General features: G+C 36.3%; 3 protein-coding genes across 3 annotated transcripts; all 3 read right to left on the bottom strand.

Annotated features, from left to right (window-relative positions):
- Positions 1-21,104: 21,104 nt before the first annotated feature.
- On the bottom strand, positions 21,105-28,189 carry LOC126728098 (receptor-like protein 15). Its single transcript, XM_050433968.1, has 4 exons — positions 28,177-28,189; positions 26,849-27,004; positions 23,531-23,677; positions 21,105-23,367 (listed from the first exon to the last, which is right to left on the bottom strand). The coding sequence occupies exons 1-4, from the start codon at positions 28,187-28,189 to the stop codon at positions 21,116-21,118; spliced, it is 2,568 nt and encodes an 855-aa protein (XP_050289925.1). The 3' UTR covers positions 21,105-21,115.
- A 482-nt stretch (positions 28,190-28,671) lies between these two features.
- LOC126728097 (receptor like protein 21-like) lies at positions 28,672-36,455 on the bottom strand. Its single transcript, XM_050433967.1, has 3 exons — positions 35,996-36,455; positions 28,878-29,033; positions 28,672-28,793 (listed from the first exon to the last, which is right to left on the bottom strand). Exons 1-3 carry the CDS (start codon positions 36,423-36,425, stop codon positions 28,672-28,674), a joined length of 708 nt encoding a protein of 235 aa, XP_050289924.1. The 5' UTR covers positions 36,426-36,455.
- A 15,234-nt stretch (positions 36,456-51,689) lies between these two features.
- LOC126728096 (uncharacterized) lies at positions 51,690-53,710 on the bottom strand. Its single transcript, XM_050433966.1, has 3 exons — positions 52,690-53,710; positions 52,017-52,124; positions 51,690-51,895 (listed from the first exon to the last, which is right to left on the bottom strand). The coding sequence occupies exons 1-3, from the start codon at positions 53,708-53,710 to the stop codon at positions 51,690-51,692; spliced, it is 1,335 nt and encodes a 444-aa protein (XP_050289923.1).
- Between the last annotated feature and the right edge of the window lie 18,379 nt (positions 53,711-72,089).

Below are 72,089 nucleotides of genomic sequence, written 5' to 3'. Positions count from 1 at the left end.
TCTTGTTCTAGTAGCAATCGAGCAAGTATGGATGGTACCGGCGATGGGAGAGAAGAAGAAGCGAAAACACCAGATCCACAATCTTGCTCTAGCAGCAATCGAGCAAGTATGGATGGCACCGATGATGGGAGAGAAGAAGAAGCAGAAACGCCAAATCCACATACTTGCTCTAGCAACAATCGAGCAAGTATTTCTCTAGCAGTAATCAAGCAAGTATGGATGATACAAGCGATGAGATTTCCAAATCCGCACACACGACACACGGTGCCAGATGAAATCCAAATTTTGTCACACCAAAAATCTGATGCGACTTACACCTGCTTTGGATTTTGGCTGAAGGAAGAGAAACTTCTTTCTTGTTTAGTCGAAGGGGGGAAATATCTTTGGCCTCTGCCTCCCTTGCCTTAATTGTGTCATTCTGAATCTCGGTGACGCTTGTGGCTTCTGAAGAGGGCTTGATTCCTTCACCCTCACCCTTATCCTTGACCATTTCACTCCCTAAATTTCAATCACTACCTTGGTGGGGCCCTTGGGAACATTTGAAGAGTTAAGAGCCTGAAACTCCTACAGAACTCAAGGATCTACGAATAAAGAAGAACGACCCCCCTCCATGTGTCTTATATAGGAGGTAGACCTAGTGGCAATCAATTCGCCCAAATCTCTAAGAAAGAATTACAAGCGAGATAAATCTCGCTCAATTTTCAAAGCAGTCTTTAGCCGTTAGATTTGCGTCACCTTGTAAAAAGACCTCAATGAAAGTGCGTCCCGTGTACCGAAACGGCAAGAATGCGGCTTGGATAAACTAAAAGAATGTCTCACAACCAGGAATAGTGCAAAATGGGCGCGAAAGGGCAATCATCACATCGAGATCCTCCTTTCCTTACATGGGGAAGAAAAGAAGAATCTCGAGGGGCTATTGTGGGGAGTAAAAGACTTGGAAGCCCATGTTAATATTTATATTGGGCCAAGGGCCTAGTCCAAGGAAGAACCCCTCCTCAGCCATGGGAAAAATCCCTCCTCGGTCAGGTATGGCCGAGGACAAAGGGAACGACTTATCACTAAGAGAGGCACTCCGGGTCACTCCATAGAATAGGAAAAGTACTAAAACAGAAAAGGACAACGGAGAAAATAGAAATGTCTAAGGGAAAAGTTTCCATTATTGCATTCAATGCCTTGTACCTAACATAGCCATGCTTTTCTGCCTTTACAACCACTCCTAATAACTTGGGGGAAGGGGCTAATGGGACAAGTATTAGCACTAGGAACCCAATTCAGGAGGAAGGAAACCACTATAAAAGAGGGTGAAGGGAGGCAGAAAAGGGGGGCTAAACCCCCTATCACTCAAGAGGCACCAGAAAAAGCTCCTCGGACCGTGCCGAGAACCAACCCTCTTTGATAAACCCAGTTCATCATCGCTTAACTGTGATAAACACCATGTTAACTGTTGTCTATACACTAAAGCCTAGCTCTTCGACCCACTCTCTACAAATTTATTGTACTGGGCTCGTTGGTCTAAGATCTCATACATCTTGGGCTTGGGCTGCAAAACGTAGCTCTACATATATATATATATATATATATAAATAAATATATATATATATATATAAATATATATATATATATATAAATATATATATATATTTATATATTTGTAAGTTTAGGAATAGCGTAGCAAAAGAATTAATATAGTATATTGGTCTATGTATATGTATTTTTTTTATTCCATACCTTTTTATCATTTGAAGGTGCATCAAATCTTAGCAACTGTGTAATTTTCAAAACCACCCTTTTGATTAAATTCATTCAAATGAAGTAGGAAAATGCATTTTTTTTTCCTAAAATTTTCTTCAAATCATGTGGGATTCCTTCTTCAATATCAATCTATATATGAGGAATTTAATATATATTATGATCAATAGTTTTACAATAATTTAATAATTTAAATAAGTTGTACCTTAGTTTGTTTTTTAGCAAGAACTCTTGTAGATTTAATATATATTATGATCAATAGTTTTACAATAATTTAATGATTTAAGAGAAGACTTGTTAACCTAACGTTAATAGCTTCTCTCTTTCATCTATACCAGACAGTTAAGCCCCTCTCTCACCTTGAATCCGCCTCTCTCCTCTCTCTCATCCTCCTCCCCCACCTCAGTTTTCTCAGAAAAACCAAATTGGCCAGAGAATCACGGCCACATGCAAAAAGGTTGCAAATTAGTAAGTGTTTGAACAAGTGGAACTTTCATAATGTGAGTGATTGGGCTAGACTACATCTCTTTGAGAAGGGAGAAGTTTATGCTCGCAGAAAAGGTGTGCATAACAAACTTTGAATGGGGGACATAATTTATAGACCTTTGAGTGATGGAGATATTGTGTTGATTAATAGGTCTTTGTCCATTCATCTGCACTCCCTTCTAGCATTATCTGTTAAGCTCCAACTGATAACCTGATCAGCACCTTCTATAAACCCACTTTGTTGCTCCCCTCTTTGTGGGGATTTTGATGGTGATTGTCTTCACAGCTATGTTCCCCAATCAATTGATGCCAGGCTTTATTTCTCTGCATGTGGCCGTGATCCTCTTGCAGGTATGGGGTTCCTAACAAATATTTGTAAATAAATGAGAAAAATAATTCAGATCAAATTATTGCAACAATATATTTATTGTAATAGATAATTATTTTATGTTTTTCATTATAATAGATTGTAAAATAATTCATATAAGGTTATTGCAATTGCAATGATAACTTTGTTATAAATATTTTTCATTGCAATAAATTGTAAAACAATTTAGGACAATGATTTCTTGCACACATTTTATTGTAATAGATTGTAAATAAAAGAGAAAAATAATTAAGATCAAATTATTGCAACAATATATTTATTGTAATAGATAATTATTTTATTTTTTTAATACGAATTATTTTATGTTTTTCATTACAATAGATTGTAAAATAATTGATATAAGGTTATTGCAATTACAATGATAACTTTGTTACAAATATTTTTCATTGCAATAAATCTAAAATTGATAGAAAGACCTTAATTGAATAAATCTGAAACTTAGAGGACTGAAATTAACAAAAATAAAGTTAGGAGACTGAAACAAAATCTGAAGAAACTTAAAAGGTCAGTTTTACATATTAGCCTAAATATAATAATATATAATATATATATATATATATATATATATAATTTCGTGTTATATTAATAAAAAAACATTATTACGTTTTGAATAATAATTGCCCTTTTCGTTGTATGGAATGAAACTGTAAGAATAAAATTTTATATTACCAAAAAAAAAAAAAAAACATAATGAAATTTTATAATCATATGATATGTATCTAACAAAACAGTCAAAATAAATTTTAAGATATAAGTCAATTAATTCTCTAATTATGAATCTATCATTTATAAAACATAGACAACCAGCAACTTAAAATTTTAAAGAGCCAATATATGTAAAATGATATGATATTATTATTAAATCCCCATTTGCAATCATTGACATTGGAATTATTTGACCCAAAGTCAATTTAAAAAAAAAATTATTTTACCAAAATAAATAAATTGATAAATAAATTAATTAATTTACCAAAAGTTTATGTAGGCACATGTAAACGATTTGAAAATTATAAGAGATAATTAATTTTAAGCTCTTTTTTTCTGGAAAATTATTGTGTACTCCCGGAGTACCATAAATGCATACTTCCTTCTCTCACATGAATGGTGGATCTCACTAATTAAATTCATGGTAGGACCCACCATTCATGTGACAGGAGGGAGTACCCATTTATGATACTCTGGAAGTATCTAATAATTTTCCTTTTTATTCCCTTGAGAATGATATAAGTTTAATCTAACTAAGGTGAAGTAATTGATTTAATTTATCTTGGACTGCACAAAATCTTCATTTTCTTTTTTAATAAATATATATATATATATATATATGTATGTATGTATGTTTGTGTGTGTGTGTGTTATATTGAGAGAATTTTTAATTCCAAAGTGATGGAGATAAGTATTACCATGGAAAACATAAAGTAATAGTGTGCATGTCCATAGTCATAAAATGGATGCAATAGATAAACATTGTAAATGTCCCAGAAGTATTTCCTTAAAAATTATAAATGGTAAGAATTATAGATTTTTTTAAGAATTAGAGATTAGATCTTAAAATAATAAATAAATCTTTAGAATGTCTAACTTACCATAATGTTATTTACATTGTAATATGTGGAAAAATTAACGAAAGAATCATATATATATATATATATATGGGTTTCACTAACCTATGCCCTTAGAGCATATGTAAGCAACCTTTAGAGAGTCTTTGAGTACAAAACCCTAAATACAAAAAGAGGCACAAGAGGCACTCTAATCTCTCTAAAACTACTTCAAAAAAACGTTCTAGGGTTTCCCTTATATATAGGAGAGTTTTACTTGAACCCTAATACGTTTAAGTAGAGTTTGGGCTGAACTAAAATTCTGCAGAAAAATAAATCTGCACGTGGCTCGATCGATCGAATCTAATTTTCAATCGATTGAGCCTTGCAGATTTAGTCTAATAAATTCTGCAATCACTCAATTCCAATTTTACAAATAAACATACTTTGAGCAAGCCTAAACCTAGACTCCATGTTTTGATCATGGTTTGCCAACATAATACTAATTGAAGTTCTAATACATTTAAACATAAAGTCTTAGAACCTAACAGAAGGCAACTACCTCTTAGATCTCACAAGAGATTCACACACATAGCAAAATTGAGCAACCTAAAAAACGTGGCTAGGGTTTCCCTTTTATACCTAGGGCAAAACATAAAACCTTACACGTCATATGGGCTTAGGGCTGAGTTGGAAATTCTGCAGAAAAAACATTCTGCTTGACTTTCGATCGGTTGAGCTTAATTCCAAGGTTTTGAAACCCGGACTGGACTGTATGGTCCGACCAAAAAAACCACGACCCTCTCAGTTTTATGGTCTTTTTAGCTTCAAGAACCGCTCTATGGAAAAAAAGCAGGGACTTGTGCAAACCGTGGTCGGACCATACGGTTTTGAGAACTGTGACTGGTTTTTAAGGTTCGAATGGTTTCGTTTTGTTTCAGCTTTTCCGGTGAATTTTGGCCAATACACCGGTATGAAGTTATGATCAGATCTAAAAGAAATGAAAGAACACGAAGAAGAACAAAGAACGGACTTGAACAAAGGGATTTGTAAGGAAAAAAAAAAACCCGAAGAAGAAGAAGAAGAAGAAGACAAGTTCCTCAAAAAAAAAAAAAAAAAAAAAGAGAAGAGCACAACGAAGCAGGGTTTGCACCAAAACAAACTCCACACTTGCTCAACAAATAAACAGTAAACACAAACTACATGAAGCTCTGTACTTTCCTCTTTTTCGCCTAGGTATGTGTTTCTCTTTCTTTCTTTAGACTTTTGTTACTCTTTTACTGCTTTTGAACTCCTAAGTCCCTGTACCTCACGTGGCTAACTTGGAAATGATGAAAGGTTTTACTTTTTTAATAAAGGCAAAATATTTTAGCCATTAGATTTAGATATTTTTTTTCAGCTGCCCAACGTGATGTAACATGCATTGATAGGTGCATTAAATATTTTAAGTATTTTTGAGAGTAAGAGAGGTGCTAGGTCCACAATAATTTTACAACAAATCATAAGTAGTTAGTTATTATTGATTCAAATTTGAACTTAACATTAAGATTTTTTTTTTTTTCCCCTAATAATAACAACTAGTAATAACCTGCCACTTAAGATTTGTTGTAAAAATATTGTGAAAATGTTGTGGACATATTGTTTCTCTGATAGTAATGTAGTATCACTATATTTTATACAATTTTTTTCTATAATTTGAAACATGGCAAAGTGTGAGTAATGAAAAAAAAAAATTATGGGTTTATATCTCTACCACTCACATCTTGTCACGTAGCAAATTATGGCAAAATTTGTATAAAATGTTATGGAACTATAATTGATCTAATTTTAATTAATATTTACAATTAAGTATATAATAATTATTTCAATTTAAAATTATTAAATAATTTATTTTATTTTATTTGAGTGTCTTTCTAATTCTTATATAATAATAATAATAATAATAATAATAATAATAATAATTATTATTATTATTATTATTATTACAACTTTAACTAATCAATATATAAATAAATAGATATTATATTTAAATTTGTTTAGGATTTGATATTTCTTATTTGTCTTGTAAAAGTTATGATATGAAAATATATATTTGAAATATAGATATTTATATTTAATTGGATTATTTTAGTTAATTTAATATTTTTATATAAAAAATAATAATTATTAAATTAATTATGATGTCATCACGGTTTGACCCCGGCTCAACCTTGGTTCGACCTCAAAAACCTTGAACCTCTCCCTTTTATAGTTCAATGAACAGTCTGGGTTTCAAAACCTTGCCTAATTCTCGATTGATTAAGCCAGACTGAATTACACAATGAATTTTGCAGTAGCTCGATTCCAACTTTTCATCAAACGCATACTTTGAGCAAGTCTAAAACAAGACTAACAGCTTGTTTTGATCACAGTTTGCCAACAATACAAATTAGAGTTCTAATACATTAGTTCCTAAGTGCTTAGAACTTAACAAAATATATTGGAGTTTTAATATGGATTGATGCCAGCAAAGTGGTATATTGAGGATAATCCCACAATTTGTAGCTCTATGTCACATGTTTGATAAAATGCTTATGAGGAGAGTTAACCCAAAAAAAAAAAAAAAAAAAAAAAAAAAAAAAAAAAAGGATGATATGTCTATTGCAGAATTCCTACTAAAAAAAAAAAAAAAGAAGATAAATAACATATTTTATGATTACATGTTTTCAATGATAGTTATAATAGCATTATTATAGTTGGTAAGTTACATGTATTTAATTATTATTTCAGAATGTATAAAGTCATCTTTAGATAATTAGATATTAATATTTTAAGAAAATATGTCATCTTAAAATAACCAACTGGTGGGAAACGTCAGCAGCCATATCATTATCAATTTTTTTCCAATTTTTTTAAACAATTTTTTAACATTTAAAGTGAATTAAAAACTCTATTATATTACAATCAAAATATCATTATCAATTATTTATTATTAAATTTTCAATTCCATTTTAACTTTTCATATCCCCACTACTCTCTACCTTAACTTTCTTCAACCTTTCTCATTCCATTTCAACTTTTCATATCCCCACTACTCTCAATATTAATATTATTCTGTCTTTTTATCTTCCTTTATTTTTTACTCTTTTTATTCTTATCCTCATGCTATAAAATTGTCATTCTTCCTCTTATTCCATGCATAATTTCTATTTTTCCACACACAAAAGCCCATCTCTCTCTCTCTCTCTCTCTCTATATATATATATATATATATATATATAATTTTTTTTCCTTCAATTTTTGGTGTATATATATATATATTAATTTTAGTGTAACAGATTGACCATCAAAACATACTGATGCAGTATTGAAAGCTCCACCAAATGCATCGCAGAAATCAGTTTTAGACTACTAGAAGTCAATTAGTTTGCTAAAATTGGAATTGACAGGTAATCGAGCTTGATACGATTTAGTTTTATATCTTATGTTGTTATCTTTTTTATTCTCATTGGTTGTTAAATGTTATATTATTGCATTATAAAGATAGTATATAAAAATATAATATTATTTTATTACCTAGCATAACTAAAATAATATGGTGTTTATTGCTATACATTTCATTTTTATTATTTTATTCAACATTTAAATTTAGCAACATCCTCCATATCATAATTATTTATATTTTGTCTCATTTCTTTTAAAAATTATACGTATAATATTTTATTCAATAAATAAAAATTGTTCTTATAAAGTCTTCCCATGAAATGTTACAATGCATCAATGGAAAAATGAAATATAAAACAAATATCAATTTAGAAACACTCAATTAAAAAAAAAAAAAAAAAAACAAAACAAAAGAATAAACAATTTTCTTATAAAGTATTCCCATAAAACGTTACAATGCATTAATAGAAAAAGAGAATACAAAACACATGCTATTTTAGAAACACTAAATTTATTATAATAATAATAATAATAATATCAAACCAAACATATCATAAAATAATAAACTAATAGTTATGGATGTACTAACTTCATGCCAGCAAAATGGAGTAAAATAAAAATAAAAATAAACGTTACAATATACATATTTAGTACATTAGAATTATCATCAAATTTGGGAAAACAATAGGATGTTAACAAAGAGGGAGAGAAAGAGATTAGTAAAAGAAATCAAATGTCAATTAAATAAATTAATTAGTAACCGTTAATTGGAAAACAAAGAGACCGACGGCTAAAGGATTAAAAAATTAATTAAAGATGACCCTAAGAATGTTATTATAAACTTTACAATGCAAATAAATAAATCGTTAAATTCACTTAATTAAATCATATAATCAACAATTAAATAAAATCATACAAAATTTAAACTTGAAACTAATCAAACGTTAATATAGAAAATCATATCTATTATCAAAACTAAAAGGAAAACGTTCTTCAGTAATAATAGAAATATATAAGAAATAAAGATGAAAATTTTCAAAATCTATTTTTTTGACATTTCATTTAACATTATTTAAAAATAATAAAATATAATAACAAAGTCCTTAAATGCTTATATTCTTCACACACCATGACTTTTAAAATCTAATGAAAGGTTCGAAGAATTTAACTCTCATTTAATGCTTCTATTATGAAAATCAACAGGCAGTAAAATATGATAATAGTAAGAAACGTTATAAATGAGAACATGAAAAAACTAATTAGCCACTATTATTATGGAATAGATGTCTTTTTTTTATGCATCTAAGAAAATAAAATGTATAAGGTTTACTTATTAAGGTATATATAAAGATTCACGTTAAAAAAATATAAAGGTTTTTTGAAAAAAAAAAGTAGATGTAAGGTTTTTATTAACTTAAAAGACAATGAAAAACCAATTTTTAATTACTACAACCGTTGCAACTCTATAAATCACACACAACACTATATTCAATATCCTAAATAACATAGTTAGGCCCTTTTGGATATACACCACCATATTCAACTTATAAATTACAACCCAAATCAATCAAGAATTACTTGCAAGGTCAAGGGATTGAAGGAAAGAGATGTAGGGTGATATGGTGTCTGGCAACTTTTTGTTTTGCAAGTCCAAACCGATGACTCTTTGGTGTTTGTTGCCACAAGTGACCTTAACCCATTGGCAAAAATGGAAAGATTCATTCCAAGTTGCCAGGACACTGAGAGGGCTATTTATGTGGGACTTGAATTCGAGCAGCGCAAGTTTATCATTCTCATTTGGAAGTATGCATGGTAGCAAAAGAAAATTTTAAGATTGATATGGGAAGGAACAGAAGAAAGATGGCACAAACGATTAGTGAAAAGAGTGGTGTTGTTATTACTGGATGCTCCATTTGGGAGGAAGAAAGTTGCTGCTCTAGAGAGATGCTGAGATAGGTAGGGAACTCTCACACGAATAATAGAGAACAAACTAAACAACCTTTTAGATGGGTACTACTCATATAATTAATCTTTGATTCTACAAACGATGCAGATTTGATGTGAGTTGTCTGCTTGCTCTATTTTGTAGTTCATAATATATATTGAAAATTTTCCATGTAAGTTGTCAACTGCTGTTATTTTTGAGTTTTAATTCTATAGTCAGTCTTTTTTTGCTCAAATTATCCCTGTGGATTAACTATATTTTAGTTTTAACTCACATTTTTTCTTATCTTATGTTCAGTTTTCCTCATTTTCAATACCTCCAATATTTGAAAAAATTTTAAAAGATAATGTACCTCATAAAATTCTCAACGAAAAAGAGTGAAAGTTAAAAATATAGTAGTAAACACCAAATTATCTATGTCATACTATGTAATAGAATAACATTATATCTTTACATATTATCTTTATAATGCAATATGATAACATATATAAAATCAAAAGAAAAGAATAAAGATAACAACTTAAAAACACAAAAACTAAATCACATTAACCTAAAGTAAAGTTCTAAAGAACACAAATATTAATCAATCTAAAGTAGAGATGCAAGAAAAACAATCTACCAAAAAATGAAGAAAAAAATGAGAGAGAGAGAGAGAGAGAGAGAGATCACCTTTTTTGTGTAGGAAAACTATGCATAAAACGGGAGAAAGAATTGCAAATTTATAATAAGTAGATGAGAATAAGAAAAGCAAAAAAAGAAAAGAAAAAAGAGGAAGATAACGAGATTGAGGAAGATTGATATTAGTAGTGGGGAGATGAAAAGGTAAAAGGAGGGGAAAGTTTGGAGAAAGTATAACAATAAGTTGAGAATTAATAAGGAAAAAAAATGAAAAATAAGAGAGAAAAAAGGAAATGAGTGGATGAAGATGCTCAATTGGAGCGTAGTAATAATAAATGTTACGCTTCAACTTTTACAATACATGGGAAAATTTGACATCATAATCTTTTTTTACAGGCAAAGAATGAGAATAGTAGTTGAGAATTATAAGTAATAGTCCCAAACTCATCACACAATAATGTGATTACATTGTAATATATATAATATATTTTATGCAAGTAAAGAAGTCTATATCTTGATTTTTTGTATAAATATAGTGAGATATGCATCAAAACATAACACAATTAAAAAATGGAAAATGTATAATTTTTATTAGAATATAAAAATGAATCTTGAAGGTTTCATATGAAAACTAACATTATTTTGCATTTTTTGAGAAGTTAATGAATAATTTATTCAAACTTTGTTTCCATTTTATCACATAAGAACTATTAAACAAATTTATAACAATTTATATTTTCATAATCACTAAACTCATATATGAGAATCAACTATTACAAAAAATTTTCCTTTGCATACAATTTAAAAAATATGAAAAACTAAGGAAGCTAAATGTATAGTTGACCTTAGTCAATCAATAAATAACATAAAAGGGGTAAGGGAAAGCAAATGTATTCACAGTATAATTGTTTATATATCCATATTTGTTTTTGTATATATTAATACTCTTGATTTCTATAATTTTCATGTAGCAACTATATCTTGTTTGATTTCTCCCAAGTCTTCAGCTTTAGGCCGCCAACTCACAACATATAATCCAATGATCATGAAAAAGAACCTACTAAGATGAAGACAAACACAATTTCTAAATTTTAACAAATAGAAGATCAAGATTATAGAGATATCGAAATGAGAGAGAGAGAGAGAGAGAGAGAGAGAGAGAGAGAGAGAGAGAGAGAGAGAGAGAGATACCTTTGATAGTAGATATCAAAAACAAACATGTAGTGATAATTAAAAAAAAAATCATCAAAAATACCATGCTTATTGGTTTTAAGAAAGATTAAAAGAGAACATATCAAAATATAAAAATTATGTATGGGAAGGGGAAAAGGTATACACAATACATAAGTGTTGAGGGAGGGGAAGGTTAGGGAAGTGGAAGAGACTTTGTATGTTTTGGTAATTGAAAAATGTATTTATAAATGGTAAATTGCATAGTTAATGTGATGATGATGTGTGTGTGTGTGTGTGTGTGTGTGTGTATTTTCTTATAAAAAAGCACTCATCAAATCCAATGTGGTAACATAATAATAAGTTTGAATAAAAGACTTTTGGGCTACCATATAAGTTTATGAAAAATTTGAGACTTTCCTTCATAAATGAGAATTTTATGGTTTTTTTTTTTTCAATTAGATAGAAGAAATATATAGGTAGGGAACGACTTTTCCCCCCAATTATACCAGAAGGGAAATTGTACGTAGAAATTAATTGTTTTAACTCTTGCCTTTTATGTTACTTCCACTCCCCTCCCCTAAAAAAAAAAAAAAATTTAAAAAAAAGGCTTTTTAGTTAGTAAATATATATATATATATATATATATATGCCTCTTAGGAATAATTTAAGAGGAAAATTATACCCACTTTAGGGGAAAAAAAATTGATTATGTATCTAAAAGAACTAATAGTGAATATTTAAGTACATATTATTTAAGAATTACTATAATAGTGGAATTTGTATAGTATGCATTTAAGAAATTTTTTTAAAAGTACAAAAGAAATTCCTAGTTGATTTCTTGTTGTATTTATCTAAATATTATTTCCATCATATTTATGTGTAATTAAGGAGTATGATAGATTGAAGTGCAACATATCATAGCCAAATTGAACTCAAAATAAGATATAAGAAATAAGTTTAGTTTTTTTTTTTTCCTCTCAAGAATTAGATAAGTTTGATTCAGCTAACTAAGGTATAATATGATTTAATTCGTGTTGGACTGTACAAAATCATTCTATTTGTTTATATATATTGGTTAGTATGATTGAATTAAGTTGGCGAATTTCTTAAGAATGAGATCACACTAAGGTATATGCTTCAATTGAGAGAATTTTTAATTCCAAAGTAATGACCATTAGTACTTCCATGAAAAACATAAATCAATACTGCATGCATGTCCACAGTCATAAAATGAATGCAATAGTGAAACATTGTAAGCGTCCAAAAGCTAGTTCCTTAAAAATTTTAAATTGTAAGATTTTTTTTTTGAGAAGATAAATGGTAAGAATTAGAGATTATATATATTTTTTATATATTAAAAAAAAAAACTTTAGTGAGTCTGACTTACGATAATATAATTTACATCATATTTTGTCAAAAAATATATGAAAATAACTATATAAAGCTAAGTTATAATCCCAAATACAAAGAAAAAGGGAACACCATACCGTCCATACCTATCAATCATAATATTTTGTTCCCTCCTCCAAGTTATCCTAAGAATTCTAAGAAGTTAGAAATTAGCATAGATTTAGATGAGATCAAAAGAACATTAGCAAAGAATTTATGTAGTATTTAATTTAAAAATTACAAAGCAATTTAGAAAATAAAATAAACAAATGGGAGGCAAATGATCATGTACTAAATCAATAAAACACATTCCAATTATTTAGGCACAAAATAAATGATAATAGGTAAAACGCAATTATGTAAAGAAAAACTATAATCATGAATACAAAGAAATAGACTATCAATTGAAAATTCAAAAACAAAAGAAAAAAATAAAAAAAATAAATATGGTATTTACAACCCTGAAAAAGAAAATTCAGTACAAACCTTTACATCATAATTTTTCAAAACAATAATGAAAATAACTATGCGACACAGGAGAAACTGGGCTTAAGACCCACTAGGGCCATGGGAGCAAATCCTGCAGTATTGTGTCCGGCCCAAAACCTGTTGGGCCAGTCTTTGAAATAGATACTTGTCAGTTCGCGGCCGGGAAGTTGCCCGACGTGGTCCATCTCCTGGGCGCATGAGTGCTCGGGAAGGCCCTATCCTGGATGCTCGACGATTCCTTGGCAAATTCCACCGCCAAACATCATCCTTTCCTTAAAGTAGGAACCAGTTCCAATGCCACTCACACCACACTCCCAACTAAACATCCACTTAGCGATAGCAATATTAGACCTCCATTCCCACTAGCCTTGAGAGTAATCATGATTTTCCACTAATTTTGGACTATAAACATACGAGGCCAAGGAGAGGAAAAGGTGGTTGAAAGTCTGAAAGGAGAGTCTCGAGTCTAGATTAAGAGCTACAAGGAGTGAGAGGAAAGCAGTCCAGAGATTATAGAAACATTGCTAGGTCTCTAAGTTAGAATCACCCAAAGGAGGAAATCCAAAGCCCACATTATAAGTATATTGTGAGCCCAAGAGCGAGACAGGTCTTTTAAGCTCGCTTAAGGTGCGCACAATAACCATATAAAGCTAAGTTATAATCCCAAATACAAAGAAAAAGAGGATCATACAGTCCATACCTATCAATCATAATATTTTGTTTCCTCTTCCAAGTTATTCTAAGAAGTTAAAAATTAGCATAAATTTAGATGAGATTAAAAGAAAATTAGCAAGAATTTATGTAGTATTTAATTTTAAAAAATTACAAAGCCAATCAGAAAATAAAATAAACAAATGGGAGGAAAATGGTCATGTACTAAAAAAAAAACAAAAAAACAAAAAAATGCATTCCAATTCTTTAGATACAAAAAAATTTAATGGGTAAAACACGATTATGTAAAGAAAAATTTTGTGCATGAATACAAAGAAATAGACTATCAACTGAAAATTGAAAAAGGAAAAAAAGAAACATGGTATTTACAACCCCGGAATAGAAAATCCAATACAAACTACAAACCATAAAAATTGCAACTAAAAAGCAAAGAAGTTGAAGGGAAGAAAAAGAAAAACTGACCTCAAATAGACCTTCCAATTCTAGTTGTAATTTGGTGACTTATGAGGTGGAAAGAAAGTAATACAAACTGTAAACCATAAAAATTGCAACAAAAAAGCAAAGAAGTTCAATGGAAGAAAAAGAAAAATTGACCTCAAATAGACTTTTCAATTCTAGTTGTGATTTGGTGACCTCAAATAGACTTTCAAAATCTATATATAAAAAACTAAATCGGTGGGTTTTAAATCCAAGGGAAGGCAATTGAATGTTTTGATGGGAAGAAAAGCCGTTTGTTTTGATTGGATTCAATGGGAAAGTCATTAATAGTATAAACTTTAGACGTTTGTTTGATGGGAAGATGATGAGTTGAGAGAGAGAAAATGGGATTGGGTAAAGAGAATGTGTGAAGTGGAAACCCAAAAAAAAAGGAAAAAAAAACTTTGTGACATGGCAATAATGTGGCTCAACTGAAGCGTAGCAAAAATAAATGTTACACTTTACTTTTTTTTTTTGAGCAAAAGACGATAGAGATTTATTAATATAATTGGGGGTACATGTATATACTAGATAAAACACATCTAGTATTTGTGGGGAACATCAACATCAGTAAAAAAACAAAACCGGTGATGTCCCAAGAAGAAAAAACCTGTTTGCATACAGAAATGGATATCAGTTTTTCCTAGACCCGTTGCGCTGCATTAAGGCGTTGGTATTCCTCCAGTAAACCCATTGCACTGTCAAACATAGCTTTTGGATGTGCCTGGACATGCTCAAAATAGAACCTATTCCTAGCATTCCAGATACTCCACGTCGTTATTGCCCACCTCTCCAAGTCACGTTGATCAAGCTTCCGCTGCAACAATCTGAACAGAAGAAAGAAATCCTCTGTTTCGTTGCTGCATTTATGAAGTGTACCTCTGAACAGAGACCATACGTTCCTCGCAAACGGGCATTCCCACAACACATGACAAATTGTCTCGCAATGGTGACAGCAAAGCTCGCATTTTTTGTCAACTCGGACCCGTTTCTTGTGGAGGTTCTCCCTTTTGGTGGCACATTTAACTTCCATATCTTCCTCCAGGTGGACCCGTGGGCTTGTCCTAATGAGTGCTCAGCTTGGTTAGGATGTAGTAATCGGAGAGCAACCTGGTAAGCCGAACAAACCGTGAATTTTTGTGCTCTGTTTTCTTTCCAAATCAGCTTATCCTGGGAATTTAGGTTATTGAGGGGCAGTGCTAGGATGGTGTTACAGGTTCTGCTATCAAAGGTAGCTGATAATTTTCCCCTGTCCCACTGCCGTGAGTCATTATCTATCAACTCAGCCACTTTCATTCCTTGTGGGGGTGTACTCAAGAAACCAGGTGAGTGAGGTAGCCAAGAGCTAGATGCCACGGAGATACTCCTGCCATTTCCAATTGTCCAACGTGACCCAGCATGGATGATGTCCCTAGCAGCCAATAAAGATCGCCACACAAATGATGGATTATGGCCTAACTCAGCTTCCAAGAAAGAGGTATTTGGAAAATACCGTGCCTTGTAAACCCTATAGAACAATGATCCATTGTTGTGGATTAAGCGCCATGCTTGCTTGGTGAGCATTGCAAGGTTAAAAGCATGGAGGTCTCTAAAACCCATTCCTCCCTTCTTCTTTGATGTGCATAACTTACCCCAATTTATCCAATGGATTTTCCTCTCCTCCCTGTTTTGACCCCACCAATATCTAGCCACCAAAGAGTTGATACTATCGCATATTGATTTAGGAAGCTTGAATAAACTCATTGAATATGTAGGGATAGCTTGTGCCACTGTTTTGATGAGAATTTCACGTCCCGCCTTTGAAATAAATTTCTCCTTCCACCCTAGGACTCTCTTTGTGATTTTCTCTTGGAGCTCCTTGAAGGTCCCCACCTTTGATTTCCCATTAGGCATTGGGAGGCCCAAATACTTCTCACATTCTGACATTATTCTAGCCCCCAACATCTGCTGGATGTCATTTCTCACCTCTCGCCTTGTATTCTTGCTAAAGAATAATGTTGTTTTTTGCCTATTTATTGCTTGATCGGATGCCGCTTCATATTTGCCCAAAAGATCTAGCAATCTTTGACATTCTTCAACCGTGGCTTGGCAAAATAACATAGTATCATCGGCAAATAAAAGGTGAGATATACATACCCCCTGTTGGCTAGATAGGACACCCTTGAGTGCTCGGCTCTCTTCAGCTTTCCTCAATAAAGCTGGCAACCCTTCGGTGCATAACAGATACAAATATGGTGATAGCGGGTCCCCTTGTTTTATTCCCCTTGTGGGGGTAATAAAACCTTTTGGTTCCCCATTGATAAGGACGGAATAGGATGCTGTAGTGACTGTCTCCATAGCCATATTTACCCATCTGTGATCTAGGCCAAGCTTTAACATTATACTTCGCAAAAAACCCCATTCCACCCGGTCATAAGCCTTGCTAATATCCAGCTTTACTGCCATTTGTCCCACCTTGCCTCTCCGTTTATTCCTCATCCGGTGCAATAATTCATAAGCCACAGTGGTGTTGTCAGTGATCAACCGATTTGGAACAAAAGCACTTTGAGCCTCCGAGATAACATATGGCAGCACATGCTTTAATCTGTTTGCCATCACCTTAGATAAAATTCTAGATACAACATTAGTCAAGCTAATGGGCCTATAGTCGGCCATCAACAAAGGGTCATTCTTTTTTGGAATAAGAACTATATGAGTGAAATTCATTTTACGCAACATATGCCCTGAATTTAATACTGAAAGAATAGCTTCAGTTACATCACTCCCCACAATATTCCAAAATTTTTGAAAGAAAAAAGGGGACATACCATCAGGGCCAGGGGATTTTGATGGGTGCATTTGGAAAAGGGCTTGTCTGACTTCTTCAGCTGTGTACCGCTGTAGTAGGGAAGTGTTCATCTCCGATGTAAACCTCTTGTCCACCACATCCAGTACGCTCTCCATATTCATGGGGTTTTCTGAAGTGAAGAGATTCTGGAAATAGCTTTCAGCAACCTGTGTAATCTGATCCTCAGATGTTTTCCAGCTACCATCTACATCCTGGATACCTGATATGTGATTTTTACGGCGCCGCTGGCTAGCCCGTTGGTGGAAAAATTTAGTATTTTTATCTCCTGCAGGTAACCAAATGGACCTAGACCTTTGTCGCCAAAAAAGTTCGTCCTGGTGTAGAATGGTGTTAATTTTCGATTTCAATGTTCTAATTCTTTGCATATGTTCGGCCTTGTTCTCCCTTGATAGCTCTTCAAGTGTTGCTTTTTTCTCTTCTAGTTTTGTTTTAGAATTCCCCAAAGTAATTCTGCTCCAATCCACCAAAGCATGCCGGCATTGCTTGATTTTTCCAAAAAGTGTAAACATTGGGCTCCCATTTCGGACAGGCAGCCCCCAAGCCTCACGGATCACCCCCTCGCAATCTGGATGAGCAACCCACTTCTCTTCAAATTGCCTTGGCAGCCTCCTATTCCTCCTAAGATTGGGTGATTCAGCCGTTGTTATCAAAATAGGCACATGATCTGAATAAGACACCTGAAGGTGGCTAACCTTGACATGGGGAAAAAGGGCTTTCCACTCAATGTTTGCACACGCCCTATCTAACCTCTCTTGCACCAAATTCTCGCCCATCCTTCCATTATCCCAGATGAAGATATTACCTCGGTAACCCAAATCTGCTAATCCACAAAACAAGAGTGCCTCCCTAAAGTCTAGCATTGGCCTTAGAGGCCTAGGGAGTCGGCCTTGTTTTTCCTCCATGCTTAAAATTTCGTTGAAATCCCCACAACATAACCACGGATGTGAACTCCTAGCATAAAGATGCTTGAGCAACTGCCACGACTCCTGTTTTCTTTGTTCTTCAGGCCACCCATAAAATCCGGTAAATCTCCAAAACGAATTTTCACCCTTAATCAACGCATCAATATGATGTGGTGAGTAAGTTTGTACATGCAGCTCGACATCTTCCTTCCATAACAAAGCCAATCCACCTCTTCTATGAATACTTGGGACAGCCAACATACCTCGGTAGGGTAAATCGGCTTGTACCTTTCTCATCTCTTCCACAGATTGTTTTGTCTCCATCAGAAACAAAACACTAGGAGCTTTTTCGCTCACTAGATTTGAGAGAACGTCAACTGCCGTTTGGTTCCCAAGCCCACGACAGTTCCAGCTTAGGAGATTCATTGGACTCGGCGGGGCTGCTCCTCAGCCTCCGCCGTTGGAAAAATGGTATCATGGTTGTCTCCCACAATTCTACCCCGCTTACTATTCTTGCAACTTCCTTCCACCAAGCTCTCATCGTTGGCTGATACAGTGTCCTTGTGTGTTCTTTTTGATCCCACGGCACTTGGAACCACAGAAGAAATAGAGGTGGAGGAGGTAGGGTTACGGACTATTCTTTTCCACGTTTGCCCTACTTGTTTTTGATGTAACTCACGTGCTGCCTCACGTGGTTGTTTAGTGTTTGTGCACTGCTTCAAAACCTCAGAATCGTAACCCACAGGGACACTAATCAGATTGTCTGTTATACATGGCTGTACCGTCTTCACCGGATTAGTTTCTGGAGTAATTGCTGTCATGCTAACGTCTCCCTCATTATTAGAGAGATCAGTTTCCTTTTGGGGTGAGGTAAATCCCGATATTAATGTGTCCATTAATTCTGGTGTGCCCACATGTTTATCCTTCTCCCTAATTACCGCCCCCAACGGTTTGGACAGATTTGTAACGTCTCCTTGACTACATTCGGTGCCAGCTAGATCACTGCCAGCGCCAAACGAAGGTGGCTGTGTGGTGCCAGACGGAGACCTGGTGCCGTGAATGCCGTCATAACCAGAATCCCTGTGCGATGGTTGCTCATCCCTTCTATCTGAGTTTTTTGCAGGCCACTTGAAACCAGCCTTTAGCCACTCTCCGTAGGGGTATCCACGCTGGTTTTGGTCCCTTGGGCAGGAGCATTCTTTTGCTTCATGGCCTATTTTCCCGCACTGATAGCAGAACCCAACCAATCGCTCATACTTGAACCCGACCCGAACCTTATCTCCTTCGGGGTTACTACTACTCCACTCCGTCGTAGTGGTTTATCAAGAGGAATTTCGACCCTCACCCTAACAAAACGTGCTTGTTCAGATGAAAGAGCCTTTGTGTCTATCTCCACCACTTTCCCCAGTCCACCACCAATGTCTCGACAAGCTTCCTCAAAAAATAAATAAAATGGTAATCCCCACACTTGGACCCACAGTGGGATAGAGATGAATGTAACTGTATTGGCCGTCATGCCTCTCTCCCATCTCCGTAGGACTAGAGGATGATTTTCAAAACTCCACGGGCTGTTGTGGATAACCCACTTTAGCTGGCTTTCTAGTGCAAACTTAAATTGGAACAGACCACCTCCCACGTCCACAATCTTCAGGTCATGTCCCATCTTCCACACCGACCTAATTAAGGATTTAGCAACACCTTGGTTGTAAGAGCGTGTTGTGAGAAAACGTCCAAGTAGACTGAGCGAACATTCCTCAAGTATTTTGTCTTTGTGTATTCCTCCAACCTTAATCACCTCCCCTTCTTCCTCAGTCAGAGCGATATTCTGTATCCGTTCAATAAAATCCGTATCCATGCTACTAGAGAAGAGAGTTTGATTTTCCAGTTCAATGAAACTGATTACTTAGATAGTTAAGCAAAAAAGAAAAAGAAACTACTCACCTATAGTGAGAAGGAATAAGCCTCACCAGTCGTGGGAGAGAAAGCTCACCAGTCGTGAGAAAAAAAGTCTTATACACTTTACTTTTAGATATATATGGATATGCAAAAATAAAATAAAGCTAAAAATCTATCTCTCTTACAGAATTTGTCATTTGTTTGTGTAGCTGAGTAAAAATTGGTAATGTCCCATATAGGCAAACAATCTAGGCATGATACCTCTTTGAATGGCTGGTTTCATTTCCGAGTATTTTAGTGGGTTTCACTAAAAAAAATTATCCAATGCTTTAAATGCATGTAGCCTTAAAGCCTTAAAGTGAGCATACACCCTCAATAAAATGGAAAATTATTAGGTACTCCCGGAGTATCATAAATGCGTACTCCCCTTTCTCATATAAATGGTGGGTCCCACCATGAATTTAATTAGTGTGACCCACCATTCATGTGAGAGGAGGGAGTACACATTTATGGTACTCCGGGAGTATACAATAATTTCCCCAAAAAAATAAAAAATAGCTTTCATTCGAATTGTTTCCTTTCTCTGCCTTAAGAGATAAATAACCTTGATGCATGTGTAAGAATAATACACTGTTAACTTCAACAAAATTCTACAATTTTGTTTTCCCTTATAAATCTTTAGCTGGATTAGTGAAGAAATTAATTCAGTTGGTTTCTTCCAATTTCCCTTTGACATAAGGGTCAAACTTTTCAACAAATATGAAACTAAATGTATCTATGTACTCCCTCCAAAATCAAGCTTTTGGAATTTTTTTTAATTTTTTTTTATTGTTTCACATTTATATTTTCACGAAATTTCAAATTTTCATATGCATTTCAACAAAAACTGATTTTGATATGATTCTAAACAAACTTGATAAGTTGATGTAAACAGTTCGAATTAGTTTTGTTTTGTTTTTGGTTCATCTTATATCAGAACTACCCCTATTACATTATGTAGTTTGCCAAATACCCTAATTTGATATTTGAAATCATTGTCATTTATTCATAGCTATAGCCTGATACAAAGGTTTCTACAATTAGAGATTTCAGAAATAGATGTCTTGGAAACCAATCAAGCTAATTATACAAACCACTAGATAACTTACGCAAAGTATCTAGCACAAAATAATAACAGGAATAAACGCGATCCTCAATCAAATTGAAGCACCATTGTCGCCAATAAGGATTTATATAGAGAAGAGAAATAACTCCCAGGCAGAATATGATATAAGACACCGAAAAGCTAACAAAGAAGACCAGAGGATCAATTTTGTACCATTTCTCATCACTTGCATCCGGTGTCGGGGTGGAAGGTGAATCATCTATGCTGGTACAATTCTTCAATGGTGGTCCACAAAGAAATGGATTTCCTATATAGCTGTTAGCATCGAATGTCCCAAACTGTGCTTTCCCATCTGGAATTCTACCTGATAAATTATTGTAAGCAACTGTGAAGACCGCCAAAAAATTTAGTTCGATTAACTGGGGTGGGATTTCTCCACTCAAACTATTGTGGGAAAGGTCTAAGCTTTCTATTTCAGTCAAGTTGGAGAATGTCGTTGGAATGGAACCTCTCAACTTATTATAAGATAGATTTAGTGCATGGATCGAAGAAAGCATTCCAAATTCTGCTGGGATTAAACCTGTTAGATTGTTACATGAAAGATCCAATCCAGACATGGAATCAAGAAAGCCACCTTTGTAGGAGTAAGTCCTGTTTTTTGTTACAAAATTTGCTTCAGCTTGCTCATACAAAGCTTCCTGATTTTGAAATTCAAAATTCTTCGCTAAGAGACTTCCATATGGGTAAGATGAATCCCACTTCAAAAAACCAAAACCTCTATCTTCAAAACTAAAATCATCGAGCCCATGCCCCCCAAAGGTGATGTATCGAAGGCAATTAGGTATTGACCCAGAAAAGAAATTACTGGAAAGATCTATTAAATTTAATTTGTTCAATCGACACAACTGAGTTGGAATGTAGCCACTTAAGGAGTTTCCTTTCAACAACAGAATTCTTAAGCTCGAAACTGTTCCGAGTGCATGGGGAATGGTGCCTGACAAGTTGTTATAACTAATATCCATTGTCATGAGAGACGGTTTCATGAGATATGGTGTCGGCTCATTGAAAATTTGGATAGACTCTGTCAGATTGAAAAATTCTTCTGGTATAGATCCTGAAAAGAGGTTCCCTTCTAAATGTACATGCTTTAAGCTTGATGCTCCTGACCAGGAAGGCAAAGATCCTGACAGAAAATTATGAGAAAGGTCCAAAAATTCAGGCGTTTTTCCTTCACATTGAAAATGACCTCTGAACAAATTATTCCGCAAGATGAGCGTTGAGACATGCGTTTCATTGCATATCCAGCTGGGAATCGTACCAGACAGACAGTTGTTGCCAGCATCCAAATATTGCAGGTTAGTGTATTTGGATACTACATTTGACAAAGTTCCAGAGAACCTATTGTCATTTAATTCCAGAAGAATCAACGAAGTTAAGTTAAACTGGGTTGAGATTAAATTCCCTTGAAAATTATTATATGATAATTTCAAAGCCCTCAATTTCAAGCAACCTGCAAACAATTCTTGTGGTACCACTCCTGAGAAGTTATTCACAGACAAATCCAGCCTCTCCAAGAGACTCATGTTACCAATTGAAGATGGGAGATAACCTTCGAAAGCATTTTCAGACAAGTCTAAATTCTTTAGGTTGGATAGGATTTTCCCTATACCTTCTTGAAGCTGCCCTTCAAGTTGATTTTTTGACGCATCTACCCACGAAAGACTGTCATTAAGATGGAGTGGCAAATGAAACTGACCAAAGAAAGAGTTATTCTTCAGATTGACATATTCTAGCCTTGTATTGTTTTCAAGCAACCAACCAGGGAACCGTCCTTTCAACTTGTTGTGAGACAGATCAACCACTTTCAAGTTGTACTGGTGAAGGAGAAATGTTGGAAGTTCACTAGAGAGCTTGTTTAGGCACCCTGATAGGATGAGGAACTGTAACTGAAACGAAGGCACCCAACCTGAAATTTCATTTATCTGGAATTTGTTGCCATCACATGTGAATCGAACTAGTTCAAGCATGGAGTGATTAGCAAATGAGCTGAATGAAAATAAACCATCAAATTTATTGGAACCAAGATCAATGTACTTAAGGGAAGTCAGGCTAGCTATCCAAGATGATGAAATATTTCCAGTGAATTTGTTTCTAGAGAGGTCTAACAGTTGAAGAGACGTCAAATTGTTTAGGCAAGGAGGAAGGGTCCCTTCAAACTTATTGCGTGCAAGATCAAGCTCTACAAGTTTATTCAGTTTACACAGACCTGGAAAAAGAAATTTAATCAATATCCAACACCATTATTATTATCATTGTCAAATGTCAATATCTTTCATTAATTGGTTTCAATTTTTGCAAGCATTAATTATATCATTACCACTAACGGTCACAAACTGTCATGTCAGATTTTAATATTTAACAGTACTTACCTTGTCTTGGTAAAGAGCCTTTAAGTCTATTGTCACCTAAAGATAAAGCCTTGAGAGATGCTAGTACTCCTATTTGAGAAGAAAGAAATCCACTGAACCTATTCTCACTCAAATCTAAAATCTCCAAACTGCGTGAGGTTGCCAAACCTATGGAGCAAAAGATAAAGGACGATTACCGAAAACATAAAATAGATGGTTGCTATTAGAAAGTAAATAAATAAAACAGATTTGTTAGGCTATAGAAGGCAATTTAACCCTGTATCCTCAACTTCTCTGAAGTAATAATCAGCCACATATGTTGTTTTACCCTATATAAAATATACTCTTTGAAGAGTCCTCAATTAGCAAATTTTTCGTTACTACAGATAATGTTTTATAAGGCATGCCTTTATCTCATTTCCTCCTTTTGGTCAAATATATATATATATATATATATATATATTTCCTTATGGTGCATTAATTGGTCTCTGTTAAGTGTTAGACTTACACATGACCTAATTATATTAAGCAAGACTACACCGCACCCTTTGTGCGGTAGTCGTTCTATAAATATAAATGCTTGTGAAGTGTGTGAGTGAAGGACCAGGGTTCAAATCTCAAGAAGGGAGCTTCATACGCATATGCACTTAGATTAGGTTAGAGTAAAAATTCTATCTTGTAAAAAAAAAAAAAAAAAAATTATATATTAAGCAAGATCATTCATCTTTTATATGTATTAAAAAAAAATGGGTCCCAATTTGCTCAACTAATAAAGTCTTTGATGGTTGAATAAGAAATCTAGGGTTCAATTTTTGCCTACACCAAAAACTGATTGGTGTCTGAGTTTAATGATAAAGAGCTATTATCAAGAATGGACGTTATAGATTGAAACTATCTCAAAAAAAAAAAAAAAAAAAAATAGCATGACTTTTTTCTTTGATTTTTCCAAGCATCACCTTAATATTCTTGTTTGGCATATGTTGATATGGCTTGCTCTACCCCGGCTCAAAATCCCTCTAAACATCATTATGTTCAGAAATGTAAAAGAGGTTCAAAAGAACAACTCAATTTGCAGATTGCTAAAATAAATGGAATATTATACTGATTACTAACAAAGATGTCATAGGAAATACAAAGGGTGAAGCCAATTGCAGAGTGCAACAAGATTCAATCAAATTTTAGGAGGGTTTGACTAATTGTGTCAAGAAACCTCCAAATTGATTTAAGTAGGAAAGTAAAACGAAGTGTGAGCAAAATCTTGGCTTACCCTGTCGAGAAAGAGGTTGGCGTATGTTGATATGACTTGCATAAGATGCACCATGTGCACTAGAAGTGCATCACATAGGATTACAAACGAACCCAGTGCCATTTAATGCAAAAAATATAGTGATCTATTTGATCATTTAATTAATACACTGAGTATCCTGGAATTAGGGTTTCAACCGTGACACACCTTTCTTTTTTTCTTTTTCCTTTTTATTTTTTATTTTTTTTATTTAATTTCAAGAAAGATCACATGTCATGTTTACTTTCAAGTTACAATTGATTGATAACATGATTTTCTATAAATAATGTGACAATTGATCACCAAAGCCTAAAAGACCAGTTTCACTAGGTAAGGGGTGTCTAACCCTTTCTCACTTTGTAACTTAGCAACTAAATATAGATTAAGAGTTCTAGATTAGTATTTATCCATATAATTTTACATTTTGTAAAATGTAATTAGGACCAAGGTCATATAAATCTTCTCTTAGATTGTATCTAGGACCAAATTGTTAAGAACCTAGTGGTTCCTAATGGGAATGGGTAAGAATTGTAGAAAAATGTATGAGAATTTTAAGGAAATTGACCTAATTTAAAGTAGTCATCTTGGCGACAGAGAAATATCAAGAGAGAGACGAAATACACTCAACAATCAATTGGTTTATTCTTCAATAATATCTAATATTGAATTACAATTATGTATTTATAGGACATTAACTCTAATCTTATTGGCTCACATGACTTAAGATAATTGGTTAGTATGCGTATTCTTAGTGGATTCAAACTTTCAAATCTATATTAACTGGTATTTATGATGGCTTTAACATATCAAGGGGGTTTTTGAGAGAGAGAGAGAGAGAGAGAGAGAGAGAGAGAGAGAGAGAGAGAGAGAGAGAGAGAGAGAGAGAGAGAGAGAGAGAGAGAGAGAGAGAGAGAGAGAGAGAGAGAGAGAGAGAGAGAGAGAGAGAGAGAGAGAGAGAGAGAGAGAGAGAGTTGTCGCTAGGTAGTAGATATAATATTTAGCTATATATTTATATGACGGTAAATTCTAAACAATTCACCAATATTGATCAGTACTAATATATATCATTCCTTTGGCCAAACTGAAATAATCTCCGATATGGAATTTACTCCCTTCGTGTGTGAGAGAGAGAGAGAGAGAGAGATTTGGATGTAAGGTTCTTGAGAGAGTCTTTGTCCCTTTATTGTAATCTGTTACTATTATATATTATTGTTATTATTATTATTATTATTATTATCGTTATTATTGTAGTGAAGTTCTCCTTGTCCACCATGGATACCAAATAATGTAAATTTCTGTATGTCCTCGTTAATTTATTTTTGACTTAATTTATTATTGTATCTTTGATCTATGAATCCTGGAAGTGCCATTGCACAACATGCTACATTTATTTTGTGAACATGTAACTTAATGATAACAGCCCAACCTTCTATTCTCAAGAGCATAGTGTCTTACGAAGTGTGAAGAAATTTTATTACCTTGAATAGGCAGAAAACCGTCCAGGAAATTATCACGTAAAATTAAGACCTCCAAGCCTCGTAGATTAACCAGGTCTGCACCGTAAGTAGTGAAACATGTGACAGACAAAAAATTCAGTAACATGTTTTTTTCACATGAAAGAAAGAGTCAATGATGCTTTATTCTATTTTTATGAAAACGCAAGACAAGGAAATATGTGGAATTTAATTAAGATGGAAAACGAGCCTATAACTAATGAAGCAAAATGCTTCAAAAAAAAAAAAAAAAATGAAGCAAAAGAATAATATGACTTTTCTGGATCATGAATGTTAGAGATATATTGACCCAATAGCATAGGCCCAAGCCTAATCCTTCTTCACTCTCATATTATGGAAAAAGAATTAAGAATTTTAAACTTCTTCCTCTTCTACTTGATTCTAGTTTACATCCAGTACCCCGAGACGCATGGGAACTTAGCAAAAGCCCCATGCAGTCTAACATTTTACTTGTTTATTACCTTTATATTCTCTTGAACCCAGCCAAGCAGAGCATTATGATTTGAGCGCAAGAACAATTTTACATGTATGCACATATACCTGTATTTTGCAGTCGACCTTCCATTCTATTATGATTCAAGTCCAGGGATTTAAGGACTGGTAGTGCAACCAGATCCCTTATAATCTCTTTATTGAAACGATTTTGGCTTAGGTCTAGCTGCTTCAGCTTCGTCAGCTTGGACAAACTTTCCGAATCTGAAAGTGCTTGAAGCCAGGGTGGCAATCATTCATTAGAGAACACAAGCACAAATGATACTATATTTCTATAATTATAATATATGTTTGAGAATTTATACAGGAAAAAAATATATGAATGAATAGTTTTAAAATACCGATAGTTCTAAAAGTATTTATTGAGATATGATAAATTTAATTATTTAACCACATACTTCTAACAAATAGAATAAAAATAAATAAATATTTATCTCTTACTTGGATGTTTGAAATGAAAGGAGTGGAGTGAATTTTTTATTTTTTGTTTGAGAGTTGAATGAAAAATCAAAGGAAATAAATGAATTTTTTTTATAACAAAATTACTATTATGTCATCTCTTTAATAAAAATTGAGAACATTTATGAAAAAAACATGTGTACCTTAGAGACTTCCTTTTATAACTTGGTTACAATTTTTCATTCAACTCTGAATTCGCATTTTATGCTTATTGTTTATCTTACTGATTGCTTTAATCCATTGGATTATTATTTGAGCTAAATATTGTACATCTATCTTTATTAAAAAGTCTACCATTAACCTCATTATAAAATTCTATGTTTTTATTATACTTCAAATTCAGAAAATGGTATAGCAATGAACCTATAAAGGCAATTTTGTTGCAAAACTGACCTGGTCAGAATAATCCTTCCTAGTTGCACACGGATTGTAGGAAAACCATTGGGTTTTATCGATTCAATTGCATAAGTAATCCAATTAAACAACTGAACCGACTTAGGCACCGGTTCACTGAGACAGTGGTCTAACCAACCGAGCCAGGCTAGGTTTAATAATTGTACTTAATAGAGTATAAATTATAAAGTAAATTTACTATTATACTCTTGACGTTTGATTTGTCTTTTATCAAAACAGGAGTAGAATCAATATTTCATTTTCATTTCATTAACTTGTTTCTTTTTCGTTTTGGAGTGAAATTTCATTAACTTGTTTCATGAGTAACAAAAATAGTAATTTTTTAAATTTTAGCAGCGAAATCAAACTTTTTTATACCATTTTTAAAATAATAATAATAATAATAATAATAAATTTTAATGTTGAAAATTGTACCTGAATCAAATTTAATGAAAAAAATTGTATTTTAACAGTCATTTTATAATCTTTTTTCTATACAAGATATAAACGTAAGGTTGACGTACCCAACCCATCCATCTATTCGCCACTTAAGCTAATCAATACACAGGATCAAAGCAATCAAAAGTGTATATATATATATATATACACACACACACAGGAGAACGAAGCAATGCAACTGCTTGACTCTTTTTTTTTGGTTGACAATTTGGTAGTTAGAGTATGGCAGAGAGATTTAATCTTTAAATGTTTATGTTGAAAACACTAAAAGATACTAGTTGAGCTACAAGACTCTTAGCAAATGCATGAAAATTCTTCACAACAAATAACTCATAATGCTAAATTTATCACACAACTTAAATTTGAATAAACTAGTAACCTTTATTAGGAAAACTCTCTCTTCTTCTTTATCCTCTATAGCATTTTTTGTGTTCTACTTTATGTTTCACCAATCAAAACTTGTCATATATTTGTTTAACTTTAATTTCCTTATAAAATAGCCAAAGTTTAAAATGAAAAATAATAAATAAATGACAAGTTGTGATTGGTGAAACATAAAATTAAACATAAAAAATGGTGTAAATGATTTGTATTCCTCTATATATACCTTGCATACTTAGGGAGCCATTGATTTTATTAGATCTTATATTCAAGAACTCCAAGTTTTCCAAGGCTGATAATTCTGCACATAAATCAAAATAAAATGAGAAGAGATAGAAACTGTTTCTAGATTACATTTAACTGTATAGGAAAAGAAGCATAAAACCTTGGACTGGAAAGGATCCCTTGAATTGATTGTTATTGATGATCAGATTCTTAAGGGATGTAAGGGCACTCAATGATTGTAAGATACTCTGGTTGAACAAGTTAAAACCAAGATCTAACGTCTCCAGCATTTTCAGTTCCGACAAACTTTCGAAACCTACAAGATTGTAGGAAATAAAATAACTGTTCTTCATTTCACAATAATAATGTTAGTAAGTTAGAGCCTCGATAAGAACAAGGTAGCTCCCGATAATCTTTATAAAGGGAACACAGTTCAAATCCTCCTCCACTACATATTGTAAAAAATAAATAAATAAATAAATAGAGCCTCTTATTTTGTAAATGGAATTACAGAAGTATAATAGAATCGATCAGTTAATCTATATAACAGTTTGTAAGAGAACCAGGAAATTAAGCTATAGGAAAACAAACAACAACAATTTCGACACCATGTTCGTCCATAACAATTTTATTGATCTCCATTGTTTTATTTGCCTTTTAGGAAAAAGTATAACAATCACGCACGAAAATATTAATGTGATTAATGATGGAAGATTTGCACGATTGGTATGCCACTAGTAACGAAAGTCTTATTTAGAATGTTACATAGATTTCATACACATCTCTTTTATATATATAATTTTTGAAGTAATTTATTTTAAAAAAATATTGTGTAGACTATAATTGATGATGCACAAAAATCGTCAGTGAGCTAATTGTTCTTGATCGCTCCAATGGGTATCTGAAGAACAAGAAACCGAGAACCAACAGAGAGCACCAGTGGGGTGCTGGCCAAAAACCCTCCAAAGATTAAGTCAGTGACTGAAAGATCTCCAAGAACTCTATAGTGAAAGAAATAAGAATTTTCTGCGTACCTTAAGGAAAAGGAGATCTAATGCTTATATAGTGGTGAAGAGTGAACCAAGATCTCTTGAATGCAGGAGTCTTTCCTTGTAGAAGAGATTTGGAGTTAAGGCTCCAAGATCTAAGGGTTCTCTTTCCATATAGGGGAGATATGAACGTTTGGTAGGGTTTTTGGGCATGGTGCACAAGTTATTTCCATGTAGGGACACATGTGGGGAGAATACGCAAAGGATTATGGGACCTAGCATGCTCATCTGTTAGTATGGTCATCCATTTGTTGGCACGCAAAGGATAAGGTGTGAATCGTCCATCAAGCATTTGTGAGAGTTACCCACTGGGTCTTCAGGGAGAGTGGCATATGGATTCGTTTGGACTTTAAGGGTTCTGACGAGGCTTAAAGCCTATAATTTTTGTCCGGACACTTGTGCCTAATGGATCCCGAAGGATGGGTATATAATGAAACTCTCGTGAAGCTTGATAACTAAACCTTTAACCTTCAAGAAGCGTTGTGGTCTTCCAAAAGTGTCCCATTTCGGAGGTAGGAGACAACTGGTGCCATCCAGTCGACTCCCATGGGGATCACCTGTACATCTATCTTGTCAATGGCAGGTAAGTATTGGATGAAAGATAATAGCTAACTGTTGATGACCATGTGTTCTGCAGATGCTGCTTTGGCTAGATGGTCAGCTTGCTCATTCTTTTCTCTCGAGATCTGCGCAAATCTAGCAAAGAACTTCTGATTTACCCTTTCTTTGACCATGCTTAGGTATTCCTTCATCCGTTCCCCTTTGGCCTTATAATCTTCGTTGAAATGTCTGACGACAACTTGAGAGTCACTGTGTATGACTACTGATAAGGTCCCTGCTGCTTTGGCCAAGTTAAGACTCGTCAGGACTGCTTCATACTCAACTTCATTATTGGTCGTCAGGAATTGGAGATGAACTGTGCATTCTATCAAACCCCCCTCTGGTGACTGTAGGACGACCCCAATTCCTCTTGCGTGTTGGTTAGATGATCCGTCCGTCCGTATTATCCATGGTGCCAGTCCCTCGTCTTCATCCTCTTTTGTTGTGAATTTGACGACAAAGTCAACCAAGGCCTGGGCCTTGATCGCAATTCTTAGGCAGTATAATACGTCAAACTTGTCAAACTCTATCGCCCATAAAATAAACAGTCTGGCTGCCTCCGAATTGTTCATTGCCCTTCACAATGATTTGTCCATTTGGACCATTATGGTGTGCTTGAAAGTATGGCATAAGTTTACAGGTGGCCGTGATTAGAGCAAAAGCTAACTTTTCCATATGAGGGTATCTCTTTTCTGCCCCTCGAAGTGCTCAGCTAGTGTAGTAGACAGGTAACTGCACGCGGTCCTCTTCCCAAATAAGAGCTGAGCTAACGGCTATTAGGGACACGGCTAAGTAAAGGAAGAGTACCTAGCCGTGTTTAGATGGATTGAGTAGCGGTGGGGACGCAAGGTACGTCTTCAGCTCCTTGAAGGCCTTCTAGCATTCATCAGTCCACTCAAAGGCCTTCTTCAACGTTTTGAATAATGGTAAGCATATGTCCATCACCCTAGAGAAGAATCTGTTGAGAGCCACAACTCTTCCGTTCAAGTTTTGTACCTCTTTAATGTTCTTTGGAGGCGTCATCTCCAATATGGCCCGAATTTTGTCGGGATTAGCCTCTACTCCTCGTTTTGACACCATGAAGCCCAGAAACCTTCTTGACGATATTCCAAACACATATTTGTTGGGATTAAGTTTCATGTCATAGAGACGAAGGGTCTCGAAGGTCCTCCAAGTGACAATCCTCCGTCTTGCTCTTTACCAATCTGTTAGACGAACATCCTATTCACAAGTTTTTAATACGTCGCTCCCGCATTCTTAAGTCCAAATGGCATGACCTTATAGCAAAAGTGTCCTTAACTCGTGGTGAACAAAGTCTTTTCTTGGTCAGTTTCTTCTAGCTTGATTTGGTTATAGCTGAAGAATGCGTCCATGAAGCTTAGTAGCTGATGTCTAGCCATCGAGTCCACAAGGAGGTCGATATGTGGGAGTAGGTAACTATCCTTTAGGCAAGCTCTGTTTAGGTCGATGAAGTTCACACACATCCTCCACTTGCTATTTGCCTTTTTGACCATTGCTACATTGGCCAACCAATTAGCATAATATACCTCTCTAATGAAATTTGTTTCTAACAACTTGCAAACCTGTTCTGCTATGGCTTTGTCTCTCTCTTGGGAAAAGACTATCTTCCTTTGTCGAATGGGAGGGAAGGATGAAGACACATTGAGCTTGTGAACTATGACACTTGGATTAATCCCCGACATGTTCTCATGGTTCCAAGCAAAGATGTCCCAATTATTTTTCAGGAAAAGAATGAGCTCCTTGTGAATCGAAGGGTCGGTCTGTGTGTTGATACGGGGGATCCAACCTGGGCAGTTGTCATCTAGGGAGATCTCTTCCAAGTCTTTTGTTGGTTCTACTGTGACTCATCATTCCTCGATGTTCAACGCCTGCAGGTGAACGTCCATTTTTAACATGGCTATGTAACATTCGCAAGCTGCCATCTGGTCTCCGCGTGCTTCTCCTATCCCATACTTCATCAGGAACTTCACTAATAAGTGGTATGTAGATGTGGTTGCTCTCCACACGTTAAGTGTGGGTCACCCAATGATGGCATTGTAGGCGGAGGAGCAATCAACAACTAAGAAGCTGATCTCAGTAAGTTGTTGAGGGCATATGCCAATGGTTACTAGTAAGGTAATGGTACCGATAGTGAAAACTTTGGTACCTCCAAATCTTACTAGCCGTGTGTCCGAGGGTAGAAGCCGCTCCTTGTTGATCCTCATTTGCTAGAAAGCAAGATAGAAAAGGATGTTGGCTGAGCTCCCATTGTCCACTAGGATGTGTCAGGTATTGAAATCAACAATCGACAAGTTGATGACTACAGCATCGTCATGGGAGTGGTGGAGTCGTCGGGTGTCCTCTTCCGTGAAGCTAATGGTTAAGTTGTCAACCTTAGTCATCTTAGGCAGTTGACCAGAAATTTGGACACTTTGCACCATCCGCAAGTATTTCTTTCTTGCTTTCTTGGAGGAACCAGCCATTTTACTCCCTTCTACGATAACCTTTATCTCTTTAAGCAGAGCCCTCAGCCGTTCCTTGGCCCATCGATTGGGTTCGTGGTCTCTCAGCGGATTCTTTCTACCCCTGAAGATCTGTTGCAGTTTCCCTTACTTGAAGAGGTCTTCTATTTGTTGCTTCAGGTTATAACATTTAGAAATGTCGTGCCCATGGTCCCGATGGAAACAACAATACTTGTCCCTAAATCTGTTATTTGGATCGCCCTTTAACTTGCCCGGCTAAGTCAGTGTTTTGTCATCCCTTATCTGCATGAGGACTTGGTCAAGCGAAGTGTTTAATTGGGTGAAGTTAACAGTCCTCCCAAGCGAAGGTCTTGGTCTTCTATCATCGCTTCAGTCATTCATCTGGGAAAACTTTCTTCCTCTATCCTGATGGATGTCGTCTTGTCTTTGGCCTGCCCCCTCAGGCTATCATGGCGTCCTCAATGTTCATGTACTTAGTGGCCTTGTACAACATGTCAGCCATCGTCTTCGGGTCATTCTTGTAGATGGAAAAAGGAATTCTCCCGATTGGAGTCCATTGGTGAATGCAATGAGCAAGACTTTATCGTCTGCTCGTCAATCAAAAAGGCCTCCTTGTTGAACCAAGTTACATAAAATCTTAAGCTTTCATCTTCCCGTTGCTTGATGTTTAACAGGCTTGTCGAGGACCTCTTATACCTCTGGCCCCTAATAAAGTGGGTGATAAAGTGTCCGCTCAATTCCTTAAAGGTAGAGATGGTGTTGGGGCTAACTTACTAAACCACACTCTAGCTGATCCTTTGAGCGTGGTGGGGAACGCCCTGCCTTGTACATGATCTCATCCAGGACCCCTTATAGGTGCACAAGGGTTTTGAATGACTCCAGATGATCAAGTGGGTCCTGTGATCCATTGTACGTTTCCACCTGTGACATCTAGAACTTGGTTGGAAAGGGGAAGGAAGTCACCTGCACTGTGAAGGGTGAATCAATCCACTAAACTAGCTCGTCCAAGTTGGTGGATACCCGTCCCCTCATGGCATTCCTCATCATGTCCATATTCTCTTTCATCATCTGCATGTCCTACGTCATGCATATCGCACTAATCTCCAGTTTCGACGGGCGGTCGGTATCTTCCTGCTTGTCCAACCTGCTGGGGATGTTGCTTTCTTCCTGATCTTCCCTTTCCTGTCGATCTCCTATTGGGAGGTGACTACCATTCTGTTCTTCATTGTCCCATTCGTCATGTTGTTGCTCCAACTCCTAGTTGCACTGGATGAGCCGCTCAACTGCCGCGACTAGGGTTTGCACTTGTCTCTCCAAGGCGTTAGGGGGGTTCTCTATCTCCTAATTGATGGTAGCCATTAATCGCTTCTGGACCATGCAACTCTTTGTCCTAGAAGCGGAGATATGACTAATCACTCATTCCCACAGATAGCACCAAGTAATGATGCACAAAAATCATCTGTGAGCTAATTGTCCTTGATCGCTCCAATGGGTACCTGAAGAACAAGAAACCGAGAACCAACAGAGAGCACCAGTGAGGTGCCCGCCAAAGACCCTCCAAAGGTTAAGTTAGTGAATGAGATCTCCAAGAACTCTATAGTGAGAGAGATAGGGATTTTCTATGTATCTTAGGACAAAGGAGGTCTGATGCTTATATAGTAATGAAGAGTGAACCAAGATCCCTTGAATGCAGGAGTCTTTCCTTGTAAAGGAGATTTGGAGTTAAGGCTCCAAGATCTTAGGGTTCTCTTTCCAAGGAGATATGAATGTGTAGTAGGGGTTTTAGTAATGGTGAGCAAGTTATTTCCATGTAGGAACACATCCGCGGAGAATACACAAAGGAATGTGGGACCCAACATGCTCATCCTCAGTATGGTCATCCATTCGTTGGCACGCAAAGGATAATGTGTGAATCGTCCATCAGGCATATGTAAGAGTTACTCGCCAAGTCTTCAAGGAGAGTGGCATATCCATCCATCTGGACTTTAAGGGTTCTAACAAGGCTTAAAGTTCGACGGGCCCATGGTTGGTAGGTTTCATAACTCATCCGTCGGGATGGCGAGGATCAGGGCCGTCAGTCATTGTGAGAATCTCGCCAAACAGGGAGGGGGAAATTTCTGTCTGGCCACTCATGCTTGACGGAGCCTAAAGGACGAATAAATAATGAAATTCTCGTAGGACGAAAATGCCCTTATCAATGATTTGAAGGACGGATGTGGATATTAGTTTTAAGAATTATAGTATGCTGAAAGTTTACAAAGGGCTTGATGGGAATTATAAAACACATGTTGGTAGCTTGCAGTAGCACAATCGGTATCTTTTTGTATTTCTAAAAGAGATATTCGGTGTATAAAGAAAATTTCTCCTTTGTAATTATCAAATTTATAATAATAATAATAATAATAATAAATAAATAAATAAATAAATAAATAAATAAAGGAAAAACAGACTTCAACACAAGCATGTGAACAGAATTAGTTATTAGAGGGTAATTTTTTATTTTATTGAAACAAAAAGAGATGTACTAAATCACTGTTTTTGAAGGGTTATGAAAAAAATATGAAAAGTTATTACCATGCGAAAGTGTTAAACTCTTTATAGTCTATTGGGAAGGAAATACTATCATACACTACACGCGTACTATCACACACGTAGTATTTACAAAAAACAAGAGGTTCTTAACAGTGTGTGTGAAATAAACCGTGCTCACAAACCGTACTCTTCTCCACAAAAAAAAATAAATAAATAAAAAATAAAAAATTAGAGTGAAATACACAATTATTGCGTGCAGTTGGTGACTTTGTTATCCGAAAATATAAGAGGTGTTTGGTATATACACTTAAAAACATGTGTTTTGCAGTTTGAAAATATGTGTAAAAATATGTATAAATGAAAAAAAAAATGTATAAAAATACATGTAATATTGTTTAAAACTGAAAATATGTGTTTGGGTTGCCATACCAAACGGAGCCATAGTCTTTCCGGTATATATGGAAGTTATCATCTCACAGAAAATATTAATCGTCGACACACCTCAAAGTTGAATTATTTTTCTGATCATCTTCAACAAACTAACAGTTAACCATACCAAACGAAGAGAACATGAATGAAAGAGGGAAAAAAAAAAAAGCAGGATTCAAACATACCTTCATTCTCAATCCAACCACCAATCTCATTAAATGATAAATTTAAACTTCTTAGTTCCTTGAAAGCCCGGAATATAGAGATATTCAAGAGCCAGATTTTATCATAATCCTTGTAATAAAATACTTCGTCCCGGTTATCCCAGTCAATATAAAGAACATAATCAGATATTTGGGTAACATTGTGGAGAGAGAGCTCAATCACATGACCAGTGGTGGAATTGCACCTAACTCGTTCCCAACCACAACACTCACTGTTTGAGTCATCAACCCATGAAGGAAGAAGATGGTCAGCATCATCACCGTTGGATCGGACGAACTCCTTAAATTCTAGCAGACCCACCCTCTCCTCTACAAAGCATGCTCTGTGTCCACAAATTTGAACCAAAACCAGCAAACCCCAAAATAGGTTCTTCATGAAAGGCCAGGCCATTGTGAAAAATGAAATACTCCCTTACACACTGCTAGAAGAGAATAGTAATGGGCTTGACTCTAGAGTGCTTTTTCAATAAAGGTTTGGAAAGTCAAACTTCTTGTTTCTTGAGTCCATCACGGCACAAACTTGGTCTATGCGTGCATTTGGAAATTGCCGTAGTCTGCGATTGGTTTCATGGTACTGTTTATGAATCAGTCAACACAAAAAACGCGTGAACTGTGTGTTGTGGTTTTTTTAAAATATTTTATTATAGTATTTTCAGTAATAAATTTTTAATTTTCAACAAATAAACATTATCAAAACACACTTTAATGCAAAGAAATGGTCATTAATTGTTATCTGACGGTAACGATAGATTGTATATTGCTATTATTGCTTGAAGGGACATTAGTTTTTGTTCTCTTAAATCCAAAGCCTGCCTAGGGCTATTGCCTAGGCCCCTACTAGAGAAAGACTCCAAATTTGTTGGGCAAAAATTGTTTAAAAAATATATCTATTTTAGGAGATATTAAAAAAATTTAGTTTACATTTTTTTCACTATTAAGAAGGCCCAAAGAATTAAGTTCGTTTGGGAGCTAATTAAAGTTTAAGCTTATTTTAAAATTTTAGCTTCTTTTTTATATTATTTATGGGCTTGTTACACTTTTTTGTACTATTTATGTGCCCATTGTAGCATTCATCTAGCACTTAACTTCTTTTTTTCTACATTTTCAACAAAAAGTTTTCAATTTCAATTAAATAAGTTGTTTCCAAATAGACCCTAAGTAATGCTAGAGAAAGAGATAAGTCAAATTTAAATAAATAGGTCTTACAAATATACATGTTACTAATCATAAGTAATTCAAATAGGAAAACGTTAAAAATACTATAAATTTTACTATATAACTTTTTTAATTTGATGTAATAATGAATATGATAGATGGACTTCAACAAATTATTAAATGCATTTTTGAATAAATTTTTGTGATTGATAATATATCTTTATAATTCTCATATTGTAAATTTTATAATATCTTTGGCATTTTTGTAAGCCTCATGTCACTGATCACATCCGTTACAACATTAATTTGTAGTAAAATTTGTTATAACTTTAGCATTTTCTCAAAAGAAAATCATATTAAAAAGTAAAAAGAATTGATTTTTTTTTTAAATATTATTATATAAAATGCTAATTAAATATTACTTAAGTGATAAAATAAAGACCCCATCTAAAGATTTCACCTTAGGCCTTTGAAATGTTTGGGCCAGCCTTGCTTAAAACGAGTAAAAACCAATATCCCTATTCAAGCTAACGCCGAAGAATTTAACTTGGCAACCCAAAAATTAGCTTCACACAATACTAGCCAAGCTCTTGTTGAAAATGATACAAAGGTTTGTACATATGCTATTAAAGGATCATCCATAGCATCTTCGTGGAGGATTCAGGTTCTATGTTTAGACACTACCAAGTTGGCAGCTCTTTATCAGTCTATTCATCAGTTCAAATGAGCTCTTAGAGAGGCAAATTAAGCTACTCATGTTTTGGCTTCTAGTCTCTTAAAAATAAGTACTCAAATTGTTTTGTTATTAATTTTGCCCCTTTGTTTTTTGTGATGTATTAGCTCTTAGGCAAGTTAAGATTTTGGTTTCTAGTATATAGTTTCTGTTCCTTTATTAATAAAATTTGTTTATTATCAACACACACACAAATCTGTGTCCTGCTCATATTGCAGGAAAATAAATTGAAATATTAAGGACACATTTGATCTCTCTCTCTCAAAAAAAAAAAAAAAGACTCATTTGTTATACTTTAAGTAACGATAATTACTTGTGAATAAAATTAAGAATTACAAAAAGTTATAATAGAAGAACTATTTATATACTTAAAAAGAAAAGAATATATATATATATATATATGTGTGTGTGTCAAGGCCTTAAAGGGGGAGGAATTCATTTTTGGATATTTCAGTTGGAAATACTTAAAAGTACGGCCAGTTGAGCTCTAAGATTCTTGACCCTATACATATGCTCGGTGACCAATGATAACATAGTAATAGTAATTGAATACTAAATTTGTATTTCACTGGTTGATGGAATATGATTTGCTCATAAAATTGAGCTCCTATAACATTTAATTATGCATACATTAAACAATTGTATAATAAATAATGGAGAAATGATATACCAATAATATTTTTACAATAAATTCTAAATGGTAAGTTGTTACTAATTATTATTATTGAAGCAAAAAAGTAATCTTAATGTTAAGTTCAAATTTAAACCAATAACATGGATCACTTGCGCTAATAACGGTGGGAAAAGATTCAATTTTTGAACATGTTTTGTAAGGTCTATAACTGCCCCGTGCTACGATTTTCCCCTAAGCAAGCAAATTTCTAGAAAATAACAGGAGATGTCATAAAATTGACAAAAACAGCCGAAAGTATATCACGTTAGGCCTTTGATAACTAATGCTTGATCGATGACTAAAAAGTCAAGGTCTTCTAGAAAGTGCTTATTATGTGCGTGGGACATGGCCACAAGGGTAGAGTTGATACTTGATAGGAAGATCGAAAATTTCGTGTGCCAAGTGAGCAGAGACAAACGAATTAAAGGAATCTTGATATGTCCTATTTGATGTAAAGCTATTTGAGACATTTTAAGGGCAATGTTTACAAATTCATGTGAATATTAAAAGTTTTTGTAACATTCTTATGGTTGGTTACAAATAACATAAAAGAATATAATGTATATGAGTATTTGAAATTTCACTGAGTCTCGTTCTTGTAAGAATGCGAATTTCATTAAAAAAACAAAAACAAAATGTGGGTATCCACAATCTTATGCTTCGAAAAAGTTATACCCTTTATAAAATAACAATTTTACTCATTCTTCTCTACTCTTGAACCAATAGAAATAAAACTAAAAAAAAAAAAAATTATAGATACTATTTTTAAAAATTATATTTAAGAATTTGTCTTTCTGTTCTCCACTTTTCATATCTCCTATTTGGAATTCACTTAGATGCTAAAAGTAATAAGCAATTTTTTATTAACAGGATATGATGTCGTGATTTCCATGAAGAACAAGAATTTAAATAATTATTTTTGTATTATACATTTCATTAAAAAATGTTGAACCATAGTTTTAGTGAATTTTTTTGATGATATATAGTTTGTTTCCAATTATTTATTTGTAGGAAGACGGGCGCATGCACACACACACAAAAAGATGAAGAAGAAGACTTGATATTAAGCTTACAAAAATAAGGATATCACATTTCTAGGAATCTAAATGTTAAGGGTAATGTGGATTCCCCTAACCAAACACTTAAGAGTAATTTCATTATGAAGCTTTAAAATTTTGATTTTTTTTTCTTATATTTGATTTTGTTAAATAGGATAGCATTTGAATTTAAAGCTTATGTTCCATGGTTATTACTCTTTATGGAGGGAATCCCCTAAGTTTATGTTTATGTTTATGTGTGTGTATATATAAAGTAATTAGCTAAAGATAGAATCTAAGAAATATAAACAAAAATCTATATTGAAAATAATAATTAAGCATGCATATTGAAAGCTCAATTAGTGTAGAAACACTAATGCTTGTTGAAAGTTCAAAAACGTGTACAAAACACCTTTGAACGTTTAGACCCCCAAAAATTAACTTAACCAACACAAGCAATATGTCAAACAACAAGTGTGCGGAAACTTAACATATGCTATAATGTGAAATAGGTTAAATACTATCTAAGCCATAACAGAATAAAATCCACAGCAGATAATATAAAGGCAAAGATAGAGAGGAAGGAAGATGCAAACACAAAGACAACACGCGATGTGTTATCGAAGAGGAAACCGAAGTCCTCGGCGAAAAACCTCTCCGCCGCCCTCCAAGCGGTAATCAATCCACTAGAAAATACAGTTGGGATACAAGGACAGCAATAGACCCTCATCTACCCAGTGCACCTAAGCCCTCCAAGCTTCTTGCTCCAACGAGGTTGCGCCGAACCTTTTTCTTTTCTAGCTTCCCGGATTCCGCTACTAGACCGTAGCATCAACCAATGAAGATTGGCTCCTTCCTAACTGCTTCCCAGAACTCCAAACGACTGTCTCACAGAGATGATGATGGTGAGAACCAGGTTTGGTATAATGCCTCTCAAGGATTTGACAATGGAGAGGAAGAGAGTAAGGGAATTTGAAGAGACTCTAAGGTATAGATTGTGGGTGAAGCAATCTGATTTTTCTTTAGGGTTTCTCTCTCAAAATTCTCTCTGGAAGCTCTCTTTCAATCGTGGGTTAAAGGGGTATTTATACTGGAGTGGAGAGGAATGTGAAACGTCAGGTTTTGGCAAAACAGGGGTGGCTCGCCGCTTGACCTCGCGGCTTGACCAAGTCGCGAGATCCAGTCGCGAGTTAACCGTATGGCCAGTTGTCCTGTTTTGTCCTGTAGTGCTCCAGCTAGCATGATTGTTCATCTTCCAGCATGCTTGGCACGTGTGCATCTTCTAGCGGCTTGCAACCGCGAGTCCACCCGCGAGTCCCAGTCGCGACTCTCTGTTTTCTTGCACAATCTTGAGCAATCTTCACTCTATCTCACTCACTACCCTTACAACAAACCCACCTAAATACAGGGTTACTAAATGCTGAATTACAAGCAAATTTGGCACGGAATAAAGCCAATTAGATGGTTGAATAAATTCAACCTTACAATCTCCCCCTTTGGCTATTCCGTGACAAAACCCTAAAACAGACTCTAGACTTAACATGTGAGTTGGGAACAGTTGAACAAAACTCACTCACACCTAACTCTAGAAGCTGTGAAGCACTTGAATCATATGAACATAATACTCCTGAAACACAACAATACACCATGATCATTGTAAGCTGAAAATTATAAATGCATATGAAACAGGCAGAATGTGATCAAGCAAAGATGGAGTAAGATACAAACCATGGCTTGATCAACCAAGTGACCACCATAAGGTAGTGATCACAGTGCTCATTCACACTTGGAATGAACACAAGGACATACAAGTTAACAAGCACAAGGCAAGACACTTGTATGCTCAACACTCAACCAATGCATAGCACACAAGGCATATGCATCTAGGAACAATCCTACAAGGGCACAAGAGTGACAGTACATAAACCAAAATGCAGAACATTTAGATTAAAGTACTGATTTCAACATAGCATAAAGGCTGCACTTAAGCAAGGTACATACCATAAAGCCTACAAACTATGCATAAAACATTAACCCTAAAAGCTTACAAAAGCACATGGGTACAAACCAAAAACATCCTGAATAACAGTTATACAAAACACAATATATCAAACTTAAAGAGAAAAATGAAACTGAAAAAATAAGGACACTCCCCCTTAGATAATGACGCTCCCCCTTAGGGTAATATCCTTCCCCTCTGATTATGCCTATCACTCCCCCTTTTTGTCATGGAATAGGCTAGTCATCTTCTTCTAGCTTTCTCTGAATTTGATCCAATTGAGTTTGAAGAGAAGTAAACTTCATATCCCATCGGTTGCTTTGATGGTGTAGAGAAGCAGTGAGTCCAGACATCTTTGTATTCAACTCGTGGACAGAGGAGACAATGCGATCAAGTTTCTCATCGAGGGAGAGATTGATGAAATGAGAGTCACTGTGAGATGCAGAAGTTTCTGGTTTGGCTCTCTTCCGACTATGTCCAACACTTGCATTGTATGTACGCATGTTGATTGGACTCGGTTTGGGGATAGGAGACTCATCAGCGGTTGGATAAATTCCCTTGAGCTTCAAGATCCGTGAAATGAGACTGCAGAAAGGAATGCATATCCGAGACTCACTTCGAAGAACCGTTTTGCGCAGAACATGAAAGATATGAGCACAAATGTCGATTTCTTCATCAGAGATTAGATCATGAAGAAACAAAGCACGTCCGAGGTTCATATACCCAGTACTTGATAAAGGGTACAAATTGTGAAACATCACAATTGTAAGCACTCTCAGTTTCGGAGAAAGGGAGGAAACACTGATAGATTTGCTATTGGGTGAGAACTCCAAGTCTTGACCAAGACTTTGTTTGAGAAGTTCCTCATCAGGACATAGATCATCATAGACCGGTGAATGACGAAAAATGGGTCTGTTGATGTGAAGAATTTCTGCCAGGTATGTAGGAGAGACAGAAAAGCTCCTTTGCCGAACCCAGCACTTAAGTTCATCTCCTTCCACAATTGCGTTAGCATAAAATTCTTTAACCAACTCTTCATACACGATATCCGGATCAGAGAGAAGGTAATTCCAATCCTTATGAGCAAACCATTTCGGAATGTCAGTGTTATGAAGTGAGGACAGATCCACAGCTCTTTCTAGTAATGGAGTGGCATGAAGAAAAAAATTCTCATATGACTGATAAGCTGCATATGATCTGAACTTATTGGGATCGAATCGCTGTGATGAAGAGCGAGTCACTTTTGGGAGAGGTGTGTCTTCATCAACATCAATTACGGGTTCCTTCCCTTTGGAAGAACCTCCTTTCACAACAGCCTTTTTGAATGGAGACATGACCAGTCTGCATTTAAAACAAGGGAAATGACAGAACACAATCCAACAGACTATATCAGCAGTGGGTTAGTGAAAATTTAGGGACAATGAAGAAACCCTAACAGCTGGATGAAAATGGTCAGACAATAACAATGAGAGACACACATGGCCCAAATAGAACTACACAGAAGAGGGAGGCCAAACATGACCACATAATCAGCTGGAAAAGGACCCACATTCAACAAAACATCAATGGATTACCATACAGGATCATAGTGGAACATGATATCAACAGCAAATCAGACAAAAATTAGCTCACCCTAGCTAAGCACATGATGAAGAACACAACCACCAACATAAACAAGCTCAAACACAGAAACACAAGCATCCAAGCGAAGCTAGAACACAGAAAAATAGTTGAGCTAAAACCCATCACAAAATCACAAACAACTGTGAATGAACCAGAGGGAAAACCATAACAACAAGAAAAATAGAGTGCAAGACAGAAAACCATACCTTTTAGTCGATGATTTTGAGCTGAAATGAGACAAGTATGGGAGATCGAAAATGGAGGCACGGTGACACAGTGTAAGAGCAGATGAGAAAGACAATGAACAGTCACAAAAGATCGAGGGAAAAATAAAAAGTTTAAAAACTGCCCCAGTTTACCCAAAACACGCGATTTTCGCGACTGGAATGAGTCGCCAAAAAGTCGCCAGATCAAGCCGCCAAAACACTGAAGGACAAAAAGTTGAAAAATTTTTCTAAGTGTTTTTCGCGACTGGAAGGTCTACCCGCGAGTGAGTCGCTAGCTGAGCCGCGAAAATCTCTGAGTGAACCTCGCGACTGGACCTTCCACTCGCGAACAAGACGCCAAAAATGACCAGCGAAGATGCGACTGAGTCTCGCGACTTGACATACCCGCGACTGAGCCGCCAAAACAGGGCAAAACTGAACTTTTGAAATTTTCAGATTTTTCAAACAAAATACTTTCCAAAAACACCTAAAACACTCAAAAATCTTTTTGTGCTTGAATTAACAAAGATTGAGCATGTGAAAACATATTTCATCAAGTACAATCACACAAATGAATATGGCATTTATTGAACATAAACTTGTGTGTTATGTGTGGATATCAACAATGAGATAGTCCTTTGTCTAATGTGAAGCTTCAATGATCAATTCAACCAAGGCATACACAATTAGCACTAGATCATGTGACCTATCTCAATTATAGAAATATGTATATATGACCTCCCACACAACTTGATAACATAACTTGGAGCTTTTCATTTGACTCCACTTTCAGTCATAACATTTGATCTTTTTGATCTATTTGAGGCAATCATCTCTCATTGTGAGAGGGATATATAACATTTCTCTTTGAAGAACAGGCCTTTGGCCTTTTTGAATGAACATTCACTTTTAATATAAGGTTGCTTACCCTTTTTCCTAGTCAAATACTAGAATGTGCGACAGGCTTTTGCAGCTCAATATCTCTTTTCATTTGGAGATTTACATTTTGTGAGCTCTTTTTAGCAAAACAAAAATAAAAAATGGGAGGATATATAGACACAAGTCTATGCATGTCTCAAGATCAACAAAACCATTCACTAATCATTCATGACAAGTTTGAAGATCTATTTACAACAATCACATAGATTTCAAGATTTTTCCCACAGTGATATGAGTGCATGAAAACAAGCAATGCTCGAAAATGCACAAAGCCATTAGCACAAAGGTACAAGGCAAAACAAGTTTTGAGACAAAACTCAACAAAGTCAATCAAGCTTTTTGATTTTCTAATTTTTTATGTGATTTTTGGATTTTTGATACAAGAAACAAAAAGATTGATAAAACATAAAAATAACCAGCAGTATTCACAAAAGGACAGACAAACAAGAAACATGATGCACAAAAAGGCTAAACAAAAAAGGTGTGTGCCCCAACACAGACAGATTTATCATATTATAAAAATGTGAAGCACACAACACACAAGAGAGTCAAGGAATTGTACCGACACCAATGGTCTTACGGAGTGATTCAAACCGTGGACCATCGAGAGGCTTGGTGAAGATATCCGCCTTTTGATTGTCGGTGTGTATGAACTCAAGACACACAACTCTTTCCTCTACCAAATCCCGAATGAAATGGTAACGTATCTCTATGTGTTTGGATTTTGAATGCTGAACAAGATTTTTGGAAAGATTGATGGCACTGGTGTTGTCACAGAAGACACACATCGTTTCTTGAGGAATTCCATAGTCATGAAGTAATTTCTTCATCCAAAGAAGCTGAGTGCAGCAACTTCCAGCAGCGATGTATTCTGCTTCTGCAGTAGATAGAGACACTGAATTCTGCTTCTTGCTCATCCACGAAACAAGATTGTTACCAAGATAAAAACAGCCGCCTGAAGTGCTTTTCCGATCATCTACACTGCCAGCCCAGTCAGCATCTGAATACCCAGCAAGACACGCATTTGAGTCTTTTGAATACCACAGACCATAGTTTGCAGTACCGTTCACATATCGAATGATTCGCTTAGCAGCAGTCAGATGAGATTCCTTCGGATTAGCTTGATACCTGGCACAAACGCCCACACTGAAAGCAATGTCTGGTCTACTTGCTGTAAGGTAGAGCAAACTTCCTATGATGCTCCTATACAATGTAGGACTTACTTCAACTCCTGATGAATCCACATTCAGTTTAGTGGAAGAGCTCATAGGAGTGGAGGCATGTTTTTTGGAGTCTAGGCCAAACTTCTTGGCAATGTTTCTGGCATACTTCTCTTGAGATACAAATATACCCTCCTTCTGTTGTTTGACTTGAAGACCCAAAAAGAATGTGAGCTCCCCCACCATGCTCATTTCAAACTCCTTCTTCATTTCCTCAGAAAATTCAGTAGCACGATCTTCGATAGTTGCTCCAAACACTATGTCATCAACATAGACTTGTGCCACAAGGAGATAATCTTCATCATTTTTGACAAACAGAGTTCGATCGGCGTACCCTCTCTTGAAACCTCTGTCTAGAAGATAATGTGTAAGACGATCGTACCAGGCTCTAGGCGCTTGTTTTAAACCATAAAGTGCTTTCTTCAATCTTAATACATGATCTGGAAAATGAGGATCCTCAAATCCTTTTGGTTGCTCAACAAAAACCTCTTCATTTAGATATCCATTCAGAAAAGCACACTTAACATCCATTTGATAAAGTTTGAAATTCAAAGTACACGCAATGGACATGAGGATTCGAATGGATTCGAGTCTTGCCACCGGAGCAAATGATTCATCAAAATCCACCCCTTCTACTTGTGTGTATCCTTGAGCCACTAACCGAGACTTGTTTCGAATTATCTCTCCATCTTCATCAGTTTTGTTTTTAAAAATCCACTTTGTGCCTATAACATGAATGTTCTCAGGCCGTGGAGCAAGTTCCCACACATCATTCCTCACAAACTGATTCAGTTCTTCATGCATTGACTCAACCCAATTCTCATCTTGAAGAGCCTCTTCAACCCTTTTTGGTTCAAACTGTGCAAGATAACAGTGATATGTTACATGATTGGCTAGCAGAATATTTCCTTTCCTGAGGCGAAGACCGTCATCAAGTGATCCTATGATATTACTTTCTGGATGATTCTTGATAATTCTTGAAGATGGCCTTTTTGAAGTGGAAACTTCATCACTACGAGAGATAGAAGGATGAACTTCTGGAGGAGTAAGAGGACTTGAAGTTCTAGACATCGATCTCGTTTCCATTCTTGGGTTGATGGGAGTCGATTCTACTTCTGGTATAGGTTCTTCACCTTCTATATCCAAAGCTTCTACCTCAACATCAGGCTCTTCGGTGCTCGACCCTTCTACATCATCAATCATTTCCACCTTAGGTAAGGCATCATCAATCTTGACATTTATGGATTCCATCACAACCTTTGTTCTCTTGTTAAACACTCTATACGCTCGACTTGTAGTAGAGTAGCCAAGAAAAATACCCTCATCACTTCTTGCATCAAACTTCCCAAGATTCTCTCGATCATTTAAGATATAACATTTACTTCCAAATACCCGGAAATACTTCACTTTAGGCTTCTTCCCATTCCATATCTCATATGCAGTCTTCTTTGTACCAACTCGAAAGAAAATCCTATTGCCAATGTGACACGAGGTGTTGACAGCTTCTCCCCAAAATTTTTGAGGTATTTGCTTGTTAAGCAACATGACTCTTGCCATCTCCTGAATCACACGATTTTTTCTCTCTACCACTCCATTTTGTTGTGGAGTTTTGGGAGCTGAAAACTCTCTTTTAATACCATTCTTCTCACAGAAGGACTCAAATCTTGCATTCTCAAATTCTCTCCCATGATCACTTCTAACTTTGGCTATCGGAATCCCCTTTTCATTTTGTAGTTTCTTGCACAGAATCTCCAGCCTCTCACAAGCTTCTGATTTTTCTCTAAGGAATTCAACCCAAGTGTATCTTGAGTAGTCGTCCACAATGACCATAATGTATCTTTTTCCCCCTAGGCTTTCAGTTCTGGTGGGCCCCATCAGATCAACATGAAGTAACTCCAAACACCGAGAGGTGGCTATCACATTTACCTTGTGATGACTTGCCTTAGTTTGCTTCCCCATTTGACATGCACCATAAATGGTCTTCTTCACTTTTCCAAACTTAGGAAGTCCCTCGACTGCTTCAAGTTTGGAGACTTTTGCTACTTGTTTGAAGTTGGCATGCCCAAATCTGTGATGCCACAGCTTCAACATATCCACCCGAGCACTTCTACACGATATTGGTGCCGTGGGAACTATTCCATAACAATTATCCGTAGTCCGATTTCCTTCCAAAACCTGAATCCCCTCTTCATTGATGATCAAACATCCTTTCTTAGAGAATTGTACCAGGAAATCGTCATCACAAATTTGAGTGATGCTCAGCAAATTCGCCTTCAGCCCTTTTATGAACAGCACATCTTTCAACAGAGGCAAACCGGGTATCTCAATGGTTCCTTTGCCTAGGACTTGAGCATGGCTTCCATCCCCAAAGGTCACATAGTCACCAACCTTTTCTTTGAGTGACTTAAACAGTGACTTATCCCCTGTCATATGGTGAGAACACCCACTGCCAAGATACCACAAACATGCATTAAACACCTTTAATGAGGTATGCACAAATAGGTTCACATGTGACAGACATTCTTGACCTTCAAACACAAACTCATCATCAGGTTTCATGCTTCTTTTAGATTGATTTTTCATTTTCAGATTCTCAATCATCTCACACAACATTCTATTCTTTCTTTTATATTTCTTAATCAATGATTTAGATTCAGATATGCTACTGTGTAAGACAAGATTCTGATTCTCAAGATATTCCAGCATGTGAACAAAAACTCTAGCATGTTTCTTAGTTTTTAATAACTCTACAAGATCATCAGTAAGACACCTTTAGACATATGCATAGAGACATTTTCACAAACACTTGAGCTACAATTCAGCATGGTATAAACGAAAACAACAACCACAACTCAGAGGTCTAGGATCACACTTAGGTACTAAAACCAACAGCAGTGTACCTGCTCTGATACCAAATGAAAGTTCAAAAACGTGTACAAAACACCTTTGAACGTTTAGACCCCCAAAAATTAACTTAACCAACACAAGCAATATGTCAAACAACAAGTGTGCGGAAACTTAACATATGCTATAATGTGAAATAGGTTAAATACTATCTAAGCCATAACAGAATAAAATCCACAGCAGATAATATAAAGGCAAAGATAGAGAGGAAGGAAGATGCAAACACAAAGACAACACGCGATGTGTTATCGAAGAGGAAACCGAAGTCCTCGGCGAAAAACCTCTCCGCCGCCCTCCAAGCGGTAATCAATCCACTAGAAAATACAGTTGGGATACAAGGACAGCAATAGACCCTCATCTACCCAGTGCACCTAAGCCCTCCAAGCTTCTTGCTCCAACGAGGTTGCGCCGAACCTTTTTCTTTTCTAGCTTCCCGGATTCCGCTACTAGACCGTAGCATCAACCAATGAAGATTGGCTCCTTCCTAACTGCTTCCCAGAACTCCAAACGACTGTCTCACAGAGATGATGATGGTGAGAACCAGGTTTGGTATAATGCCTCTCAAGGATTTGACAATGGAGAGGAAGAGAGTAAGGGAATTTGAAGAGACTCTAAGGTATAGATTGTGGGTGAAGCAATCTGATTTTTCTTTAGGGTTTCTCTCTCAAAATTCTCTCTGGAAGCTCTCTTTCAATCGTGGGTTAAAGGGGTATTTATACTGGAGTGGAGAGGAATGTGAAACGTCAGGTTTTGGCAAAACAGGGGTGGCTCGCGGCTTGACCTCGCGGCTTGACCAAGTCGCGAGATCCAGTCGCGAGTTAACCGTATGGCCAGTTGTCCTGTTTTGTCCTGTAGTGCTCCAGCTAGCATGATTGTTCATCTTCCAGTATGCTTGGCACGTGTGCATCTTCTGGCGGCTTGCAGCCGCGAGTCCACCCGAAAGTCCCAGCCGCGACTCTCTGTTTTCTTGCACACTCTTGAGCAATCTTCACTCTATCTCACTCACTACCCTTACAACAAACCCACCTAAATACAGGGTTACTAAATGCTGAATTACAAGCAAATTTGGCACGGAATAAAGCCAATTAGATGGTTGAATAAATTCAACCTTACACTTGTTTAGATCCCTAATTTTAAATTACGGCTTAATTGCTTTTACTCTAACTTATTTAAGTGCGGAACAAGAAAAAATAAAGCACAATAAACTGAAACACTACTCTAATGCATAAGCAAGTACAATAAGTGATAAATGTAAAGCATGAAGAGTAGGGAAGAGAGATGCAAACACAAGATAACATTGAGACGTGTTATCGAAAAGTAAACCGAAGTACTCGGTGAAAAACCTCTTCACAGCCCTCCAAGCCGAAATTGATTCACTAGTAAATAAGTTGGAGTACACAAATATCAAAAAGACTCTCCAAGCCTAATCTATCCAATGTACTTGAGCCCTCTAAGCTCCAGTTAACAATGATCTTCTCAAAGTCTTGTCTTTACTAGTTATTCGGATCCCGCAATTCCACCCGATTACATCTGTCACTCAATGGCTTTTTCCAATGCTTCTTATGGGATATAGAAATTTAATAAGGTAATAATGCCACATGTCATACTCGAGGCTGAGGAGGCCAATGTAGTTCTGAGGAGACCATACACTCAGACGATGAGGCTGGAAAGGCGAGCCATGGCCATGCCAATGACACATTATCAGAGGGGGCACATTGTAGAGGAAGAGCTTCAGAGAGAGGGTTAGCCCTAATGTGATTTGAGGGATGGTAGCTGCCACCACATTTAATGCACCCCACCAAACTCTCTGGCCACATTTATATGGAAAAGACCCCTGAACAGTATTGTCTTGGTTATCACAATTCACAGAAGACTTGGGAGGGCATCAGATGGGACAAGCACTCGAGTAGTGGCCTGCATAATCAACAAATGGAGGGCCAAGATCAGCGGAAAGCAGCTATATAATGTAAGGGATCCTTCCTAAAAAGGGGGTTCAAAAAAATCTATGAGAGAGAGAGAGGAATACTATAGCAAACTGTTCTTGAGATTAGTCCAACACAAGTATCTGTCCTCGAATTTTAGCCAAGGAACAATATTCTTCATTGTTCCTTGTCTTTTTCTTCTACTTCAACTGTGCTAGGTTATTTGATTCAAGTTCCTGCCTCTACAAAATTCACTGTATTATGTCAACTTATTTTTGGCACTTATAATTGACGTCGTCTGTGAAAAACTTCACTTAACCTACACACCTTCAAGGAGAACGCTAAAGGATTTCCAATAAGGAAGGATCCCTGAGTTCTCATCCTGAGCAGCATGACCAATTCATAAGCTTGGAAAACCATCAAGATCGTGAGATAGCTAGGTTCGAGTCCAAAAGCTCGAGACCAGCCCGTCCCAGTCAGCGCAGTTATATCTCAAATGAGACCGTTGGCCTAAGATAGGAGGTGAACCATTTACACAGGCAAATAAGGCAGAACCAAAGAAACCGACTGAGTAGGAGTCTCACTGCGAGTTTGGGCTCTAGTTCAAAGCCAAAATGGAGGCATCATAGGCATGGTTTTAAAAACCAGTGTGGTGAAAGAACCGAAAAATGAGCTAATTACTGGTTTTATGGTCGGACCGGGGTCCGACCGATGGTCGAACCGGTGACGTCATAAATAATTTAATTAATATTTATTTAAATTATATAAATAATTAATAATTTTTTAATATACTATAAACATGATTAGGCTCATATTCAAAGTTTACAGAGGCCCAAACTGAAAACAAACCCCAACCAAACCCAAGTTTCAAAAGGCAGGAAGAGGAAAACAAACCATTCCATCATTTATTCCTTTTAAAAGGCCTAGAACCAGAAGACATAACATGATCTAATAAGCAATTAATGCATTTTGTTGAGGATACAGAATCACAGATGCACATCATAGGCATGGCCTTCGAATCATAGCATTGTATCTTTGCTGTTTCATATCAAGTATCAACAACTCATGTACTTTTATCTATAGCTTTGTCTTTTAATAAAAAGATACACATAAATTCCACAACAATAAGTTCATTAGTCATTACATTTACATCCAAATGACAAATAACAAATAAGTTCATTACATCCAAATAGCAAATAAGTTTTAAAGTTCCAAAAAAACTACTAAGTTTTAAGACCCAAGCCTCATTTGTTATGAAGAAAATTGAAATCAATATCATCATGTGAACCAAATGCTCCACCACTAGCATCATTATCATCATCCTCATCTTCTTCATCTTCAACATGAATAGGATGATTTTTATCTCTAAATCCGAGAGGAGCATTATCTTCATCACCAAATGATTCCAAATTAATGTCATCATCATCCTCAATCACTTCATTGTCCATATCTATACAAATTCCAAAACCAAAGAACAATAAATGAAATAACGATTCTAATAATCATTTCTCATAAATCATAAATAGTCTAATTAAAATATGCAACTAGGTAAAGAATTGTTATAAGCTAACCTCTTTGTACATGGCTAGAAGACCCTTCTTCAATTGGATAGGCTCTCTCTTCATATAATGCATTCTCTATCTCCTCATGATCCAGAAATGGAGGTTCCTCATCTTCCACTACCCAAAATTCAGTTTTATCGATACTTGCATAATTAATAGGATCAAAATTGAACTTCTTCCTTTTGACTCTATATCATAAGATGAACATAATGAATAATTTAATTAGTAACCAAATCACTTATATTTCACAATCACAAAGAACCCACTTGACCAAATTAGTGAATCACTCATATTTCCCCACAAAAACATTGAAACAAAGAGATTATATAATATATACATTTCTTTCAATCGGTAGTTATAATGAACAAACACAAGATCATTAAGTCGTTGATGCTCCAATCTATTTCTTCTTTTGGTATGTATTTGTTCAAAAACACTCCAATTCTGCTCACATCCTGAAGAAGCAGCTATTTAGCTAAGGATCCGAATTGCAAACTTTTGTAAGGTTGGAGCACAAGATCCAAACAACTTCCACCACTCATCTAAGTTCCATATAAAAAACAAAACAAAAATATAATGAATCAATAAACACAGCTATACTTATCCCAAAAATTTTAAAAAGAGCTATGATCTTAAAAACATATTTTCATTTTATTATTAGCTAAAGTAAATATTATCTTACCCAGCTGAGATGTCTTGGCTAATTCTTGAGCAAGTTGGGTTCCAAAAGTTTGTTCACGCTTTCGAAATAGCCTTAATTCCTCCACCAACTTCAATCGACCAACTGAAACTTTTGATTCAATAACATCTGTCACAGCAGATTGTGTCTCTAGCCTTTTATTAAGAGTGGATGAGTCATATTGGAATGTAGGATTCAACCAATAAGCAGCAGCATGAATCTCTCTATAGAATTGATTATCCCAACGATCCTTGATAATATTAACATAAGGCTCCCATAGTCTCGTCTTGTCCTTGAAAATTCTTTTGATTCCATCAATTACTCTATACATGCCATCATATACATAACCCATAGCTGGTTTTTCATCAGAATCAACAATGCGTAATAAACGAATCAATGGTGACATAATATGCACAATTACATGACAATCATTCCAAAATTGATTGTCAAGAATGATTTTCACCACTGCCTTTGCTTTCTTATCTTTTGCATATCTTGATTCAACATAAAATTTGCTAGTCACCAATGCTTGTAAGTCATGCTTATGTTCCTTAAGACTCCCTAAAGAAATGAAAGTAGTAGCAAACCTAGTTGGCCCTAGACACACAATTTCCTTCCAATTTTTTCTGGTCCTCAACCAAGCTTGCAAAGCCACATGATTATAGATGAACACAGTGATCTTGGATGCACGCTTTGCAAGTTTAGCTACATGATCCATTTTCCTAATCTCCTTAAAAATTAGGTTTAGGCAATGTGCTGCACAAGGTAACCAACTAATGTTCCTATATTTTCCACACAAAATTCTTCCAGCAGCTATATAATTTGTAGCACTGTTAGTGACCAAATGTACTATATTTGCAGGACCAACCCAATTAACAATTTCATCTAACAAGTTACTCAAATTAATTGCATCCTTAACCAAGTCAGAAGCATCAATAGAATGTATAAAAATAATTCCTTTAGGACAATAGACAAGAAAATTAATCAATGTTCTATGCCTAGTATCAATCCACCTATCAACCATTATTGTACAACCAGTGTCAGCCCAATATGAACGATAAGAATCAACAATCAATTGGACTTCTCTTTTTGCTTCTCTCAACAAAGGCACTCAAAGGGTATGATAATTTGGGCCTCTATATCCAGGACCATAAGAAGCTACAGCATTGAACATAGGTTGATAATAACTAGAATTCATAGCATTAATTGGAATGCAAGCATCATACATCCATCTTGCTACAGCCATATCAACCCTCCGCTTCTTTTTTTTGCCAGCAAGCACACTTTTAATAGAAGGTTGAGCTCCTGGTATTGTTCTAGGAGTGAAGTAATTACCAATATCACCAACCTTTGGATCTTGGTGGAAAATTACTTGGACCACTTCTATTTCCCCTACCTAACCTCGTACCTCTAGGAGTAATTTCTTGGACATCTTCAAATTCTGGTGAGTCCTCTAATGGCGAATAATTTGATGCTTCTTGATCCTTTTTTTTTATTCTTTAGATTTTGAAATTTCCTTCAAATTCTCAACCATTTGAAACCTAACATCATAAGGTACACCCATACATGCAGCCACATCACCTTTAATTCCAGCTAGATGTCTTTTCATCCGATTAATGCCCCCTCCTTTATAAGTTTTCCCACAATGTATACATCTATAACTACTTTTTCCATCTTTCAACTCTTCAGTTACATGATCCTATGCAGGATCACATTTCACCCTCACAGATGAAGAATTAGCATTAGACCTTGTTGTAGAAGCATGTTCATTAGATGGTACAGAGGCAGACTCCATTTCACTTAACAATTTCAGACTGTAAACAATATTTCACAAACAATAATGCTCTGTAAATCAAATCCACAACATACACAAAATCCACAACATACTCTGTAAAATACTCTGCAATTTATGTTTCACAAACAATAATGCTCTGTAAATCAAATCCACAACATACTCTATAAACTAATAATTGAAAGATAGAAGTTACCACTTATCAGTGAAGTCACAGAACGAAGAACCTAAGATGAAGCCGAGAACATGAATGCAGAATCTGAGATGAAGCTGAAAAAAAAAAAAAAAAAAAAAAAAAAAAAAAAAAAAAAAAAAAAAAAAAAAATTATCAAAATCAAAATCAAGTAATCAAAAAATCAAGTAATAATTGAAAGATAGAAATAGAAGTTACCACTTACCCAGTGAAGTCAAGGAACGGAGAACCTGAGATGAAGTCGAGAGAAATGAAAAAAAAAAAAAAAAAAAGAACCGAGAAAAGAAAATTATCAAAATCAAAATCAAGTAATCAAAATCAAAAGAAAAGAATGTTACCTAATGAAGCCAAGAAGCAAAGAGCAGAGCACTTTAGAGGGCGAGGGCGAGACCGAGAATGAGAAGGAAAAAACTCAAAAAGAATTAAAAAAACCTAGCACTTCAGAGATCAAACCAGTGAGGATGAGAAGGAAAAAAAATGTTTGAGAGGCGTGGGCGTGGCGAGCGAGTGAGAGTGAGATAGAGAGGGCGAGGCAGAGAGGTAGAGAGTGTGAGCTTGAGTGAGGTGGAGAAGGCGAGGGGGAGAGTGTGAGCGGCGAGGCAGAGAGGCAAAGAGGGCAAGGTAAAGAGGGAGAGGCAAAGAGTGTGAGCGGCAAGGCAGAGAGTGTGTGTATGAGCTTGAGTTGAGCACTTGAGCTTGAGTGAGACGAAGAGGGTAAGGGCGAGGCAGAGAGGTAGAGATAGTGAAAATTAGAAAATGTGAAATGATGATGAGATGAGAGTATGAGATTGTCTTTAGGGTTAGTTTCTTAAGGCCAAAAACGACGTAGTTTTGCTGTTTTAGGCTGGGAAAGGATAAAAAATGAACAACCGGCCAGTAACCGATTCGACCGCGCCGGTTTCTGGTTTTCCGGTTGAACCGGTCACTATTTTGCGGTTTTTATACTATTTTTTATTTTTTATCATAACCGGACCGGATTGAAGTTGAACCGGTTGGACTGACTGGTTCGGTCCGGTTTTTAAAACCATGGCCATAGGAGAAGTAGGATACCTCCCAGCAAAATGGAAACTGATTCTTCTAAAGATTCGCATAGAGAGAGGCAGCACTGTAGGTGGCACGGACCCATCCCTCGAAGAGACAAGGATAGGGACGCCATGAGAAAGGCCCTTTCCCAAATATCCAAGTCACCCTTAACGAGGCGGATAGAGAGGACCAAGCTACCCAAGCACTTCGCGCAGCCTGCCTTCGTCGTTTACAATAAAAGGATCGACCCCATAAAGCGTGTTAGCCACCTTAACTAGAAGATGGCCATATACACCAGGAACGAGGCTTTGATGTGCTAGGTGATCCCCTTCAGCCTCAGCCTAGTGTTAATGAGATGGTTTGATGGACTACGTGAAAGGTCCATTGATTCGTACGAGGAGCTCACTAGAGCTTTTGGTGTAATGTTCGTTACATGCAATAGGGTATCGAGGAAATTAGACTTCCTGCTAGTGTTGTTGATGAGAGAGGGAGAAACCTTGAAGACCTACTTGGATAGGCATTGGGAACTATACAACAAAGTGGATGGGGACTTTGAGGACGTTGTGATACGCACCTTCAAGAGTGGGCTACCCACCGAGTCTGACCTATAGAAGTCCCTCACCCTGAAACCTGCTCGGACTATGAAACAGTTAATGGACCAGATAGACGAGTATAAGAGAATAGAAGATGACCGAGCACAAGTTAAGGGAAAGGCAAAAGGCTTACGCGACTGAAAGGATAACCGCTTCAATAAGATAGTAGGAGATTAGCCCAAAGCAAACTTCCACAGTCAAGGATAGTTGAGCAGGGTCCAACCAGTCAACTCAATATTTAGGGTCCCAATCCACCAAATACTGTAGAAGATCTGGAACGAGCCCTACTTCACTTGGCCATATAAGATGGGGGGAGACCCGACCCGAAGAAATCAATCAGTGTATTGCCAATATCATCAGGATAAGGAACACACCACTGAGGAGTGCAAAATCCTACGGTCATACTTGAACCATCTGCTTAGGGAAGGAAAGCTAGGAGAGTTCACGAACGGGACTTTAGCACAAAGAGGAACCCCATATCAGGGATACCAGGGAGGGCAAGCACCACAGCCCCCCTTGGGGACTATTCATGTTATCCTCGCCGAACCTGAATAGACGCTGGTCACGTTAACAAGGGTGATATTCGTGTCTCCCCCCATTATCAACTTCAGCCCAAAAGACCTCTGTAAGAGGGCTAGGACGAAAATCAGTATGGTCATGGGTTTTCTCGATGAAGACCTAGTCGACATTACTCAACCCTATGTTGACGCTCTGGTTGTCACAATGCGTATTGGGGTCTTTGATGTGCACAGGGTAATGGTTGACGGGAGAAGTAGGGCTGAAATCATGTACCTCGACCTATTTAAAGGACTGGGGCTAAAGGAGAAAGACCTGGAGAGTTACAGAGCCCCACTCATAGGATTCGACGAGAAAATGGTTATCCTAAAGGGAAGAATTAAGCTACCGGTCCAAGTAGAGCAGGAAGAGGTGTTTGTGGACTTCATTGTGGTTGACGTGTATTCACCATACACAGCCATTCTAGCTTGACCGTGGCTACATGCTCTCGGAGCTTTATCATCCACTTTGCACCAAAAGGTGAAATTCCCAACTAAAGGTTGAATCAAAGAACTACGAGGAAGTCAAGCCTCAGCGAGACAATGCCTTACCGCAGTAATCAACCACCGAACTCCTCCGGAAGGAGTGAATGAGGCGCCACTGAAGTTATAGTAGTTAATGCTTATCATAGCTGAGACCGAAGACGATAGGGTTGGAGCGATAAAGGCCTATAAGAGCCTTATCAAGGTGGCCATTAGTGGCAATCCCAACAAATACTTTCAGCTAGAAGCGCATCTATCACCAGCAGAAAGGGACGAGTTGGTGGCTTTCCTTAAGCAAGATATTGATGTATTCTCCTAGGACCCATACGAAGTGCCATTGATCCAGACTTCATATGCCATCAACTAAATGTGAATCCCAAAGCTTGGCCAAAGAAACAGCCACCTCAAAGATCCTCCGATAAGCATTCCAATGCAGTAAAAGGAGAAGTCAACAAGTTGAAATAAGCTAGGGCAATAAATGAAATTTACCATCCGAAATGGCTGGCTAACACTGTGGTAGTCAAAAAGAAGAATGGGAAGTGGAGAGTTTGTGTGGACTTCACCGATTTCAATAAGTCTTGTCCCAAAGACCCCTTCCCTGTTCCGAGGATAAACCAGCTAGTAGATGCCACCTTCGGACACCTTTAGATGAGTTTTCTTGATGCTTTTTGGGGATACCACCATATCCCTCTAGTGCTTGCTGACCAGGAAAAAACAGCCTTTAGGACTCCCCTTAGCAACTTGCACTACCAAGTGATACCTTTTGGGTTGAAAAATGTAGGATCCACCTACCAAAGAATGGTTACAAGGATGTTCAAGGCCTAGCTAGGTAGGAATATGGAAGCCTATATAGATGACATGGTGATAAAAAGTAAAGTTGCATCCGAGCACATACAAGACTTGGAGGAAGCTTTTTCTGTGCTTAGGAAGCACCAACTGCTAGAGGTGTCCACGGGTCAAGCCAGGTCGGGTATGTGCCCAACCCAGACTCGACCCGATTAGGGCGGGTGAATAAAAAATTGACCCGAAACTGACCCGGAGACCTGGTCGGATTTTTCAGTTCGGGTCTCATCAGTTTCGGGTTTATTCGGGTCGATATCGGGTTTATCATCGGGGACAAAATCTGGCCGAATCCGGTGAGATCTGGCCGAAATCTGGCAGGATCCGTCAAGATCTGGTCGAAATCTGGCTGGATCCGGTGAGATCTGGCCGAAATCTGGTCGGATCCGTTGAGATCAGACAGAAATATGGCTGAATCCATTGAGATTTGGCCTAGATTTCATCGGATAACGGCGAGATCTCACCGGATCTAGTCGAAAAATCATAATACTTCGCCAGAAAGGATAAGGATTCGGTTCAGGTCGGGTGTCACGGGTTTGGAAACCAAAAACTGACAACCGACCCACGTGGGGTCGGGTTAGCTTCGCCAGAACCCGCGTTCGACCGTCGGAGTCGTCGGATCGGATGCGGGCAGGTTAGCCGGGTTAAGCGGATCGCCGGGTCTTTTGGACAATCCTACCAACTGCAGTTGAACACTTCAAAGTGTTCATTCGAAGTGAGTTCAAGCAAGTTCTTGGGCTTTATGATAACATACTGTGGCATTGAGATCAACCCAAATCCGATCAAGGTCATAAATGACCTACATCCGCCTCAGAACCCCAAAGAGGTGTAGCAGTTAATGGGCATAACAGCTACCCTGAACAGATTCATATCACGATTGGCTGACCAATGCAAACCATTCTTCCAACTTCTGCATAAATGGAAGGATTTCTCCTGGACTGAGGAGTGTGATCAGGCCTTCCAAGAATTGAAGGAGTATTTGTTAAATCCGCCGATGTTGTCTTGTCTCGAGTAGGAGGAGGTCCTCTATGCCTACCTAGTTGTCATGAACCACACGGTTAGTCTCATCCTAATTTAGGTCGATTCTGGGGTTCAAAGACCAGTATACTACGTCAGTAAATCTTTGTAAGATGCCGAGACGAGGTACTCTCACATAGAAAAAGCCATCTTAGCCCCCGTCCATGCTACTAGGAAGCTGCCACACTACCTCCAGGAACATACAATGGTGGTCCTGACCCAACTTCCCTTGCAAGTGGTATTATGAAAATCAGACTATTCTGTAAGGGTGGTGCAGTGAGGAACTATGCTAAGGGCTTTTGACATCAAGTACCAGCCAAGGACATCAATTAAAGGCCAAGTCCTAGTTGACCTCATCATCGAGTTCTCAGAGAATCAAACCAAGGAGGGTGTACAAAGCTAGGAAGCTATTGGGGTTTCTACCGCCGAAATTTCCCCTCCATGGATTGTGTACATTGACGGGGTAGCCAACCAATGGGAAGAGTTGTCATTGTCTCCTCGGATGGGATAGTTCTAAAGAAATCCCTAAGACTGTCCTTCTCGGCCACTAACAACGAGGCCAAGTATGAGGCATTATGATCAGGATTGGAAGCAGTAGAGGGCTTGGGAGGAAACAGTATAGAGGTCTTCAGTGACTCCCAATTGATAGTAGGACAAGTATTGGGAGAATACGAGGTCAAGGATGTGAGGAGGCAAGCCTATTTTATGCAAGGTAAAGTAGTTACAAGCACACTTTCAGGAGTTCATCTTGAAGCAAGTACAACGGTGCAGAAATTCCCATGCTGATTCACTAGCTACACTAGCAACGATGTCTGATGGTGCTCTTCCGCGGTTAATCATAATGGAGGAATTAAACAGGCCAAGGTGGAAGGACTAGAGCCCGACCATGGTGTAGTCTGTCCGAGCTGGACCTAGCTAAATGGACCCCATAGTGGCATTCTTAAGAGGTGGAGACCTACCAGAGGCGTGCCCCACAATACTGGCTATCTCAAGAGCAAAAATTGTATCGATGGTCTTTTTCTGGGCCATACCTACTATGTGTACACCCAGAATTAGTGGAGCCGTTGTTGGAAAAGCTACATGAAGGGATTTGTGGGAGCCATATAGAGGGAAGATCTTCGGCTCACAGAGCCCTTACCTAGGGGTATTGGTGGCCCAGTATGTAGAAGTCCCCTCAAGATTACACGAGGAAATATGATCAGTGCCAGAGATACGTCCCAAATATCCACCAACCTGGAGGGGTTCTAAACCCACTCTCTATCCTGTGGCCTTTCGCTCAATAAGGTTTAGATATTGTGGGACCATTCCCTCGAGCTATTGTAAACCGAAAGTGGTTGCTCGTTAGGACAAATTATTTCACGAAATGGGTAGAAGCCGAGCCATTGGCTAATATCTGAGATCAGGACATGAAGAAATTCATGTGAAGGAACATTGTAATATGGTTCAGCGTACATAATGTATAGACTAGAGGCAGATAACCCGTGGAAACGGGATTCCCAACGATGAGAACATATCAGTTTGAGGAGCATAACAATGATAGTTAGCTATGTGCAAGTTTGGACCGAGCCAAGGAGAAAAGAAAGATGGCAACGATAAAACTGGCCCACTACCAATACAAGTTGAGGTAGGGTTACAATAAAAAGGTGAAGTTACCGCCACTCGTGCCAGGGGACCTCATCCTCAGGAAAGTGGTCGGTAATACAAGAAATCCATCTTGGGGCAAATTGGGTCAAATTGGGAAGGCCCTTATTGCGTCACCTCAGTAGCAGGCATAATTGCATTTAAACTAGAAGATCTGGATGGAAACACTGTACTATGGCCCTGGAATGTAAGTAACTTGAAAAGATATTACTATTAATGCAAGAATGTTTCATTTGTTGTTCCTGTGTCATTGCATCTAAGGGTTAAATAGAACTTCGACCATGCCTGATGCCTTGATCCCATGCCTTGGGTAAATTAATGCCTCAATAAATTCTCTAAGAGTTAAACAAAACCTTAGTCATGTCTGGTCTCTCGAACCCATGCCTTGGGTAAATTAATGCCTCAATAAATTCTTTAAGGGTTAAACAAAACCTCGGCCATGCTTGGTCGTTGGGACCCATGCCATGGGTAAATTAACGCCTCAATAAATTCTCTAAGGGTTAAACAAAATCTCGGCCATGCGTAGTCCCTCGGACCCACGCCTTGGGTAAATTAGCTCCTTAACAAATTCTCTAAGGGTTAAACAAAACATCGGCCATGCCTGGTCCCTCAGACCACATACCTTGAGTAAAATAACGTTTCGCAATTTCACCAAGGATGGGACCTCGACATATACATCATCATAAATAAAATAAATAAATAAATAAGGGATTCTGAAGGTACATTCATGAGGTACTCTTAAAATAAGAGACCTTAAACACCCTTTTTCTACTAAATGTCTCGTTTGTCTCTAAGGACTTAAACATTCCTATTGGCTATACAATTTTTAGTGCCAACAGATAGTTATATTTCTCACTATTTACATGGGCTTAACTTACTTGAATTAACAACAATTCGTTACTGTTAGCTTTTTTGTTAAAGTGTGGGTTTTCACCCTTAGAAACATCATCAATCTAACCTCTCAACAAAAGATAGAACAATTATTACAGCCGTCAGAGATAAATATTGTAGGGAAAATGAAAGTTCATTTGTCATAAAGCAAAAGCTAATGTCTTTTCATTAATCAAAAGGAAAGATACATCATAAACCATGGCAAACTGCCACAACAAAAGAAAAGAACATATAAAAAATAAATAAATAAAAAAGAGAAAAATCCTAAGCTAAGCCTTGGTTGAAGGAGGATCTTCTTTGCTAGCTAGTTGGGAGACAAAAGGATCAGCAGCCTTGCCCGAGGTGGCCTTCTTCTCCTAGGCCACGACTTAAGGCTTGACTAGCTCAGACTCCTTTGTCTTGGGAATAGCTTCCTTGCCTTGGTCAACCTGAGCCCTTGGTCTCTCGCAGAGTTTTAGCCTCCTTGCCTTTACCCTTATCCTCTGGCCAAGCTCTACCTTGGCCAACCTCCTTACCCTTGGCCACTTCCACCCCCTGGCTTTGGTTACCAGCCTTGTCAGGCCCTTTGGAGGTCTCAGAAGGAGGAAGAGAGGCCTGGGTGGTTGAAAGCTACTCAGGTGCAGTTGTTGTAGGGGCAGCACTTGCTTCAGGAGCTTCTCAGAGGTCTTGTGGGTAATAAATGTTTTCAGCCCTCCTCCACTCCGAGGCAGTAGGAACTCCATCTAGGTTCAGTGCCTCATTCCACACCTCCTGGCAATAGTCTCTACATACCCCCACCAACTCCTCAGTCAGGCGGGCCTCGGTCTCCTGCACTCTGAGGTCTTAGAACTTCTTCCCTGAAGCATCCACAGCCACCTGTGCCACCTAAGCAGCCTCCTTAGCCTTCTTCATCTCTGCCTTCAGCTCCATGACCTGCTTGCTGGCCGTGGCTAGCTCTATCTCAGCATAATGGAGCTTTTTACACTGCTCCTCAACTTGCGCCTAAGCGTTCTTGAGGCCAACCTCAGCACTCTTCCTCCCTCTGTCCTCAACAGTTAGCTTCATAGTAAACTCCTTATTCTTCTGCTCAGTGGTGCCCAAAGCCTTGCTAGTCTCTACGCAAAGATTATACGCGAGCCTAGCCTCGTTCTGGGCATCTTTCAACCACTCCTCTGCCATAGAAACCTCCTAGATGGTCTACACAAAAATGACGAAGGAATACCCTATTAGATAAGAAAAAGATAACCTAGCATGAAGTTAGTAAGGTATGTCGAGAAACTTACCAAGGCCAAGTCCTTCTTCAAGGACAGAAATAGATTCTACTGCTTCACATTTTTTCAGAGTAGCCATATCCATTGGTAACAAGAGGGGCTGCTCCAAAGCGTTGGCAAGGTAATGGGCATTACCTCTCTAGAACTCCTTAATGGTGAAGTTTCATGATATGGTTACCCCGTCCAACTCCAGTCGAGGGTTCCACGCATGGTTTAGAGGGCACACCTCGGCCACATGCTCAGCCTCTTTACTCTCGATCGAGGAAGCCCTTCCCTTGCCCTTAGCCATCTTTGGCTTTTTTAGAGGAACCCCCTCACTATAAAGGACCAACTTTCTCTCCTCGACCACCTCCTTGTCCTTCTTCCTCTTCTTCAGATTGGCAAGTGCGAAGGGATTAGCTGAAGAAGAAGGAGGAGGAAGGAGCTAAGAGCCCATGGCATCCTTAGATGCTAACCCCTTGGATCTTCCTGCGAGGCGTTCACGGAGGCATGATCCCTTCTTTCTCTCCAACAGCATCTTTTTTTTTCTTCTTCTTCTTCCAAGCTGCTGGTTATGTGTGTGACGACGAATCTAGGGGAACAAATGCCTGAAGATCTGTCAAGTTCATCTCTCGAATCCAAGACCTGAATTATAGGCTCTACCTGCTCCTCCCTCTCTTCCTCAAGTCAAAATTGGTCTATCTCCTCCTCAAGTGACAGGCATGAGGAAGCTGTTTCTTCTTTCAGAACCGCTTCTTCACAGGGATATCAGTGGGAAGGTAACTCGACATGCACTGTACCTTCTCGAGTTAGGAATCTGGGCACCAAAATGTCAATCTGAGCTAGCCAAGGATCACCCATTCTGATTGTGCTACCCATGTCCTGAAACTTATCAGACAAAGGCTTAAAGTCAAGGATAAGATGGATAACTCTCATGAAAGCTCGAAATGAGTGAAAAAAACATAAGAGCTTATTTAGACCCCAAATTCAAATTATGGCTTAGTTGATTTTACACTAACTTAATACTAAGTGCGGAATAGTGTAGACGCAAGCAAACAAGCAAGAGAGCTACTCTAATTCATATTTAAAGCAACACAACAGTAAAATGAAATGAAAAAGAGTAGGGAAGAGAGATGCAAACACAGATAACACCGAGACATGTTATCGAAGAGGAAATCGAAAAACTTGGCAAAAAACCTCTCCGCCGCCTTCCAAGCGGTAATTGATCCACAAGAAAATCAGTTGGGATACATGGGTAAGCAAAAGACCCTCCAAGCCTAATCTACCCTCTGTACCTAAGCCCTCCAAGCTCCTACTCCAACAAGGCTTCTCGGAACTGTGTCTTATCTAACTCTCCGGATCCCGCAACAAGCTCCATGTTGCATCTGCCATCCTTGGCTTCTTCCAATGTTTCCCAGCAGCACCAAAACCTCATTGGACACTCTCAAAAGGTTTGGTAAGTGTTTGGATTTTTTACCTCTCAATGGTATGGAAATGGAGAGGTAGGAGATGAGGAAATTTCACAAGCAAATGTGTAGAGAATTGTTGGATTAACAATTTCTAACTCTCAAGTGTTTTAGCTAGGGTTTTCTCTCAGAAGCTCTCCAATAACTTCTAGCTAAACAAACATGATAGCCGAAGTTCACCTCATCAGATCCATGACAATATTTGCATAGCTAACTAATTACTTTTGCCAATGCTTCACTATCATCTTCTACCATGAATTTGCCTAGAAGTGTGCTCTCGCATATGTACAGATAGATAAGTTTGGCTATGAAAGCTCAATTAGTGTGAAAACACTAAAACTTATTCAGACCTCCAATTTTAAAATTATGTCTAAATTGTTTTTACTCTAACTTATCAAAGTGCGGAACAAGAGTAAATGAGCACAATAACCCAGTAACACTACTCTAAGCCATATGCAATCACAATAAACAATAAAAGTAAATATTAAAGAGTAAGGAAGAGAAATGCAAACACAAGATAACACCGAGACGTGTAATTGAAGAGAAAACTGAAAAACTTGTCCGCGACGCTCCAAGTTGAAATCGATCCACTAGTGAATTCAAGCTCCTGCTACTAACAGACTTCTCAGAGTCTTGTCTTCATTAGCTTTCTGGATCATCCAATTCAACCCGATTGCAACCACCACTCAATTACTTCTTCTAATGCTTCCCAAAGGCACCAAAACATGTCTCAATACTCAGAATGGATGAAGTAAGTGTTTGGGCTAAGAATCTCTCAAGGATGTAGAGATGGAGATGTAGGAGTAAAAGAAAACCATGAGAAAATGTGTAGATGATTGTGGGTATGACGATCTCTAACTCTCAAGTGTTTTGCTAGGGTTTTCTCTCTAAAAAGAACTTCTTAAAATTCGTGGGTAATGGGGGTATATATAGTGTGGGTAAAGAATTTGGTAAAGCACTTTTCATTTTTGCCAAACAAAGAGTTTTGTGAGCACCTCCCGAGATGGCCTTTCTTGCAAAGTACTCGCAAATTTGACAACCTAACATGACTCTTCAGCTTCTAGTCATATGTTTCACACATGGCCTTTTCGTGGGTTGCTTTACTCGCGAGCTTCTCATGAGCTAGTCACAAATTTCACTGATCTTCTTTTGACACTTGATTCTTTACCAATCTCTCACACTCATCCCTTACAATTAAACCCACACAAATACAGGAAAATGATTGAATGAATTATAACTAAATTTGGCACAGAATTAAAGCTAACAAAGGCTAGTTAGAAACCACAACTTTACAGGCTAAAATTATAATCTCATCTTTCTGAAAGCTACAGTCAACATTGTCCATAATTAGCATCTTTAAAGTTTTTTTTTTTTTTTTTTCCCCCAAGAAAAAGCTAGCCTCGTGTTGTAAAATCAGATTCTTATTTCATCTATCTATAAAATGATCTCCTATGATTTCTTAGCCACGTCTCAGCCTAAAGACCAAGTTCCAGGAAACTGCGCAAATTCAAATCAAGTAAGTTTATGGAATATATTCTTATCCAAAAATATATAATTAAGACAAATTTATTGCCCACAACTAATTCGTGAAATCACAGTTGATTCCTTGCAAGACAAATCACAAACCAATGTATTTCCCTTTTCTAACCATCAATCCATGTTATTAGAGTTTTTCAACACCAATAATTTCTGAGGGATCAATCGTCAACGCTTGAAAAATTGGCAATTATCCTTACATTCTTGTAATTTCTTTTCCTCTTCTTCTTCTTCATTTTATGTCTAGATTTTTTTTTTAAATTCTTTTTTAAATGTATTCTCTTAGTTTTTCAAATTTCAATTTTAAATTGTTATTGGATTACTAGTGTTAGGTTCTAAAGATTTAGGTTTAAATGTTTAGAATCATGTTTTTAGTGTATTGGCAAACCGAGAACAAAACATGTTTTGTCCATGTATTAGGCAATGATTAAAAGTGATTGTTTCAAGGTTCAAGTTCAGCTGACTGTAGAAAAATGAAGAAAGCTTCTGTCAAGCTCGACCAATCGAGAATTAGGCTCGACCGATCAAAAATCATAGGCACAATTTTTCTGAAGAATATTTAAACAGGCCCAAGCCCGCTAAAATGTTTAGGGTTTCATCTAAACTTCTCTACATATAAAAGGGAAACCCTAGCTACGTTTTGAAGGTGTGGAAAAGACTTGTGTGTTACTCTTTGTAAGATCTGAGAGGTTTTGTACCTTTTAACTACACAAGAATCTACCGGAGCAAAAACTACAATCAAGCATTTGGTAAAACATAGTTGCTACATCAAGATCATTACTGATGGTGATCTAAAACCTTTGAGTGTGATCTCAAAGTCACAAGCAAGGTGGCTTGTGTTGGTGTAAATCCAAGAAGAAAAGGAGTCTGTAGATTTTGAGCTTGCACGTGGTCGTGTCAGTAAGTTATTACTGGAGGTAGCAATAGATTTAGTGTTAAATCTTATTATAAAAACTTCAATTCTCTTATAGTGGATGTGTTTACCTTGAGGATAGTTAGGTTAAATCCTCTCTAAATTTTTACCTTAAAACGGTTCGTTTCATCAGTTTTCCTAGGTCATCATATTGTAGTGTTATTTATTTTCCGCTGCTTTACATGATATAATTTATTTGAGTTTAACCTAGATCTGAATAATTAATCTAAGTAATCACTTGGTTAATATAATAGGTTAAATAATCTGGTTTTAGGGGTCTAAATGAACAAACAACAAGTATTTGGAATTGGTTATTGATTTAATCTCTTCTCATTATTACCACATTCACAATATTAGTAGACTGCCATGTAAGAATCTTGCCATCTTGATTTCATTATTTTTTGAAGTATAATCAGCAATTTTAGGAGGAATCACAGCAGACGTATTCTCGACACAACAGCTGCTGATCATAGAAGCGTTCATAATGAGAGGGAGAGCCCATGGTTATATTTTTTTTATATTGGATTTGTGTAACAAGTAAGATCACAAATCCAGCTTTCAAGTTCTTGTCCTTCCTCTGCTTCAAAATGGCCACATCAGAATTCAGAAAAGCCTCATATGTTGGTTGCAGCGTCAGTAAGAAACACTTCTTCATGTAGCAGAATTACATTTTGATTCTTTAACTCCTATGTAATTGTGGACTTGTCAAAATTTACATTTTATAATAAATATGAGGGAAGTTTATAGCCATTGTCTACAAATTAGTTTAAAGTAGAATTTTGTTCTTGATATTTTTACCTAATATGAAAGATGGAACTATAGTCATACTACCATGTCATTTTTTTTTTTTTTTTAATTAATTGAAAACCTTTATTGAAAGCTAAACAGACAAAACAAAATAGTAGAGGGGTTGCCAATTATTTACTGGCACACCTCCTCCAAAATTACATTTATAAAAGCAGTAAGGCTATTCCCTAAATCAAAAGTTCCAAAAATAGAATTAAGCATAGACCATCTAGCTAAAGAGTATGCTGCTCTGTTTGCTTCATGGTTAACCTAACTAAAACTGACATTTAAAGAGCTCTCCAATAGCAATCTCACACCACCAACAAAGTTTTTAATTCTCCAAGGAAAAGCAGCACCGCCATCCCTTAATTCCTCAATAAAACTTCTGAAGTCTCCATCAAAAATCATATTCCCAAAATTTTCTTAAGAAGCTAACTTCACTGCCCACAGTATTGCCTTAGCTTCTACTTAGACAGGGTGTTGGTGTCTAGTTTTCTTGAGGTTGCAAACACCACCAACTCTCTCCAATCTCTGGCAACAACACAAGGTGCCCTTGTGGTCAAAATAGGATTTAGGCCCGACAGTTGTTCTTACACCAAGGGAGGACTCAAAGCCCGACGGTTCTCCTGTCTTGACGTTCAAAAGACTTAGAAAAATTTTTTATGGTAAAAAATACCCCCATCACTTAACAATATAAAAGGTGAATAATTTAGGTATAGAAAAATACTAGAAAAATCTTATTAGGTAAAGAAATGAATCTTCATATTATTATATTTCATAAAATCAAATAATCTAATAAAAACAAAATCATGGTGTGTTATTTCAATTCAATGTCCCTTTCCTCGCATGGGTGGGATAAGATGGAGTAATTTGCGGAGCTTAAAATTCAACTTATTTGGTTTACAAGGGACAATATTTCAAAAGCCGACTGCTTTGTATATATCTTATTTACACCAATTGTCAAAAAATGGACCTCGTACAAATTCCGCGTTAAAAATAAGTTGAATAAATAAATAATTAAAGTTATACCAAATAGATACTAAATAGATTCCATGCTTGTGAGGTGGGGTGGTGAAGAAGTAAGTTTTGGGGACAAATCATTTTGTCTAAAATCAAACTCTTAATATCCATGTAAGATGTTAGAGGACCTTGAGACAGGATAAGGGTATTTTATAAGAACAAAACTAACTTTATTACAGAGAATTTATATATTGAAATAACAAATTTTTTTGATAACCAATTGTAACAACAACTTAAGTGATAGGAGTATTAAAAATGTAAATAAATTTCGCAATTATTTATTCTATTTTGTGCTTAAATGTTAAGTGATACTTTTTTTTTTTGAGAATAATGTTAAGTGATACTAAGAATATTATGATATTCTTATACATAAGTATTATAAATTCTTGTGCCGGATGTTAAAAGTTAAATACAGTACCAACTAAAATGCATAATTTTTTTTTTTTTTTTTTTTGAGAAGGAACTAAAATGCATAATTAAGAAAATTATTTATGGAAAATTTTATATATTTTTATATAGTAATCATTTTCCCTTGTTTTTAAGAGGTGCCACACGGCTTCTCGCATGTCCAAGAAGCTTCATGTAAATTGCTGCGGGACAGAGAAAAAGATACTTCACCAAACACCCTTAATTGTTGGGGTGATAAGAACATTAAAGAAACTCAAAATTTATAAATTTTGAAAAAGTTCATGTGTTCGCTTATAATGAGAAATTAATTCATGTAAGGACGAAATAATAACCAAAAAATACTATACTATCAATCAGTTAATCATCAATATATATATAAAAGCAGAAACCTCATGTGAGAGTATATGAGGTCCTGTCACGTGACACTCTAATATTGCATTTAGCACTTTTTTCATTAAATTTTTTTTTTTTTTTACTGTTACCCAATAAATCATAGTAACTTATTTTTACTATCATATAAATTTAACATTTTTTACCTTTTTTTTTTATTAATTATTTTTTACTGTTACTCAATAGATCATAGTAACTTCTTTTTACTATTATATCAAATATGAGCTATTCTTGACAACTGGACCAATTAGACCAAAAGTTACTCACTACAAAATGGACTACCTTTTAAAAGTAGACCAAATCTTATGAAAAACTCAATCCCAATTATTACCTCAAAATATATATACACACACACACACAAAAGCAAAAACCTCATGTGAGAGTGCATGAGATCCTGCCACGTGGCACTCTAATATTATATTTAGCCTTTTTTACCTCTGTTCATTAAGTTTTTTTTACTGTTACCCAATAGATTATAGTAACTTATTTTTACTATCATATAAATTTAACATTTTTTACCTTTTTTTTATTAAGTATTCTTTACTATTACTCAATAATTCATAGTAACTTCTTTTTACTATTATATCAAATATGAGCTGTTCTTGACAATTAGACCAATTAGACCAAAAGTTATTCACTACAAAATGGATTACCTTTTAAAAGTAGACCAAACCTTATAAAAAAACTCAAGTACAGTTATTACATTATATGTTATGACCAAAGTTTGACCATTCCCACGTGCAAATCAAAGCAAAAACTCTTACCCTCTTACAAACTCTCTTCTTCCTCTCCCACGTATAGATGATACTTCTAGAAATCTCATTATCATGAAATCATGTCTCCATTTTTCCCCAATTTCAATTCAATATACTTTTGTCTATCAATAATATTCTATGCAATTTATACAGACAAATTCTCTATCATTGACCAGTGCAACAAAAATATATATAAATCTTGAGATCCCTGGGGTTGTTGAAATAATTGACAAGTGCATATTTCTAAAATTTATAATAACAAAAAGTCTAATAAATAGCATATACTATCTCACAAAATGCCATTAACTTAATATTTTCTTTAAAAAAAGTCAATGATAAGAATGGTAAAAAACATGATCCTATACAAGAAATACCAAAAATACGTGCAAAACAATTTTCATAAGAGGGTCTATCTTTAAATAATATGAAGACAATAATAAAGATAAAACGCATTGAATAAGATCCTACGAAACGGGTTTGTTAATCGTTTCAAATTATACTCATCATTTACGTAAAAAAAAATAATACATCATATTATTTATATTAAAAAAATAATACATATTAACTTCAAAGTTCATTGCAAGATGTGAACTGCTAGAGTATTGCAACAATAAGTAACATTGATACAACAATGGGTTGGTATTACATTTTGTACATACTTTGTGAAAGAAATGTCAAACCACAAGTAGGATCATTTTGGTGTGCAAAATGTGAAACAAAAACAAATCTTTCTATCCCGAAGTTAGAGGCACTCACATTAACTACATACTCTCCAAATATTTATAATATATTTATCTCACTCTAACTACTATATATATACACACACACACACACACACACAATTGCAAACTACTTCAGATACTGGATTCAAATTAAAGTTTTTGATGCAATTGACAAAACAAATTTTGTGATATTTGATCGAGATGCTGAGAAAATCCTAAATAAATCTACAAGAAATCTTGTTGAAAAATAAATTGAGATACAACTTATTTAAATTATTATAAATCTGTTGATATTGGAGAAGGAATCCCATTGATTTTTAAAAAATAAAAAAAAATAAAAAAAAAAGGAAAAAAATGAATTTTCCTACTTCATTTGAATGAATTTAATCTAAATGATAGTTTCAAAAATTACATAGTTGCTAAGATTTTTTATGCACCTTCAAATGACAAAAAGGTATGGAAGAAAAAAATACATAAACAATCCAATATGCTATATTAATTCTTTTTGTTGCATTATTCCAAAATTAACAAAAATATAAAATATAAAAATTTACAAAAAACTATCACATCATTGAAATTTAATATAATTGCAAATACCTACGAAAAATCTTAGCAACAAAATCCAAACTTTGTAAGATCTAATCAAGAATCTCCCAATGCCAATTCATTAGTGATTAACAGATGCAACAAAAGGAAAAAAATGGTGAAAGCTCAAAAATTGAACAAATATGGACGGACTAAACTTCACTGACGATGATAACAAGTGTCATCATACCGCAATAACAAAGCATTGAAGAAAAAAAAGGATTTTGTAATGAAGCTTTTTATTATATCACATAATAAAAATCAATAATATAGAATGAATTAATATGCTTTTATCAACTTTTATTATACAATATTACTCCAAAGTTGTTTTAATTATTGCTCATTGCTTGAACAAAATAATTCTAATAGATATATGTGTGCAATTTATAATAGTTACTTTTTATGATGAACTCATTACTAACAAAGTTTTATAATAAATATACTATAATATATGTATAATATTTTCCAAAAACAAATTTATATAAAACATTACAACATTATTCGTGCATCGCACGGGCAACTTACTAGTTATATAATAAAAGTTGGACTTAGGAGCCGTGGTGGTG

This window comes from Quercus robur, chromosome 5 (genome assembly GCF_932294415.1).
Source record: "Quercus robur chromosome 5, dhQueRobu3.1, whole genome shotgun sequence".
Lineage (NCBI taxonomy): Eukaryota > Viridiplantae > Streptophyta > Magnoliopsida > Fagales > Fagaceae > Quercus > Quercus robur.
This window is presented reverse-complemented; position numbering and strand designations above follow the sequence as displayed.

What these genes read in the sequence shown, in the direction of transcription:
- LOC126728098 (XM_050433968.1), bottom strand. An exon ending in AGGTCGACTGCAAAATACAG is followed by an intron (nt 23,678 to 26,848) that starts GTATATGTGCAT and finishes TTTGCTCCATAG; the next exon opens with GTTTGGCAACCTCACGCAGT. An exon ending in AGGCTCTTTACCAAGACAAG is followed by an intron (nt 23,368 to 23,530) that starts GTAAGTACTGTT and finishes TTCTTTTTCCAG; the next exon opens with GTCTGTGTAAACTGAATAAA.
- LOC126728097 (XM_050433967.1), bottom strand. Translation starts at nt 36,425, where the DNA reads ATGGCCTGGCCTTTCATGAAGAACCTATTTTGGGGTTTGCTGGTTTTG. An exon ending in TGGTTGGATTGAGAATGAAG is followed by an intron (nt 29,034 to 35,995) that starts GTATGTTTGAAT and finishes ACAATCTTGTAG; the next exon opens with GTTTCGAAAGTTTGTCGGAA. An exon ending in GGGATCCTTTCCAGTCCAAG is followed by an intron (nt 28,794 to 28,877) that starts GTTTTATGCTTC and finishes ATTTATGTGCAG; the next exon opens with AATTATCAGCCTTGGAAAAC.
- LOC126728096 (XM_050433966.1), bottom strand. Translation starts at nt 53,710, where the DNA reads ATGGTTGATAGGTGGATTGATACTAGGCATAGAACATTGATTAATTTT. An exon ending in AGCCAAGACATCTCAGCTGG is followed by an intron (nt 52,125 to 52,689) that starts GTAAGATAATAT and finishes AATTTTGGGTAG; the next exon opens with TGGAAGATGAGGAACCTCCA. An exon ending in TTCTAGCCATGTACAAAGAG is followed by an intron (nt 51,896 to 52,016) that starts GTTAGCTTATAA and finishes GAATTTGTATAG; the next exon opens with ATATGGACAATGAAGTGATT.